Raw genomic sequence first — 72,089 nt, 5'->3', positions numbered from 1 at the left:
CAGTCGAAGAATTTCAGAAGAGCTGGACACTGAATTTGAAAATATTTTAATGACACTATAACCAATATATTTTACTTATATTTTCTTTTTAATGTAAACAAAAGCATTAACATTACTACTTCTAAATAATCTCAATAGATGAAAAATAAAGTATGCGATAAGAAAATGTTAGAACATAGTTTCACAAGCAGCATCCTTTCTTTCTCAGTGTTACATAAATAATAGCATTCCTTATCATCAAAGGCTCTCTAATTTCAACAAGATAGTGTATATTCTTTATTTATCTAATATTCTTGCCTCTGGGAAACTTGTCACCACAACACCATATTGAAAGGCCATTTATAGGATCTCATATTTACCACAATTGTGAGTGGTGATCCAAGTAAGTCAATAAGAATATTACTATCCTTTCATCATTAGGGATGTCACTTATGGTATACCCATCTTCAACACAAAGATGAATAGTGATCCAGGAAGCCACTTAGAACATTTAAATGCTTGGTCATGATTTCTTTCCAGATGGGCTGGGGAATGAACTAGGGTCAATCAGTCTTCTCTGAGATATGATATATTGGTGTTTAAAAAGTTTATTTTGCAGTAATCAGGAGCAATTTGAATAACTTTTGCTGGAACTGATTAAGATTATCTTTTTTAAACAGAGGAGGCAGCTAATGAGAACAAGAATTAAAGAAATGTATACAAAAACATATATAAAAATGGAGAAAAATAATAGTTTATATGAGGTCTATCAAGGTCATGAATCTAGCCATGACTGATGATGATTTTGATGTCCTGGCTGATTTCATATGTTTAATTTTCAAATGCGATTCAATTTAATTTTGTTGAATTAAGAAAAACATTTTAGGAAGAAATGACGTAGATGATAGAGGCTTTTTTCATCCCTCTTGCGATCAAATCAAATTTGTGACAGAAATATGGAGCAAATAGCAAACAAAGTTTCCTGGAATCTAGATGAACAGAAGCACTACAGCTTGGGAGAGAAATAATTAATCAACCTGCAATGGTAGAAGATACAAGGATGCCCAGTCCCTAGTGGCTGACTGAGACAGAGACTATGGCAGTGACAGCTGGCAACTGCAGATGCCTCTTGAAGGGGCTGTGCCCATGAGAAGATTTTTATGGTGACATACCTGCTTGTTCTGAGCACCAGCACTGAGTCAGCTGCATGGGACTTACAGGAATACACCGAGTTGCCACAGTGAGGGCCAGAGGTGAGGTTCTGTCCTGGGAAGAAGTGCCTGCTATATCCAACTGGTCTTGGTTTCTGGTGTGGCCTTTTGAGGCAACTATAAGTACAATATCTGTAGATTACATGCTGAATCTTACAGGTGGCCATGGAGATGCATAGACTGGGGCTAAAGGTGGCCTGAAGCTTAACCCATGTCAGGACTGTACCACTGGACACCTACTACACAAAGCCACACTAACAACACCAGGAGACTTAGGAAATTTGCTTAGTACATAGAAACAGACTCAGAAAGGCAGCCAAAATAGGAAAACAAAGAAGTAGAAATTATATGAGAGACTAGAACAGAGATTCAGGAATAATGGAGTCAAGCAATATAACAGGTGCAGAGTTCAAAACACTGGTTATAAAGACACTTAATGAACTTTTGGGAAGTATAGATGAATTTAATGAGAACTTTAACAATGAGATTAAAAACATAAAAACGGAAATGAAAATTATAAAAGGAAACCAGTCAGAAGTGAAGAACACATTATTTGAGATGAAGAGTATATTAGAGGGAATCAACAGAGTGAAGGAAGAAGAGGATTGACTCACTTATATAGACGATGGGGAAGCCAAGGATGCTCAGTCAGAATGGCAAGAAAAAAAGGAGCCAAGACTATAATATGATTTAAGGAGCCTCTGGGAAACGATTAAATGTAAAAATATCTGTGTCATAGGGACACCTGAAGGCAAACAAAAAGTCAAAGGACTATTTGAAGAAACAATGATGGAAAACTTCTCTAACCTGGTGAAGGAAATGGACATACAACCCCAGGAAGCTCAGAGAGTGCAAAAAAAGATGAACCCAAAGAGGCCCAAGCTAGACACTTTATAATTAAAATGCGTAAGGTTAAATACAAAGAGAGAATCTTAAAAGCAACAAGAGAAAAGCAGTTAGTTACCTACAAGGGAGCACTCATAGGAGTGACAGCTGATTTCTCAAAAGAAACTATGCAGGACAGAAGGGCTTGGCATAAAATATTCAATGTGATGAAAACCCAGGATCTACAACCAAGTATACTTTATCCAACAAAGCTATCATTTAGAGTTGAAGGACAAATAAAGAGCTTCCTAGACAAAAATAAGCTAAGGAAATGATGAAGAAACTTCTTTAAGAAGAAAAAAACATGTTTTAAAACATGAATAAAAAATGGTAATAACTGCATTCCTATCAATAAATACCTCAAATGGAAAATAACTAGTGTTTCAACCAAGATAGAGTGGCTGAATGTATAAGAAAATGAGACTCCTACATATGCTGCTTGCAAGAGACTCAGAATAAAAGACACTGATTAAAAGGAAGGAATGAAAAAAGATATTGCTTTGATGGACTAAGAGGGTATTGTGCTGAATGAAATAAGTCAAAGAAAGACATATATCACATGATTTCACAAACATGTGGAATTTAAAGAACAAAATAAACAACAAAAATGGAAATAAACTCATATAGATACAGAGAGATATTTTGAGGGCTACTAGATGGGAGGTTGGTTAGGGGAGGACAGCAAAAAAAGGGCAAAGGGATTAAGAAATACAAATGGATAGTTACAAAATAGACATGGATATACAAAGTGTAGCATAAGGAAAATAGTTAATAATTTTGTAATGAATATGTAAGGAGGAGAGGAGTACTAGCTTTAGTGGAGTGATCACATTGTGAGTTATACAGATCTCTAAGTACTATGGTGTACAACTGAAACTAACATATTATTGTATGTCAACTATAATGGTAAAAAACTCATTGAATTGTACAATGTAAATATGAGCAACTGTCTATTATATTTCAATAAAACCGTAAAAAAAAAATTAGTATTTTATTTGAGATTATATCAATATAGAGTTGACATTTCAAGTTGGTGGTATATTCCTTCATTGCTTCTATCTCTCATAGCTGTTGCTTCTAAATTTCATCACATCTCTGTGACCATGAAGTTTTCACCAGATTATTAGCAGTCCACATGCCTGGTGGGAGAGGCAGCTTCAACTGAGCTTCTGTGGTTCCTTCATTTCAGCATTTTCTTTTTTGTCTTAAGTTCCATAAAGTTTCTGTTATTGGGGTAATTATCATTTTATCTTAACGATTATTCAACTTTTTTTTTCTTTCTGTTTTTCTCCCAAGAAGCACAGAGATAAACGGTGAACAATGAAGTTATTTCTCCTTCTCTGAGGTAGTCTTGTAGAATAGAAGAGCTTCTCTTTAGCAGATTTTGTCAGCCCTTATCCAGCACCTCAGGATGCCCATTGAACTGCTTAGTCTGTTTCATTCCAGATTTGAGCTATATTGAGCACTGTTAGTGCCCTGCCTAACGTTTTTGGATCCTTTTTATAGGTTCTATGCATCTGTCTTCAGCTTCTTTGTGCTTTGCTTCTAATGGCTTTGTAAAAGTTTACAATTCTTTTTTTCCCCTGAAAAACTCACAGGATCAATAACTTTTTTTTATTTCTTTGGGAAAACCAAGAGCTTCAACCTTGAGACTAAAGGGCCTCTTTTTTTTTTTCCTTGCTAAACCTCAAAACAGGGAATGTTCTTATTTTTCCACACTTTCTCACTCTTAGCTTATCTATTTGTCAGAATGGATAGTGGAACATTTGCCTTGCCCTACACACATTCTTGTTTCCATATTTCTTTGTCCTGTGACCAACATAACTGCATGAAACAACATAAAATTTATGCTAATGCCCTTGGGCAGGAAAAATTTCATGGACTGAGATTTTCTCTTTTTCTCTTTTCTATTTTCTGGTGTTTTTATTTCAGGACCATTGATATATCAGAAGACTACCACCCTTGGAGATTCTAGAAAGATAAAAAATTGCTGAGAGTTTATTTACATCCCTTGAGGCAGCTCATAGCCAGTGATTGACTACTGCAGGGGTCTGAATGCTCAATTCCATTGCCTAAAAGGTTGGCAAACTGAGATATAATTTGCACTTCAGGGCTCCCCTGCTGGGTTAGCCTGGGGACTTGAATCGGAATTATTTGGAATCATACTGTTGCTTGGTTTCTCCTTGTATGTCTTACTTTCCCCACTCCCTTACTGGTTTCTCCTGGGAGCATTTTCTTAATATATCACTTGCACATTGTCTCCTCCCATCTCGTTGTCTGTTTTAAGGAAATTTTAGTTGAGACAGTGATATTTTAAAACATTTACTAATATCTGCCCTTAACCAACAACTGAATTACCTGTCCTTTCCATGGCTGTAATTTTTCAAAGTTTGTGTCCTAGGGTTTCATCTATTTCCTTTTTTGTTGTTATAAACAACAACACACACACACACACACACACACACACACACACACACACACACATACACACACACCAACCACTCTGAAGCCAGGACGAAAAAGTTAGACATATAAGTATGAATGATCTCTGGTTAGTTTCCTATTATTAACTCAAGTTTGAACACACTGTCCTGAAATGTTATAAGTACTCAAATGACAGAAAATAATGAATGTAATCTTTTCAAATTATTAATTGTGAGAGTGCAAATTTAGTTACTAAAGGACAACAGTCCCTACTGGGAGATTTTCTTTTCATTTTGTTCTTTCTAATTTTCTCTGTTCGTCTGTCTATCTATCTTTTATCTCTCTCTCTCTCTCTCTCTCTCTCTCTCTCTCTCTCTCTCTCTCTCATCTCTCTCTCTCTTTCTCTCTATCATCATCATCATCATCAATCTTTCTTTCTATCTATCATCTATCATCTATCTATCTATTTCATCTATTATTTATATATTATAGATGTGTAAATAGGTTGTAAGATGTACACCTCTCAAGTTATAGGTTAAAAACACTAATTGGCCTGTGGACATTTTTTTTCATTCTTTTAGTCTGCTAATTGAGGAATCAATAGTATCATCAATAGCTGACTTGGTTCACTAGTTAGCTGAAATGGGCAGATTGGTTCATTATGCTATTACTAGACTAAAAAACTTAAATGCAACTAGCTACATGCTATGTATAAAACTTCTCTTTAGGAAATTATATATATCCTATTTTTAAAAATGCCTATAATTCAGTACTTTCTAAAGTGAATGGTTGGTAAGTAACAAGTGGAAAAGAAAGGTCGTAGTAACTATGTTAAAGAAAAAGCATCTGAAGAATGCTTTATTTTGCAGTGACAGCCAATAAAACAATAGTTATTTATTTTGAATATGCACTATTCAGAAAAAAAAAATGTGCTAGGTAATGGACAATGAAAGAAAATATATCAGAAATTCTGATGATTTATTCTGAAGAGGAACTTGAACTCTAGGTAAATGGTTTCTAACCTTTTTTTCTCTTACTCTCTGGATGCCTGTCTTCTGATGCATCACATTTTGATAAGCAGACACAAGTTTGTATTGCCATTCTCTACCATTGTTTCTCAAACTACTTATTTCATGTCTACTTTTAACAAACATAAAAATATTGTTTCCCCCATTTCCAATACCTTGCCCTCCAACTTCCTCCATAACTTTAAAGACAACACTGTTCTCTTATAATTTTTCAGCACTATTTTTCAATTCATACAACACAACACTTTTTCACTAAACTCTAGAAAATTCAAAGATTTTTCTGTCATTAGACGAAAATTCAACAATTGTTTTTGGGACAATTGATGGGTCTTATCAGGTTTCTTTTCTTTTTCTTTCTTTCTTTTTTTTTTTAAATATTGAGAATTAAAATAGGATTAGCCATATATTTTTTACTTGCTTTTTTCTGAAGAACAATCTTTATTGCGATAACTTCTACGAAGTTAAAATTATAAAAGTAAATGAAAAATTCTAATCTATTACTTACTCAAAATATGAATAAAAATCTACTGAAGAATAAAAGTGTTGCTCAGAGAAGAAATGACAGTGTTCTTGCAGTATAAGAATTGTGCCAATATTTGCTCAATATCATTAGGCAGCAACAAAATGCAAAATCAATTCATAATGAAATAGCACTACACACCCAATGGAATGACTAAAATTTAAAATACAGTCAGTGCCAAGTGTTATAAAGAATGTGTAGCAATAAAACTTTCATACATTTCTGGGGGCAGTATAAAATGATACAATCACTAAGGAAAACTGGTGGAGCCTTCTAAAGTCAAAATTCATGACTTAGCAATTCTATTCTGTGATAAATATTAATCACACAAAGTCTTTCACAAGAATATACATAGAAGCTTTATTCATAGTAGCTCTCAATTAGAAACAGCATAAATGTCCATTATCAGGAGAATCAGAAGTACAAACTAAAGTCAAAACTGTAGATTCAATATTCAATGACATTGATGGATCTCAAAACACATGATGGATGAGAGAAGACTGAAAGAAAAGCATACATACTGAAGGATTCCATTTATATGAAGTTCTAGAATAGCCAAGACTAATGGATAATGATAATCAGGCCACTTATTACCTTGAGGGGAGGTATTGACTGAAAACAGCCATTAGGAAACTTTCAAGGATGATAGAAAGTCTTAGATCTTGAGTCAGATAATGGTAAACTGATGTATAAATTTTTCAAAAATCATAAAATTGTACACTTAAGACCTTAACTTTTTAATGTATATAAAATATACCTTATTTGTAAAAGTTAGAAATTATTAAAAGAAGAATTGAAACAGTTGCATCATGTACTATGCTAGGCACTTTATATATGTTATCTATTTCATTCTACAGTAGTCCAGTTAAATACATATTCTATTTTCTGATATATAAGTCAAGATATCATTATTCAGATGCATAAATTTATTTGACCAATTTATATAAAACAAATGAAAAAGTTAGTATTTAATGTGAATTTAGGATTATTAAGATGTTGCTTTTTTCCATTATAATTAAATTAGCTAGTTAAGTCTTGTATTAAAGTTGCAAATAGATTGAAAAGAATATAAAAGAGGTTCTAAAATACTTGTAAAAATACAAGCAAACACAAAATAGGGTAAGTCAAAAATAAGTATTGAGAAAACAAAAAGTATGTAATAATTAACAGAAAACCTATTATTAAAATAAGTAAATAAATCTACTGTTCTTTGTGACAATTGAAATATAAATAAGCAAAGTTTATGACACCAAAGTAAATAAATTACATAAGAAAACACCAGAAAGAAGATACCGAAAGGAAGACTCAGGAGCAACCCAATGGAGGACAGGCATCTTGGTGTAGGTTGTAACTCGCTTTTTTGTATTTTGGGTAAGTCATTTAACCTTCACCTTATTTTTTCTCGCTTGTAAAAGTAGAAATTCTAATAATGATTTTCTTTATAAGACTGTGGGGAGGATTAATTAGGTAATGTTCTCAGGAGCTTTGAAGATTAAAAGCCTTAAATAAGTGCTAAGTATAAAATACAAAACCAAAGAAGCACGATTGGAAAATACACAAGTCAGAGAAATGAAAGGAGAAAAATAGGCTTATGAAAGAGATGGACATTAAAGTTTGAAAGGCATAGAAGAGGGCAAGGGTGATGAGTTTTGAAAAAAATTAACTCAAAATAAACACATTCAAGAAAACAAATATATTTAAAATTATGCTGATATGTACTAATTTGTTAAAAATATGATATTCTGAAAACATACATCAACATATTTGTATAGCAACAGAAACTGAATATTGTCTTTGTAAAGTCACGGGATGAGCTATATTTATCATAGCTTTCACATCCAAGCTGTCTCCTTCCATTTTTGTCAAATCTGCTTTTTGGCGTCACATGTCTATTCAGTGTGAGACCTTTGTTCCCAGATTCTACTTATCCCTATCATCTATTCTAAATGTGTGAGATTCACAAAGTCAACCCCAAATGTGGTCAGTGGTTGGGCTCACTGACCACAAGAGCTTCAGTGAACTGTGAAACAAGGAAATGAGTCAAGCTCTGAGAAGAAAAGATTGAATGGACTAAGAAATTCTAAAGCTAGTTACTGTAGTGAACTTCACTGTGTAATTCCCTCAAACCAAATGAGAGTTTTAAGGAGAAAAAAAATTGTGACAATTAGACTGACAGTAGTTCTTTAAAAAGGTTTAGGATTTCTATGAAGAATTTAGTTTAAATATCAGTTTGGACTAGAACCAGAATATTTATCAGGAGGTACCGATGTTTATCACAGGTACTAGGTGAATTTGAAGTAGTACCAGAATATTTAGCAATAGATACCACATGAACACTGACAACTCAGAATAGATGCTCACAATAAACAATTGAACTGGTACATGCACAGTGGGTATTAGTTCTGAGTAGGACCAGTGGTAAGCAAAATAGTGAGATTGACTTTGTTTAATTTCAGGACCTTCTTCTTTCTCCCTTCAATGACCTTTTCTCCTAAGTTTCACATACCTGGTCCATGACTAGTGTTTTCTATTGCCTTCAAGCTGCTTCCCACTAGCCTTTTATGGTCACTCACTTTATCATTTTTCTGATCCTGACTCTTTGATTTACATGATCTCTTGACAACTTTATGCTATCAAAATTCCATTTTTTTCTTAAATTACTTTTATGGAAAAATAAAAGTCATCCAAAAAACTAATTTACACTAAGGTGTTATAAAAATAAGTAGCACATTGATGAACTATTCCTTTCATGACCCATTACAAACTGCATTCAAACAGCTCAAACACAGCTAAAGTACTCTGAAATAATTTAATGGGAATCTTCTCTAAAAGTAAAAAAAAAGAACATTTGTAGCTTTTTAGCAGGTACTATAGGGGTAGTAGATTAATGCAGACTCCTCAAATCAAACAATTTTTATCTATGTCTTCTTAAAATGACCTATAAAATTAATCTTATAATAATGTCTTTTTTTAATCCAATATTATTTCATGAGTTTTCCTTAATCCTCTCTCTTGAAATTGACTCTGTAGTTATTTATGCATTTTGTTATTGTCTTCTGAACTATGAATAATAATAGTATCACATCTGATTCATCTTTGTATACCACAATAACAAATACAATATAACTGTTAGATTAGGTAACTGATACATTACTACTCATAGAGGAATAGGCCACTAACAAATGTTTTTTTGAATGTTTAATGCAATGAATGAAGGATGGGTGAGTGATAAAAATATGGCCATTATTTAGAAAACTATCCTTTGATTTGTTAGCTGATATTTCAATTCACAATTCTGAACATATCTCTTTCCCTCTCTAAAATCTTATAAGACTCTCATTGCATTTTAAAACCCAAACCTCCCAGATAGGAATAAAAATATTTCCATGATCGGGGTTCAAATTCACTCTTCACATTAGGTGCCCAGAGAAGGCATTTTAGCCAAACCAGATTTTAGTCATTTCTTTAACATGCCATAAAATTTCTCATCCTTCACTGTATTTTGAGTGCAGTTACCACACTTTCCCTCTTACATACCTGCCCAAATTTATAATATTTAGTGGTGCTCCTGTGAAGCATTTTTCTTCCCCTCTTAATGTACCTTTCACGTCTATTTTGTGTTATTTGTTGTGTATTTCTACTGAGGGCAAGGATCATGCCATATCCATCTCTGCACAACCTATTTCTTCAGTGCAGTACCTCTGACATGGCCTCCCCTGAGGGCTCATAGTGGATTCATTGCAGGAATGTTGACCACCAGACTTCAGGAACTAAAAAAAATTGATCTGAGTCCTGCTTCGTATGAATAGCTGCATATGGAACCAACCTGAGATCAACATTTTCCTGAAAGTACTTCAATGTCAAAAAGTAATATAAAGCTGGTAAACCTATAGTAGATCTGGAGAAGTGTATCACACATTATTTTTCACGGATGATAAAATTTTAGGTGTCTTCAAAAGTTAACTGAAAAATCTGAAAGAAATATTTAAAAGAGGGTTTTGGTATAAGGCATAGCTGTGCCAAGGGATTCTGTGTATGATTACAATAAACAGAAACAAACACTCAATTAATATATTTATTGAAACAGCTAATTTCCTCCCAGAAGGAAAATGGCACTTAATTAATTTGGCTGAACAAGATTCCTAACTGTGAATTCTCAGTTATGCCGCTAATGGGGTCACCTAAAAGATGAACTAGAAATACAGAAGTTATTGAAGGGAGGAATGGGAAACAATGTATACTAAAAAACCTTCTAATTAGAGGTAATTATTTGATAAAGTTATTGTTCTGTTTTAAATGCATCATTAGAGATACCTTCCTAGAGAAAACTGGTACGAAGAAATTGGATTAAATGTAAGAAGCTAGTTCAGGTTCTATTGGTTTGAAAGGAACCTGCTAACTCTTGGCTGTCTCTGCCCCATCCCTCGTTCCCCTGCTAGCAGGTGCAAAGTGGGTCACCCTTGAATTTTATCTTTTCCTTCTTATATGTAATGAAATAGTTTGGTTGATAAAAATATATAAAAGGAAAGAAAAACTTCTAACCATGGCCAGGAGCTATTGAAATAATTTTTTTTTTTGCCCTGAATGTAACATTTTAGAAAGCTTCAGAAGGATATTTTCAATAATGATAGCAAATACCTTACTTTGATGTTAGATCAGCGGTACTCAACTTTAGTAGTCAAATTTGTAGAGTATGTGGATCAAACTCAATATTTAAAGGCACAAAATACAAATGCAGGTAAATTTCATTGACTAATTTATTTTGCACCTGTAATTTAGGGCTTTTCTGTTAAAGCAAGCTGGGTCAACTATGTTCTTAAATTAAGTGTGTGATTGGATAGGCTTTGAAAACTACATACATAATTAAAGAGTAACAAATAAACTTATCAACATCACCAGATATTTTCTTTCTGACACTATTTTATGCCTATGCCTGATAAACATATTTGTGTGGCATGCAGTAAAGAATTTACGACATTTGAGTAAAGTCTGATCTGTAGTAGGATGAAAGCCAGAGGGCTATTTTGTATAAAGAGAGGCTCTAGGGCTATGGAAATATATATCAACAAACAAACAAAAAATGCTTTGCATATCTTGCAAATATCATCTAAGGCAACAAATAATAATGCTCTTATCTATTATGTTGCTAAGTATTGCTGCTTAATATTCCCCTCTAAGGGAAGCAACTCAAAGACTTTAGGCACTTACAGAAACAACCAAAAGAAAAGAAAAGCCTTTGAGAGCATAAAAAGGTTCAAAATTGAAGGAAACATTTTAAAGAGATTTTTGTTTGTTTTAGGAGAATAAAAGAGGTTAGTCACAGCTTAGATTATAGCTATTTCAGTACTTAGAAATTGTAAGAATCTAAACAGGAGATGTGATACATTCCTCACCTAAGGCTACTTTTTTTTTCTACAGTGCCTAGCTCTAAATATTCTGCTTACTATAGTGGAGATTTTGTCTGAATTTAGAGAGTGTTCTCATTTCCCTCACACATGGTCATGTTAGAGGATAATAACTATGATTTGGCAAGTACTTCCTATGTGCAGTTATGATTTGATTTTGAAATTACATATAACCCACTTCACCATGGGATCCAATTGACTACAAAAATAAATATACGTATATTGAAATTTTGTGTATGAGATATTAACAAACAACCAATGCATGTATGTGGCAGTTAATATCCATCAAAAATGAAATAAAATCAGAAGGTAGTACTTTGGTTCAAATTTAAACAAATTCTTTATAAATGCATATTATCTCTAAAGCATTCTTAGAAGAGCAAAATATTCTTGAATAGAGAGCTGTCAGACACAGTCCTATATTTATAACCTATTGAACATTTTCTTTCATAATACTAAGTACGTTTTTAAACAAAATTATTGTTATTTGTTCCAGTTAATTTTATTGTATGGTTGCAACATGTGCCACTTAAATTATCTCTTTGAAAAGTTAGGTGGTTTATAATTTTATCATATGGTAAAATACTGAGTGTTCTCAGGAGGAAAAACATGCTATTTATCCTGGTTGTGGGAGGAGGGTTCCAGGAAGTGAATTTGCTATATTAAAGATATGTACATTTTAAGAATTGATAAATATTAGAAAATTTTCCTTAAAAACATCTCTCTTCAGCTATAATAACTGATGATATTACATCCTTCCTATGTCTGGTAACAAAGGTCTGCTTAGAAAAAGATGTGAGCATAAATTTTCCATTTTACTCTTATGGGACCTAATAGAATTGTCTACCCACAAATAATATGCTGTTAGAATGTTAAATAAATTAGGTTCTAGTTTGGCCATTTTATACTCAGTGTTCGTCCATTTCTCTGCCTCGTCTTATATATCAATCTCATTTCCCACGTATGTGCCAGTCTTCTCTACTAGAAAATAAAATCCCTTCGTTCCTGAATGTTTTATTCACTTTTTTCCCAGCTCTGAGCACAATGTTTTAAAAATTATAAATGTTCAGTAAATGTTTGCTAAATAAGAAATAGCCATGGAAAATATATTCTAATGTCTATACATACTCTGGTATATGTATTTATTTATATACATATAGACATATAAATTAACATATCTATTTATTTACACAAATATTTATATGTAATTTAATATACTAGAATATTTCCTTCCTGAGTCACATGGTGAATATTTTAAGCAGATACAGTATTTCAAATCTCAGAAGGCAAAACATAAATGACATCTTTGTTTTAAGGGATTCTCTTTGTGTTTGCAAAGACAACCAATGCTACTTTAGATGTTTCTGTCTGCAAAGGAGCCAAATTTAGATAAAAGAAAATGAAAAACCTTAGAGTGTTTCATTAAATGAAATAAGTTAGATCAAAATAAACTCACTGGAAGTGTAATGTGCACTTGTTCATGCCAAACTCCCAAAGAAGGTTTTTGCTTCCTTGTGAAGTTTTCTGGCTCTGCAATCCTGGATAGAACCTGATAGTAACTTCCTTGAATCATCTTCTAGGCTTGCTCAGAATAAAGCCATGAGTTTTCTAGCATTACTGCTGATAGTTGACAGCTAATCCTAATGGAAAAGCAATGCCGCATTTGCTAATCCTAACAGAGAAGCTAACACACTTTTACTTTCAATCTGAAAATCCAAAATCAGATGAGTTTTAAGACAATTATTTCACAACTCTATTTAAAGGTCCAACAAAATTTTCACAGGCTATTAAAGAAATGACTATTTCCTTAACATAGACTAATCATTTATTCTCTTTTTTCCTTAAATTTTTAGATTTAGATTTTTAAATTTTTAGATTTCCTTAAATTTTTAAATTTTGATGTTTAAAATTCATAGAATAAACATGAGTTCATATATTATTTTTGAAATTTTGGTTTTGGAACAAGCTAGTGTAAGGAATCAATTTATATAATTATTAATAAAAGTTATTGGTGAATAAGATTAGTACATCATACACATTAGAAAATATTTTATCATACATATTTTAGAGCAATCCACAAATGAATAACATATTATCTGAACATATTTTAGCATTACAGATGAAATCACCTACATTATGAGAGGCTTGGATCAGTCATGTAGTATTGTAGGAATGACTCATGCTGATCCCTAGGATTGATTGTTAAATTTTCGAGAATTTTACCAGTTATTTGGCAGCAGATTGGTAGTTTAAAAATGGGCTATGCCGAAAATAATTTATAGCACAGAAATTGGTAGAGTAGAGCCACACCACTCCACCCCAACCCATATCATTTACCAATCAGTATCTCATTGGGTTGATCTATATTCTATACTTGTTATTAACAAAAGTACAAAATTGTTTTATTTCTCAATTTTTCAGGTATAAAATGGAAGACATAATAATCTGTTTATAAAATAGTGACTGAGAACCAATAAATAGGAGAGTTAGGATTAAAATACAAGATTATTAAAAATAGTCATTTTAACTACACTATTTCTTATATTAACTAATGAAAAATATGTGTTAAAGGTACTTTGCTCCAGGATGGAGAATATGGTTTAACAAAATTTCCCTCTCTAATCTCTAATGAGTTTTTTAGTCTAAGTGTCTTCATAATTTTCTCCTTTACATTATGCAGAAACAATTAGATATAATTAACAATGTTTAAAATTATTTTTACTAAATGTTTCATTAAGAACATAAAATATTGGCTAAACAGTGCTACATGGCCCAGATATTATTTTTCTAGGAATTAGTTTCAAAACTTGATTGCAAAATAAGAAAATGTGAAATAGATTATATATAAGAACTTTTTGACACACACACACATATACACACACACACAAATCTGATTCTTTGGTCTAATAGATATTTATAGTACCCTGCATATATTTTCAACACTCATATATTTTGATGCTTTATTAATAAAGCTTCTGCATATATTATACCATTGTCAGGGTAGAAGGTATTTGTTTAGGTGCATTATGTAAAATTAGAAGTCTAGCAAAAACCATTTTATAATACGTACAGATGTACACTTTTCCACTAGAAATTGTTTAGGAAAAAAACATGACTTTGTAAAATTTTTTCATAGCCATATCATCCTAAACTTAAACAATTAGTTTATTTGATATGCATAATTAAATAGCCAAATAAGAAGCTTTATCAAATGGTAAAGATAAACTCTGATCTAATACTTTTTATAGTAACTAGAATCATGGTTCAAGTAGAGCTAAATGGATAAAATATTGGTGTGGCATAACAGGAAAATATTAAATTTAATTAAAATATATCTATTTTTCTTTTTTTAAAAAAATTAAGTATAGTTGGTATATTTTTTATAAGAAAAAGCTAAAATTATGCATTTCAAGTATGTGGCACTGTTTCTTCTTAACATGATCCACATATTCAAGAAATTTCAACCAAAATCCCAGCAAGTTATTTTGTGCATATTGGCAAATGGATTCTAAAGTTTTCAAGGAGAGACAAAAAATTCTAGACCAGCCAACACAATAATGAAGTAGAAGAACAAAGTTGGAAGTGTGATACTACCTACTTCAAGATTTACTACAAAGCTATGATAATAAGAGAGTATGGTATTGGCAAAAAAAAATAGGCAAATAGATCCATGGAGGAGATTAGAGAGCCTAGCCAGGGTAAACATAGCTTTGGCAAAGGAATAAAGACAATACAATAAAGATAGTCTCTTCAACAAATTTTCCAAGAACAACTGACATCCACATGCAAAAAAAATGAATTTAGACACAGACCTTATACCTATTATAAAATTGAACTCAAAATGAAACACAGACATAAATGTAAAATGCCAAACTATAAAGCTCTGTTTGTACAGGTCTCAGCATGTTAATGGTGATGCTGTAGGCTAGAAATGCCTGGCGGTACTTACCTGGGCCCCTGGGGAGCTGCCACAGAAACCAATGTTGTGGATAGACTGGCCCTTGCAGTTCTTACAAGGATTGCAAAATGCACTTAACAATAACAATTAGGGGAATTTGAAATAAAACCAAGATTTATTATTTACGGGTCTCGGAGGGTACATCATGAAAAGCCTGGGACACACACCCAGTGGTGGAGGGAAGAAGACAGACACACACACACACACACACACACACACACACACACACACACACACACAGAGAGAGAGAGAGAGAGAGAGAGAGAGAGAGAGAGAGAGAGAGAGAGAGAGAGAGAGAGATCTTGTGAATGCATGTGAGAGCACAGATTTGGAATTCCTCTTTTATTGGGGTAAAGGAAGGGGGGCCTAGGATTTTGGTGGCTCACTCTTGATTGGTGAATTTAAAACATCAGAACAGGATTTAAAGCATAGAAAGGGATAAATGAGCAGCCAAATGGTCAGTTATTTAAGTCAACCAGAGATTACTAAAATAAAGGAAATTTCAGAAGTTTAAAATGAAAGCCTGGCTCTATCTGGTCCTATGGCTGGCAATATGTTAATTCCAGATAACTGGCTGCTTTTGCAATCAAAAGCTGAATGCCAGGCACTTTCATTATAAAAACAAAGAAATAAAAAAAAAAATCTGTCAGGTGTTTACCCCACATACTGCTAGAATATAACATAAAGATACCTAGATGACTTTGGGTATGGCAAGGACTTTTTAGGTACAATGCTAAAGGTACAATCCATGAAAGAAATAATTGATAAACTGGATGTTCTTAAAATTAAAACCTTTTGCTCTGTGAAAGTCACTGTCAAAGCAATGAGAAGATAAGCCACCCATGAAGTAAGAGAAAAACACTGAGAACATCAAATGCTGGCAAAGATATTTGGAAGAGAAGGGACTCTTGCTCACTGGTGGCAGGAATGCAAAATGGCATCGTCACTTTTGAAGACATATTGATGATTTCTTACAAACCTAAATATACTCCTACTATTCAATTCAGCAATCATATTCCTTGGCATTTACCCAAAAGATTTAAAAATGTACGTCCATGCAAAAACCTGCACACAATGTTTATAGTAACCTGATTTATAATACCCAAAACTTAGAAGCAATCAAGATGGCTTTCAGAAGGTGAATGGATAAATAAACCAGGGCACATCCAAAAATGCAATATTATTCAGCACTAAAAAGAAATTAGCTATCAAGCCATGAAAAGACATGGAAGAAACTGAAATGAATATTACTACATGAAATAAGCCAATATGAAAGGCTATATATTATATTTTTGCAACTATATAACCTTTTAGAAAAGGTAAAACTATGGAGAGAGTGAAAAGATCAGTGTTTACCAGTGGTTGATAAGGGTAGGGATTAATAGGTTGAGCACAGAGAATTTTTAGGATGGCGAAAGGACTAAGTAAGATACTAAAATGATATATTTACATATTATACATTTATCCAAACCCATAGAATGTGTAATAAATATCTTAAAGTGCAAACTGCTGACTTTGGGTGACTGTGATGTGTCAAAGTAGGTTTATCAATTGTAACAAATGTCTAGTCTGGTGTGAGATGTTGATAAGGGGGATGTTATGCATGTGTGCAGGCTGGGAATATATGAGAAATATCTTCCTTCAATTTTGCTGTGAACCTAAAATTACTGTAAAAATGGTCTTCATTTTTTTTAAATGATAAAAAATGATCTCTACTCAGTAATATTCTATAATTTCAGGATTCAAATATCCCAAAGACATTTTTTTTAAAGCAGGTAAACTTTTCTGCCTTAAACTAGAGGAATGGGGTCCATGCTCTGTACCTTCATTTTAGAGGGTCCTATCCTGGTTCCCTCTAACTATGGGTTTCTCTGTGGGTAAGGAAGAGCAGGGACAAGACTTCATTTGTAATATCCGTTTTTACCCTCAGGCTTTATTTTGGGTATTAGAACCTCAGAATTCCCTGCGTTAACATCCTTGAACCTGATTTACAACCTACACAGGTCTCAGTCTTACATCTAAACCTGTAGAGGTGGACCATTTCCTGGTGTGCACTCCCCTGAATCCAAGGGTGGGCCTGTAGCTCTTTGCAGAGGCTATGGATGAAGAGTGCACCTGAGACCTGGAGTGTCCAGTGCATGATCATGAGGTGATTTGTGGTGAAAAAAAAGGGGGAGGGGCAGTTGCTAGTGAAGAGGAAGAAAATATAGAGAATGGAAGGTGGAATATAATGTGGATACAAGCCCAGAGTTGCCTTTTTCTGGAAGGGCTGATTCTGGCACAAGAATTCAAGCCTGGGTTTCCAGAGCATTAAAAAGGTATATGCGTCAAAGCAATAAGATAAGACATTTTTTTAAAAAGTTTTTCAGCTTGATTTGTAATTTGCTAACATGTACACTTACAATTTGTGATCCTCCATTTTCATTTTTGTTCTGGACTGCACAAACTTTAGGGATAGCCTCAAATATTGGTAAGGACAGTTTTCATTCTCTTCAAGCTTTTTTACATATAGACCTATGGAAAGAAATGAAAGAGATATTATTGCTTCGAATATACTTGTTCAATAAGTTGAACAATTTTTTTCTGACTCTCATCCAACAGAGCTATGCAGAGCTTACATGCACCTGTCCATATTACTGGAATCTGTTTGGTGGTGCAAATGATAGAAATATAGTACATACCAAGCGTTCCAACTGCCTTATGAACTACAATCTAGTAATATAAATGTGTTTAACTTCTACAATCTAGAATTACCATTTCTTGGATTTCTGAAAGTACACAAACTGCAAGTAAAATTTTGGATAATCTATTATATACATGCTTCAGTTTGTGATAGTCATGCCTTCAGAAAAATAAAACCAGGAAATTATCCAGGTAGATCAACTAAAATGAACCTAGTGAATTTTATATTTTATTATTTTTTGAAGGTTGCTTTCTCCAAAATGCATACAGACATTTCTGTCAAACTCTCTCTCAGATGAATTAAATTTTAACTATGCTCTGTTTGCTATTAATAAACAGGATTAAGTCACCTAGGTGACTTTCAAGAACCAATTTTCTATTGGTATGAAAAAACAGTGTTTTGTTTTGTTCTGAGTTTTAGATTTAAAACATTTCACCCATTTTTTGTTGCTGTTAATGATTGTCTTGGTTCATATACATTGCGTCTATTTCCAGGTATTTTTTCTCACACAATTGCAGGGTTTAAAAACAAATGTTTTATTTTCAACATTACCATTCTCTAACAGTTGCTATAATTCCAGAATTATAGTGTTCATTGAAAAAAAAATTGGTATAGAGGTCCAATGTTTTGGGAACATACCTTAACAAAGTGAAACAAATGTTAAAAAAAAAAAAACAACTATTTTAGGTTTGATATTGGTCCTCATATTAAGTAAATATCTCAGAACTACAAGTATATGTTATGCTAGAAATGTTTTATTCCATCTTAAATACTACATAAAGATTTTAATGTATATAGTAAAATGATAATGATTATTACTTTGCGACCTCAGATATCTCATTGGCTTACAACACTGGGAAACTAATGACTTTATACTAAGACTGTGGCTAGGTGCTGAGAATTACAGGGATTTTTGATGCTGAAAAAGTGAAACAAAACTCAGGAACCACAAATATATGTTTATAAAGAACTAGGTAATGGACTGTTCATGTGTCCGCTTTTTTGTATTCCTTATCAAGCCTGAAATGGGCCAATCTTCAGATCTATGACATGGCTGATGAATCACATTGGACTAGAACAAATGCCCCTAGATAGTCCAAGAAATAGGTCATGAAACCAGCATAGAAGCTCTTTTTCCCCTAATTCAAGTACAGCATACTGATGTGGTTAGCAATTTCATACCAAGAGCTAAGCAAATGTCATTAATAAAAAGTACGATTGTGAGTGAGCAGAGTAGTTCTTATTAAACTAAAAGTGTGGAGATGAGTCAGTGAGAGTAGTCAGATTCCCTCTGTGAGCATCTTGTTATCTTGAATGTAGCAATACCTACATTTGGAATGTAGTGACAACTCACATGAGATTGTGATTTTTAGATATTTTTAAAATTCTGTGGTGGGGACATTTTTTAAATTTTGTTTTGTTTTGAAAACATATTTAGAATACTTTTTTTTTGAAGTCTTGTGAGTGTACCATTGTTTTAAAATGTTTTAAATGATAAAAAGATTTTTTAAATTACCATTTGTATAACATTTTCTGAAGATCTCAGAGCAATCAAATTGCAAGATCTTTACAATTTTTAAATTTTTATCATAGTGTAGGAACAAAAAAATGTCTGCAAATTTGGGTAACATACTGAAAACAATTAATTAAATTTAAAGACATATGTGTTCATGTTTAATAAAACTACATATTACTTTATATGTTGAGATACACAGAGAGTAGTTTCAAAAAATTTTTTAGAATGTGTAAAGGCTCTGAAGTTAACATCACTTCAGAGGTGAACAGCTATATGCCGTAAATAGTATAGGTTGTTTCTGCATCACACCATTACATTTTTAATTTTACAACTATTTACAAATTTTAGGATGATCTCACATTTGGAAATATACTAAAAATTAGGAGAAGATGTTTTTGGACATATGGTAGGATTTACAACATTTTGTAAATATTGTTTTCCAAGTTGTGATTTTAAAAAAAAAAATCTAAAACCTGAATTTAGAGAGTGAAAAAATAAGTTGTCAGGAATCTTGTATATGTATTAAGGAAAGCATTTTATTTCAGGTTTTCAAAATTATTTTAAATTATTTTAAATTTAATTCTCACATTAAATAATAGTCTTATCAAAAATATAGGAATGGTCACAGATGTAAATAAAAATAGATCTTGGATGTAAAATCAAATTTTTCTCCCTTTACCGTTCTCAAAAAGATGACTCAAAGTAGGCAGCCCACTTAGTGTGGTGTGTAATATCATCCACAGCTGCCAGTCTCCAGAACACTTGCACTGTAGATAATGTCACTGCTCAATTTTAGGTTCTAACCAACCCAGCCTGATTCTTTTTTCTTGTCTTCAGAAAAAAAAAATCTACATTTTTTTCAAATGTTTCATCATATTCTTGTTTGTTTATCTTTTACCTATTCACTTAATTAACTTAAATTTATCTCTCTCCTTTTCCTCTGTTCCTCTCCCACCTTTTTTCTTGGTAATTAATATAACACTACTATTCTTCCTGCAGTGTTTTCCAAGAAGAAAGGGAAGTCATTAACATACAGTCATACTGTCGTTTCCATAGAAACTAACATTGTCAACTGGCTATAGTTGATCATGCATTTGCTTATAAAGTAACTTTTTCTATGTCCTTATAAGGTTTGCTTAGGATACTTGCTTCTCTTTAAGAAAAACCTTTTTGGATACTGTGGGAGTTCAGAGCTTGTAATGATATGGAGTAGCTCAAATAAGCCTTCAAAGGAATTGGATAGTGCCATTTTTCCAGATCAAATTCATTAGTAGAGTTGCTATGAGATTAATGTAAATATATATTTAAAATATGTGGTTACTTGAATATAAGTTTCAGCTAATTCTTTATAATGCTAAAATGTGTTAAATGCTTTACTTTGGTTACAATGAGAAATAACAGTGTAATAATTTGTTTTAAATGAACTGTTTAATGAGCATGGCAATTATACCAAAGCTGAGGATGCAGAACTGATCTAAGACATATGGTCATTCTCTTAGTAGGTCCATTAAGTATATAATAGAGCTATCATATGTTATTTCACCAAGGAAATGACCTGAATGACATTTGAATATTTAATTATAATATGATACAGTCTTGTTTCTTAAAAAAGTTATATTTCTATCTCAAGTAATATTGATTTAGTAAGTGAGTTAACTGTGTAGGTTAGTATACATATTGCATAAGAGTATGCTAATGCAATTAAAAATTAGCTCAGGCAAAAATTACCATGAAAGATTAATAGAGAGCTAACAGTAAAGATTATTTCAGTATTTACTACGTCTAGTATTGATTCTTCAAAGACAGATTTCATATACATGTTCTTTTGTAACTTGATTCTTCATATAAAATATTATTTGAATTTAGATATAACTTCGCTTTTAACAAAAAGATTCCTAAGTCATCATTACTGAAGTCATAGTGGCTAACTTTCACGTCATTATAGGAAAAAGAGGGTTAAAGTTTTTTAAAAGACTCATTTGTAGCTATATATAAATAATCTTTACCATTAACTTGATAATTAGATTACTTTTTCTTATAAGATAGGGCTATACAATTTCTCTCTGTCTCTCTGTCGTCCTACCAGGTATTTTTCATCATAAGTTTCAAAGTTGTTCATTGTTTTGCCAAAATATTTATATTTTAAGTAAGCAAAACAACAAAGGCAAAAGTAATTTTAGTTATCTGCTGATAAAATAGATATAGTCATACTGTTATTTGATAATCTCTGCATTAATAGAAGCCCGTGTTAATAATAAACACTTTAAAAGAACTATTATTTTTATTTTAATTCTCATCAAATATGTACAGTTAGTACCTGCTTGTCATTGACACTGTGCTTATTGTCACACACAGAAAAACAAAACAGATATATTTCTCACATTCAATATTAACTTATTTTAATAAAGTAGGATAGTTGTTTTCAAGTTTTAGTATTCATAACAATCAACTGGACATTTGTTAAAAATAAGTTTTAGCAGCCCACCAGCTGAGAAATGATTCATTAAATGTTAGGCGAGACCAAAGATGTACATTTTACCAAGCACAGCACTTCACATGGTACCGATGAAGATAATTTCTAGAGCACATGTGGCAAAATAAGTTCAATCAATAGAGCATGATTTTTAGAAACAAAAAACAAACAAACAAACAAAAAAACTATTCGTATTCTCTAATATCTCACTCTGGTTACATGCTTTTAATAAAAAATAAACTAAGAGTTTGCCATTGTCTTCACAGATCATCAGTGCTCATAAAGTATCTTTTCTCATTCCCCTCCACCTTCATATTTATTGACTTCCTTCTGTTTTCAGTGAGAGAATATTAATTACATTACATTGGGCAACCATTATCAGCACCTTTGTGTTTCCCATCTCTGGCTCTCTCAATTCAAGGGTGTTTATCAAATGAAACAATAGGTTTGATTGGGAGGATGTACCCTAAATCTTATTTTTGACTCTGGGCTGACTGTGTCTGACCAGGCAAAATTCTTAATTGACAATCTTATCTCTTGCTGTTTAGGATATAGAAATACTGACTTTTCCAACTCTCTGAGTTCCTGATTCCTAGTAATTTAGATTATAGGCCACAGGCAGAGACTTCCTCGCTTCCGCTTTTGCTTATACACTGGCAGATTCTTGTTTGGACTTATCTTTTTTCTTATAGAATTTTGCTGAAGTAGGAAAACAGTCAGAATTCTGTGTTTTCCATCCTCTTCCCCTACAGCTAGAAGCTCAAAGTCATTTGTTGTGACTTCCAATTATTAGAAGTTATAGTTCGCCAAATGTTTTTCCTCAGGACAGGTGTGACAAGTATATCAGCATATAGTATATCCTTTTACCTACTTGTTGTCCACAAACCAAGACGATGTCAGATATTTTAAATTTTTCTTGTTGCAAAGACCTACTTTTAGATAACAATTTCTGCATTAGCTTTTAGGCTGTATTGCTGAAACAAGAGACCCCCACATAGGAGTTTACCTCACATAAAACAATACAGAAATGAATTTTCCAGAGCTGGCATAAATAATCCGCTCCAAGAAAACATTTAGGGATCTAAGTTTCTTTCATCTTGTTCTATTATCTGTGCATTCCATCCTTGATCATATCATCAATGTTGGTTAACATCTCTATCCACATTCCAGACCAGAAGAAGGTGAATGAAGAAATCCAGGCTTGGAGGTTTTATATTTAAGGTGATAATCCAAAAGTTGCTCCTGTAATTTCCTTGCGTATATCACTGGCCGGAATGAGTATATAGATGCATTTACACTAAAAGAGGCTAAGAAATATATCTTGCTGGGATCTCAAGTCATAACTAAAATTTAGGAGTTCTGTTATTAAAAGGAATAAAGGGGAAATAAATGCAAGAGGGCTATTAGCACTCGATGCCATGAAATGATAGTTGTGAAGGGAAATAAGAAAACAATATAGAAACATGCTGTACACTATACAAATGCTAGAATTTTTAAAATTATAGTATTCATTATTACCAAAATACTCTTTTCAGATCCACTTTCATTGTGTAATATTCCTACTATAGAAACTACAGCTTGTCTTTAGTATTTCCTATTCTATCAAAATACATGGCCTTCTGAACAGCTTTCTAGCTTTCTAATGACTGCTTCACCACTTGTCTATACTCATCTCTGAAATAATTTTACTAAGCTCTTTAACATTCATTCGTCCCTTTGTGTTTTTAATCACGGGATTTTCCTCCTAATATTTCTACTCGTTCATCTTCATCATCTTCAAAACCGTATTTCAAATTTGCCTTTTCTACAAAGTACTTGATTAACTCTGCATAACTTAACATTTCTTATGCCATCACTTTTTAGTATGTTAATTTTTACTTATGAAGACGTTACATTTAATAATTTTAATGCATTTCACATTTATATGCCACCTTCCAGCTAGACTGTAGACTCTTCAAGAACAGGGATAAAGAGCTGCTTCTGAACACATCAACAATAGGAAGAAACTATGTGTATGTTCCTTGCTAAAAAGCATCCTTCCTATGAGAAAAATTTTTGGAAAAAAGCAGTGCTTGGAGATGGGAATGCCCTTCCTACATTTGCCATTTAATCAGCTGTGTTATCTTGGACAAGTACCTTGATATTTTGCATCATGATTGCTGTTATGTTAATGATAAATTCTAATAGCTATGCCAGTAGAGAAACTCTTTATTACTAAGTTTGGTGACCATGGTGTACTGATTATTCAGTTTTATTATTTATATGTTTAATATTATTATTTTCTATGTAAAAGCTCATATTAATTATTACTATTTTATATGCTTTTTATTTGTCATGATATCAGGCAACATGGTATGAGTATCAATGAATATGACTATTAGTAAACTAACTTCTAATGATAATGCTCAAATGCTTTCTTTATAGACCACATTAAAAAAAAAAACCACATACATATTAGGCCTGTTAATACATTTGCTATTTATTTTACTAAGTGAGAAATGATCTGATTAAATAAAGAGGTCATTCGCTGTGACCTAAGGCCCAGCAATCTCAAAATCTGTAAAACCAGAAGTGAACCAATTCCACACACAGTTCATGCAGACTCAGCACTTTTATGCACAATAATTAATGTGAAATGACATGTTAAGGTTATTTGATCTCTAGTGTCCCTTCCAGCAATAATATTCCTTGAATCATACTGCAAAAAGTAAAGGTTAATTTATATTTCTAAATATTAGTATGACATGTTTACATTATCATTTTTAAAGTACCATATAAAGAACTATACATCTTTTTAATTCAATATCTCTAATGTTACATATAAAACTTCTTGCATGCATCAGAGCTGTAAAATTTGGATCCTAGAAATACTAGAAATCCTAAAAATAACTAACCATTCTGAAAATAAAGCTGGGTACCTATATTGGCTTAACATAGCAATAAGCATTTCATTTTGTTTTAATGCTTTGAATTTACAATCACTCTGCATGTATAATAACATTTGTATAATGAGATAATAACAGGAAATGTTGTATTTGTAAGCTTTTTAACTTAGTTATAAGGAACCTTTTCTTAGTCAAATAGAAACTAAATTTATGTGTCTTTTATATATATTTTCAGAGGTTTTACATTTCCCTACTGTTGTTGACATATACCATCTAAAAGAATTGCGCTTTTAACAGAAGTGTCCTACGATAGATGATTGGATAAAGAAGCTGTGGTACATATATATAATGGAATATTACTCAGCCATAAGAAGAGATGAAATACTGCCATTTGCGACAACATGGATGGACCTTGAGATAATCATACTAAGCGAAATAAGACAGAAAAAGTTGAAAATCACATGATATCACTTATATGTGAGATATAAATCTAAAAGCAACAAACGAACAGAGCAAACAAACAGAGACATGGACTATAGACTAGTGGTTACTGGTGGGTAGGGGGTGGGGGAAGGGGGAAGGTAGACAAGGTAAAGGGGATCAAATATGTGGTGACAGAAAGAAATCTAATTATGGGAGGTGTGTGTGTGTGTATATACACATATATCTATACATATGTATATACACATATATGTATAGATATCTATACATATGTATATACACATATATCTATACATATATGTGTATATACATATGTATACCTTATCGTTAAAGCGCACAGCTGAAACCAATGTCATCATTAAAAAGTTCATTAAAAATAAATAAATAAATAAACAAATGGATGAATTTGGCTTTTTTTTTTTTCCACCAGGAATTGTTATCTTATATAAAGGTAACAAAGATGAAAAAATAAGGAACTATATTTTAGGTAACTTATATAAAGACACTTGAATAAGATGGTTTAGTAGTTGCTAATTTCATCCGTCCAGTCCCACCCTAATTCATGAGATATTGCCTATTTTTCATCGTGAGCCTGATCTTTCGTCTGTCATTTAGCCTACAAGAAATTTCATATTTTTAAGTTAGTTAGAATTGGGTTTTGTGACCTGTAATGAAAGAATGCAAAGTATCCCAAGAATATTTTTATAAATTTCAAATAGGAGGATAAAAATTAAGTGGAGAAGACATGAAGCAAAGTAGTGGGCAAATCAAGGCACATGAAAAATGTTCAGAACTCCTAGCAAGGTTTATTTTATTTTAGTTCTAGATTGAACTAAAGAAATGAGCCCCCATTATGGATTGGTATGGAAGGAACACTCTCTAGGGGAAGAACATACCTTTTTCATTTTAATACCAGTGACTTGCACTGCATAGAGACAGGAGTATATGACCATATGACATATAAAGATACTAACAAATAAAGATCCTAAATTAATCCTGATAAGAAAGTTAGCAGACAAGTTCTTTAAAATAAAACTATGATTATATATTTAAGAAGCTAGAGAAATAAATGGAGGGAGAGATAACTTGAATCTAAGAAAATCGAATGGAAATTCTAGATCTGTCCAATATAGTAACTAAAATTACTAAATGGAAACCTAATACAGCAGCGGTCCCCAATCTTTTTGGTGCCAGGGACAAGTGCTCCAATGAGAATGTAATGCCTGATGATCTGAGGTGGAGCTGAGGCAGTGATGCGAGTGCTGGGGAGCTACTGCAAATACAGATGGAGCTTCGCTCACCAACCACTCATGTTTTACTGTGTGGCCTTGTTTCTAACTGGCCATGGACTGGTATCAGTTCTTGGCCTGGTGGTTGGGAACTCAGATATATAGGACAAGACTAGATTGGTACTATGAAAGATAGCAATATTTGTGCTAAATCTGAAAATCTAAAATATACAAATACATAAATAGTTTGAATCATATGGGAAACAGTTAAAATATATAATACAGTCTTTATTTCATAGTGAAAAGAATCCTGGAAGAAAGGGTCCAAAAATGTTGAAAGACACAGACCTTAAGATTCAAGAAGACCTATAAACCATGTGTACCATGAAAAAGAAGAGAAAATCACATCTAGATACATCATCATAAAACTACCAAAAAAAGAAAGAAAGAAAAAGAAAATCTTGTAACCAGCCAGAAGAAAAAAAGAGACATTACTTTCAACAAAGCAAAAATAACACTAACAGATGATTTGTCAAATAAATGATGAAAGCTAGAAGACAATGGGATACCTTGTTAAAGTGGGAAAGATAATATCTGTTATAGTTGGATTCTATTTTCAGTGAAAATAAGCTTTAAAGGAGAAAGTAAGATTAGGATGTAGAGTGTTGCAAGAAATCATTGATCACATCCCAATACAGATGATAAGCTAGAAAAGCTACAGCATCATATTTCTCTTGAATATGTCAGAAAACTGAGGACAACAAGAAATCCATATGAAAGAATGTACAAACCATTTTTAAGAGAGAGAAATCATGACTACTTGCATTCTCTGAAGGGGAAAAATTTACCATAGAATGGAATAGGGAAAAATAGCCCAAACTTTAACATTTATTGACTGACTGTGGCCTCTCTCATGTATTAAAATTCCAAGGACTCCAGATACAGAGAAAGATGACATTAACTGTCATTTCCTACACCTAGGACTTCACCAAATGTTTGAGAATAATGTGCTGAAAGTGGGGTGGGGAAGCAAGGTAGGAAAACAGAGAAAATCTCTCAGGAATTCTGGGCACTACCAAATGCAAGACAGCTGGTAGTATGAAAGCAATGTTGAGACGTGAGACTCAAAATCTTATTTTCTCCTGTAGAATTTTCTTTATAAAAGGGTAGTGTTATTTTAATTTTATTTATTTTTATTAAATTTACTGGGGTGACATGGGTTAATAAAATTATACAGGTTTTACAAATACATTTCAATAATATGTTATATGTGTAATTATTCATTCAAAATGATTTTTAGAGCAGTCATAAACTTAGAAGGTTTTTGAAATTGTCTTTCTATGAAGATCAACTGCCTGATAAGCCATTCTACTTTCCCTTGAACTTGATATGCAAACAAAGCTATTCTTTGTTTTTTAGGTAGATTTAATTAGATCAGGTTGTTTTTTCCTAATTGAGCTTTCATTTTTACTTTGAAAAACTGCAATACTAATTTGTAGGAAACATTATACAGCTTTGTTTATGTTGAAGGCAAGTTAAAACATCTATTTTTTAAATTCTATTAATTTGTGAAATCTTAACTATTGAAATGAGAATTCTTAAATTGATGATTTTTCATAAAGAATTCTTTCCATCTAGAATGAAATAATGGATTCATAACAATCCTCAAGACCCCTTTGCAGTCTTTCATTCATTCACTCATCCATCTTTCTGAATCAACAGAGATTTGTTTGAATATATGCTATTGTATGTTCCTTTGTTCTAGAATGAGGAGCCCTGCTTAACACATTTCCCTCTTAGGTCAGTGGAAAACAATAGTATTGAATTCACAAAGATCCAAATTATTTTAGAATGGTAAGCCAACATATTCTATAGAGACAATAAAAAGCTCTATATTATTATTTGCTTATTGGATAATCATCAATTTTGCAATCTCCAAGTCTTTTAAAGGTGAAAGTATAGTGTGGATATGCTAAAAAGCAACGTTGAGTGTACACAGCTGTCATGTATGAATGTCATCTAATCATTACAATATCTACTCATAAGATAAATAATATTACCTCCATTTTCTAGTTGAGTAAACTTAAGCCATGGTTAAATAACTAGCACAATACCCAGAGAAATTCTAGTTTCCCGAATAGCAAAACTCATACCTTTCTGTTACATTGTACCTTTGCCTTTCTTATTCTTGATTTATTTCACCCAAGACCATTAGGATTATCTTTAGTCAGATTAAGTGAGATTGATCACCAATGAGTATGTAAAGCATGAATCAGAAATCAAAAAGTGTTTCTAGTAAATATGGACTTTATTTGCCAGCCTAAAGGAAGCTTACTAGATGTATCTGCATTTGAACATTTCCCAAAGAGAGAATATACCTTATTCTGACATCGATGTACATAATAATGATAGAACTAAAAGTGTGAGTTGTCAGAGGTCTCTTGGATAGAAATTAATTCATTTTACATTCTGAAATAACAGACACTCGTTTCTCTTAATAACGACACTTGAGAATTCATTAAAGTAACAAGTCCATATTGATTGACAGTGTTGGTTACTGAACACAGCACTCTCTGTGGCACCCTTTCATTTGTTCTCCTGCTTTGTTCTCATATCTTTGCCTCAGTGGAAGATCTATTTCAATGTCTTCCTTTGAAGATAAAAAAGAAAAACAGTTTGACAACACATTTTTTTTTCCTTAAGGAAAAAATTTAGTGTGGCGATACAGCAATACTGTCAATATTTTATTTTTATTTTTGTATTTCCCTTTGATTATAAGTTTGGCACTTAGACCAAATCAGAATCAAGTAAATGAATTGGCTGTGGCACAGCTGGTCCACAAATGTCAGTAGGGATGTGTCAGGGGACACGTTTCCATGTTATTAACTGTACCACTGATTTAACCGTGGTAACTGATATTATTTCAACAATTGAGAAAGTATAGATCAACTTGGTACAGCTCTAACAGACACAAACCCAGTTCTTTCAACATTGGCATAAGACTTATTAATTTTAATAAAAACTTTTTTGTATACCTCAAGAGATGTTTCCAATTTCTGTCATAATTTGAATCCAGTCAGATTTGTGATCTTAGGTTTCTTACCTCTGATAATTCATACAAGAACAAGTTTCCTAACAGTATCTTTGTTTCATCATTAATGAATAAGATCAAATCTGAGAAACATGCATTTACTATGTGTTCGAACATCTATTTGAAAATCTTATCTTTTAAAGCCAAAGGTGGAATGTTTTTGTACATCCCAGTCCTCTGGAGGTTCTATGTCTACAATATGCTGACAAGGTAACATTCTCTCAAGCAAACCTAATTTCCTTTCTTCCAAAGTAATTCTAAATGTTTGCATTATTCTGTTCACATTTTTGTCAGTCCAGAGAAAAGGGATAAGGGGCTCAGGACATTGCTCAATTTTCTGCCTTATTGGAAAAACTTTTTGTTATAATTTTTATGCTAGTGAAATCACTATTGTAATTGAACTACATTTAGAACGGAATAATAGTTATAATTCGTACTTCCTTAGTTCTAATCTTAGCTTTGCCACTAATAGCTGTGTGACCCTTAGCAAATGAATGAATCCTTTTTTTCTCAGTTTCCCCACACATAATGCAGTAAATGTATGAATCTCCATTGCGAGGATGAAATATATTAATACATATATAGAGATACAGGACTTGGAAGACTCATTGGCACATATTTAGAGTTCAATAAATGCTAGCCATTTTTATTTTCGTTGTTGCTGTTGCTCTTGTTATTACTTGGGCATTCAGTACCCATGTGCCATAGGTTAATAATAGAAATTCCTTAACACTGTAGAAAATCATTTCAGTGATCTCAAAAAAGATCCACCTGTAAAGCTGGGTCATATCTTTCCAGCTAGATTCCTTTTCCACTCTACTTATGAATTTTTCAATTGGCAATGCAATTCCTATCTTTTCGCTGTTTTTCTGTATGCCACTTCAATGTGCATAAGGAAGTACTACAGCCATGTATGTGTATGAGTTTCATATGTGCATTTCGGCAATTCTAAGTATACTTGAGAAAAATCTCAAAATTATATTTTGGCAAATTGCACAATCCTCAGCTCAATTAGGAATTGTAGTCCTTTCTGAAGGAAGATTTTCATTAGTGATAAAGAATATATTATTATCTTCTTGATATGCTGAAATAAAAAAAAAATACATGTTTGATACTAATGTCTATAATTCTCATTATTAGTTTCATAAACTTCCTCCAAAACCTTAGGTGGTTCAGGGTTGGATAGCTTATAATGCCAGAAAAAAAAAAAAAAAAAAAAAAAGATACACAGTTAATATGGTTCATTGGGGGAAGGAGTGGAACAGATTGTAGACATTTTAGTATTGTCTATCTGGCAATAAAATAGACTGAAACACTATAATCAAAGTCACTAAGGTTTTCAAACATTGGTTGAGGGTGTGTAGAGTAAGTAAAGGAGTATAAGACTTCTAAGTTTCCTTTCCTTTTTCCTTGTTCAAACATCTTTATTGCAACCGAATATTAGAAAGGTACTTGAAAATATGTTGTTTTCTCTCCTACCAAATGCTTTTGTAATATTCTTTGAGATAATCAGAGATAATCTTGGTATTACTTAACCATCACTGAAAATCACTGGGAGATGGCGATTTAGCTAAAAGGAAGGAAATTAAAGTCCTTATTTTAAAAATCTTCAAATCAAAAAACCTCTTCTTTTTTTCTAAGGGGGAATTTTCACAATTAGGTCAAAATTCTAGCTAGTTTTTAAATTATTCCTAAAAATGAACCAATTTGGCCCAAATACTTTTTTTTGTCTGTTTCTACTTCCGAAAGGGATAACACCTTCTTGACTCAGAGTTTTATTGTCCCACAGTAGTAAAAGGAACTATCAATAAACTCATAAAACAAAACAAAGAGAGAGTTGGTTAACTTTACATCATGTAAATATCTAGTATGGTTTTATATCTGTAAATGCTCATTAAAAATAGGGATTTTTCTGCTTTTAAAGTTGTAAGGTTAGAAGGTGCTTTAATTTATGTTCCCCAGGAGCAGACCTTAATATGATCATTTAATGGAAAGTGGCTTATGTGGGGTGTGCAAGAAGCACCGAAGGAAAGTGATAAGTGAGACAAGGGAAGGCAACGTGTAAAGAGGATATTACCGAGTGAGCAGCCGTTGTCAGTGACTAGAGCTTAAATATGCAGAAGACATTGGGAAATTATATAAAACACTCATCTCAGAGTTATTCCATAGGAAAGGCAAATGAGTTGGGGTCTTTAACTCCTGTTTGTTATTGATTGAGAGTTGCTTCTTGGGGAATGGAGGAGAATCTTGTTAATTCCTTGATATTCCTAGCCTGTCAGGGTATTGCCACAGGGATTTTCTTCCTCTCATGAAAAAATCCTGACAAAGGGATTCAGATACTATTTACATGTTGGACAGCAGACATTTAAGTGGAGATGTTAACGTGCAGAGTATAAATTGTATTTGTTACAAATGGCTTCACCTGTGTCTTTTAAATAGAAACTATTTTGATTCTAGCTGTTCTTCCTATATGCTTGCATTTCACACTTTATATTTCATTATCTCATTACATTTAATTTCTTACTTATTTGTAAACCTCATATTATTCATCAATGAAACATCAGTGCATTGCCCAGTAGCTGCTTAATAAATATTACTGGACTAAATAGAGAATGTCCTCAGAATCAGGACATTTTACATTACTAATTTTTCTACTTACCTCATGCTAATCTAGGTCCTTTGCATACTTCTGATTTATAGGTAAGATTATTCTAGTATTTTAAACACACTTTATAGGCATCTGTATTTAGAAATTTTTTTTCAGTCACTCTAGCTGTCTCGCCCATTACCCTTTAATTAGCAATTTGAGTGAAGAAAATATGCCATGCACATGTTTTGACATAACCACATTTGGAGGATGAGTGAACTGAACACCAAAAGTGAGATTGTATGAGCAAATACACATTGCCAGGTAAGTGCACTTTACAGGAGTACATTGAAATTTAAAAGGTTGGCTCCACAGAGAAAAGAAAACAATTGGTTGTCAATGAGATTTTAAATGAACAGGAGGAGTTCTTGCAAGTTTGAGAGTGAGCTAAGAACATACATTCAGTAGAAGCGTTGGCCAGTGGAGCTGTGGACAAGTTTATAAGGAAGAGTAGGAGAGACTCTTCCATCGACTTTATGCTTCTTGCTATCGGTACTTACTAAAGTATTTATATATGCATATAAATACTTTAAATTTAATTGAGGTTTGAATAATATCTTCGGGAGTCTTATTTCTTTGGTTGCTCTTATGCTTTATCCTCTCTATTGACACAATGGCTTATATTCTAAAACATATAATCTATGGTTGTATCAAACTCATAGCTGCCATTCACATATGTAGTGCTAAAAACTTTAACTTTCTTTTAAATAAGGGCACATTCTAAAATATACAAGTATTCATTTACACTTATGCCAAATGGATTTAAATCCCTTGAGAAGTTGTGTGTGTTTGTGTATGTGCATATACATGCCTATCTATCATCTATCTGTCATCTATCACCTCTCTCTTATCTATCATCTACCTATCTATCATCTATCATCTAATCTATTCTATCAACTACCTGTCCATCTCTATCTATCTATCTATCATCTATTGATGGGAAATATGAAGAAAATCCATATGAGTAGGATTTCTTTACTCCTAGAGAAGCAGTAATGATCTCTTTATAGCTTTCTCTTCTCCCATGTCCTATAAGGATAAGTAAGGCATGTTAACCTTTAATACTTAAAAATTGCCAAGTTTGCAACTGATAGCAGAGGCACAAACTCTGTTAAATGCAAAATAAAAGATTTTATAACTTTGGAATGATAAAGCTTCTAAGTTAAGGTGATGTATAAAGAAGAAAACTATTAGAAAATGGACCTTTCGAATGATTTTTAGACCCTGTTTGCTGGTCATTTCAAACTAGATTTAGTAAGAAAGGAATTAGTAAACAAAAAATAATGGTCAACGTTTACTGTCCTCGCTATTTTATAGGAACTTCATTTGCACACAGTTGAGTTTATGAGGGAAAATCTCTAAGGCTTTAAAAGATTGAGGTGCCATTGTTTATAGCAGTCACCTTGGTAACTTCTTACTAATTGGCTAAACAGAAGGGAATGAAGAAGACTGGGATAGAATATGCTCAACTGACAAAGAAATAGTATTATTAACATGTACATGTAGTACCATGTTTTCTGCATTTCAGTTCATCCAATCACAGTTTGCTCTATAATTATTGGTAAAAAAAAAAAATAGAGAGAGATGGCATATAAAAATGGAAGAAACCATACAAACATCACCACTTGAAGATCTCTCTAAGAATTTGTCTTTAGGCATTTTTCTTCAGAGGTCAATATTGCTGAGAGAAAGAATTTTATTTGACTTCCAAAAAATATATTTTATAAATGACATAATTCATAACTTCTGACTGAATATTGGGAGGGCCTGAGTGATATCTACAGAGTCATAACTGAGGACTTCGAGAAGAAGTGATGATGAGTCTCAGGTATATTTCAGGTAAGTGGTTAACCTTCAAAGCATCACAACAAATTTTATCTCAAGATACACTTATCAGGCAAGACTAATTCTGAGTTTCAGATTTTGTAAATCAGAAGATAAACCAGATGTATCAGAGAAAGCCAAAATCTCTAGATGAGAAGTTACCTGGAGAAGTGGTTCTCAGTGTGTAGGGGGTGTTTTTTGTTTGTTTGTTTGTTTTTGTTGTTGTTTTGTTTTGTTTTGCCTCCAAGAAACGTTTGACATTATCTGGGGTCATTTTTGGATGTCACAACGGAAGGGAATGCTACTGGCATCTAGTGGAGAGAGGCCAGAGGTGCTTCAAACATTCTACAATTCACAGGACAGCTCCTGACAATAAAGAATTATCTGGCCCAAAATGCCAATAGTGTCAAAGTTTATAAACTCTGACCTATGAATAGAGACTTATTTGGGACAATTTCATTCATGAAGGGTTGAAGACTGAAGTAACAATCTATTGAAAAGCGACAGCAGCTATTGAGATGATGAGCATGCTTGCACAAGGCTTTTTACCTCCAAGAGGATTGAGCAGGAAGTTTGGGATTATTGGCAATCCCACATAGTTTATTTGAACACTGGCTTTTCTATGAGAGTTTGAGTACCAAGACCAATAAAAATTCTGAATCTTCTATCAATCAATTTAAGCAAATAAAAGAAAAACAAAATGTATAGATGTATCATATAAGTATTTCAAATTTTGATTATAGAACAATATATAGTTCTCTCAAAAAATCCATTTTCAATACTAATAAAGTATAAGGTAAATGGTAGAGGGTGAGACACACATAGAGAACTTTTTTAAAAATATAATTTCTCCACATGTAATCCAATGAGCATTTAAATATCAAAAATCCAAATGAATTGCATTCTTGCAAGGCATTCTTGCTTCCAGCTCACAAAACTACAATAGAATGTAACAATAATAATGAGGTTTCCCCATAGTTCTGGAAAAAAAAGTTATCACATGCTTACTCAAAAATTAAAGAATATTAGTAAAAATAGTTCTAGCTTTTTTAAATAAGAAAATAATTTTCACTGTTGTTTTGTAGACTGTACTTTCCTCTAGTTTTTAAACTAAGTAATAATCAGTGATTTATACAGTTGATTTCTTAGTTAAATGTCTTTTTTTCTCAGATTTAAACGTCGAGAAGCATTATTAAACATATTTTAGTAAATGAGCAGCTAGCACTGTCTATAGTAAAAGCTACTTGAAGCTGGAAGTGTCTAGATTAGGTGTTCTCAATCTAGAGTCTGAGAATGGGCTTTTGGGGTCTTTGAATCCTCTGAAATTGAATGCAAAATCTGTGTTTGAGTGAACTTTTTTCTCCATGTGGACACAGTCCATAGTTTTCACAGGATTGTGATAGGGTTCATGATGGAGATATTGAAAACTATTACCTTGGAGGAAGGTTAGAAAGGGTTATCAATCATAAGTCTGGTTCTCTCCCTTTTCTACCTGGATATGTAAAATTAAAATTGACACATTCCCTATTTAAGTAGAGAACAATAAAGGTACAAATTTCTTGTCACCATAAACTCATAAAGAATATCCATCTTTCAAAAAACTCACATTTTTGCAGTACTCTGGATTCTTTATTAAACCTAAATCAATGAAAACTATAATTTAAAAATATTTCTACCTCTGTTCCCAAAGTTTTGAGACTACACACACTAAAATAAGTCCTATTTTCAACAATATATTTAAAAATATTTTTAAATACAAACCATGACATCTAAACACTGCAGTTGTCATCACTTGTGGTTAACATTTTGTATTTCATAGTCTTAATCTTTGCAGCAAATTTGTTAAAAATTGATAAAAATTATTGATGTTATGATTCTTTTTAAAGAATGTTCAGTTTATTTCCTTCAAGGCATTCTCATAGCAATCATTGAATTTCTATGATGTTAATTATGTCATTCTTTTTTTTTATTATAATTAATTGCAAACATGTCTCTTTATTTTATACCAGATTACTCTTGGGAAATCAGTTATGTTTACTTATTCATATTTTTTTCTCCTCAGAGTAACTTTCAAATTAAGAGTGCCCCAAAACTATTTCATTTGTGTACTCTAATAATACATTAAATATATACTATATAATGCATTATATAATGATATATATGTTATTATACATAATTATATGAATACCATATGAATAATTAATATATATATACGATAATAATATATTTTTAAAATTTGGTCAAAATAGTTCTTTGAAAAAACAACATAGAACAAAAATTCATTTTGTCAGATATTAAAAAGGGTCTATGTTGTTAAAGAAGCAAATTTATAATCCAATATGGAGAAATAAGTCAGATCCTTAAAGATCTGCTATACAAATACATAGAAAGGTAAGGTAGGATTTCAAACTAAGGTGTCCTTTCACTAGGTGAGTTAGAGTGCATCTCAAACATGAAGACATATGTGGGAAGGTAATATGGTGACAAGTATCTGATTTATAATCACATCGATGACTTTGTTACTTTAAAAAATTTTACCTCATCTGGCCTACACTAGTTATAATTGGAACACTTAAAAATTCTATTCCTTTTTTCCTTGCCTCATTTCTTTTCACAGTGATAACTATGGGCTGCAAAAACAAGTGTAAAAATATTAAGATATTGTGGACTAATGAGTTAAATAACAACATGCTCATTTAGTCAATTTTGCTTTCACGAAACATGCATTTTAACTGTCATTTGTAATATTGAGATTTTGCAAACCTAAAAGCTAAATCTTAATGTAAATTTCCTTTCCCGTGTGCAAATCTTTACTGGGATAAAACAAATATTCACCATTCAAATGTCAGTGTGCCAATTGCAGATTTACAGAACATTCTGAACTTGACTAAAAAGAATGAAATCAAAAACCAGTTTATATAATTCTTTGATAACTGTTCCAGAGCCTTTCCAGGCACTGCAGCTTATTAGCAGGTGTTACATTACCTCAGCCAGCTGTTAATACCTGCTGTCACCACTGTAGATGCAAAATTTATACAGAAATACAGCAAATATATCTCCCTGATATCTTCCACCATTATGTTTTCAAGCTAAAAAATGTAGACGTTGCTTGCCTATCATCTTCATTCTGATTCATTATTCAAAATGAAGATATACAAGATGTACATTTTTAAAAGTTGATTTTTTCCCAATTGATCATTGTTAATAAAACTAGAAAAATTCATTTTAAGATAGAAATATGATCATTGATATGTAAGCAAAAAATTTAATGAGTTTTTCCACAAGTTAAATTATGGGGAAAATTTCCATGAAATTGCATTTATTTCCAGAATGTGGCTTCCTATTTTTAGTTATATACTTTCCTTTGATTTCTATGTCATTTACAAGATGAGAAATCAACATTTCATCTCATCTTTCTCTTTTGTGAATTCTCTAAACAGAATATCTATGATATAAATATACTAAGAAAATAATTAAATCTAAAACTCTGATGAATTCTTTATCTGTCTATCAAATTAAGGTGCAAATAATTCAAGGTCTTAAACTTTCTAGATTTTATATCTTTAAAACTGACTCACATATTGTTAAACCTGCTTATGTTCCCCCAAGCTATTTTCAACTTAGATTTCCCACGAGGTGCTTCTTCTTTGAGTTTTCTTTTCAATTGGCACATATACAACCTTCCAAATTTCTTAGTTGACAGTTCAAAAAAATTATATTTATTCCTAATCGATTGATCGAAATTTCCCCAATCATATCTTTAAATTCATGTCTACAAGAATAGATTTGAAAATGGTATTCCCAGAAGTGGTGGCTTCATATCAAAGTGAATTTCTTCACACAAATTCTAGCATATGAGAGTCAAGAATTATGTGACTGGTCATACACAGCACAGAGGTTCAACTATGATACTTGAAAGAAATGAATTTGAGGGAACCACCTTCTTAACAAATCATCCATTCTACTTCCAAGGGCAGTCTTTTAAGTGCCAGATGTTTTCTCTCAGGGGCTTTATTATATCAGACGGTTTCCAATAGGAACAGCAACAGTCTTTTAGGTATTTTGAGCTCTATCTCATTCTCCCTCTTGTCTGATAATTAAATATTAGAGATTTATGTAATAATACCTCTGAAAGATATTTGAAACTATTTTTTCCTTTTATCTTAGACAGTAAAAAATAATCAATAAACAAAATTTATTCACATTGCTCCCTTTACATTGGGGTCTCAAATTCTGAGATACAGTATTTAAAACGAAAGTTTTAAAAATCTTTCTCTTTCATTTTAGTCAGGCAAATGATTGATTTAATTTATTCTCAAATTAAGTGCATGGGTATAGCTTCATTTTTATCAATCAAGGAACAAAAAAGAAATTCAATAATCTATAAATAGGCCAAGTTAAAAACATTTGTTTTATTTCTATTTTTAAAAAGGTAACATTATTTACCCCATATTTCTTGACATTGAGGCCAAGATACTAAAATAACTTGGAAAGCTCTCATGCCAAAAGAAAAAAGAAAAAAAAATGTTGCAATAAAACTTTAAGTATAGGTAAATTGTAATTTTTTTTTTAATTGCAAAGCCCATACTTATGTCACAGATAAAACTCTGGATTGAGCTACATAGATAAAACTAAAATTATATTGCACTTTCCAAAACTGGAGTAGAGAAGTTAGTGGGTTATTGTGCTCTAAGTCACAGAAAAGATGAGATATAAATAATATTAAATGATTAGTTCTATTAGAAGCACTAAATCTGAGAATTATATTAGTACTACAGAGATGTTAAGTGACAATATTATATGCATTTAAAACATTGTATACCTTGTTCAAATAAAACTGCTCATGTCACAATATAGCATTACGTACAACATCATTAGCTTAAGTACAAGGAATTTTTTGACATTGTTCAACTTTAAAAATTAGTTTGTATGAGATGTGGGTTTATAAATTTTGTAGTATATGTCAATTTATCCAGCACTTGTCTTTAAATTTGATGAAGCTTATGGGTTTTTTTTTTTCCAGCTTTAGCAGAATAATTTTTTTTTCACAAGGTAACAAGTGGTGTGCTTTCAACACATAAATTTCACTTTCAGCTTTTCTCCGTCAGATTAACATAAGTCACTTGTCCTGCAGTTGTCTCTATATCGTTTTATCATGAGATTTTCTTTAAATTATCATACATGTAAATTATTTTACCTCAAATAATGTACTTTTATATTATTGTCTGCCATAAACTAGATTCGCTCACATATGCTTACACAACCCAGGTACGTAGGTATTCAATGATGCCTATAAATTTATTGGGTTTTATTTCAGTTTAAGTCTCTACTTTGATTCAGTGGTACTGTGCTAAGGAATGATAGCTTCCATATTTTTATTGTTATATTTTTAAATGATTGTATTGATTTTTAATAGGAACCCTTTAAAAATAAAACTCCGTTAGAACTTTTGATAATTGTAGTATGAGGTTAGGTGATCCTCTTCTGCAGAAAATAAGTATAAAACTGAAAAAATTGTTAAAATGAAAACATAATCATTTCAGAGTACTAAAAATCAACTAAACACATACCACAAATTGAGAAATAATTGTTCTACAAAACTAACATTATCAGGTAAGAAGGGTGGCAAATCTGTAGCTTTCTTTTGGGGGCTTTCCACCAGCTTGATCAGAAAAAAAACAACTGTACTTCTAACTTTTTGTGGCTTACAGCAAAACTCAGTACCTTTGAAATAAGAGATGCAAATATCATTTGGGGTTTAGGGTCAGTAGAAAGTGGCAAAAACCTGTGGCTTTATTGGCTAACTGTGGCTGACTTGGTTTCATAAATAGTGGGAAACCTTAGTTTTCCAGTCTTCAGGTTACAGGTCAAGTGTACAAAAGAGCACCCAAAACTTAACAGGAATACAGAAATAGAAATGCTGATATGAGCTCTCCAAATATTTCTCAATTTCTAAACTAAGTACATGTGAAGAAACCCGGGAAGACCCTGAACAATAGAAGCCTAGGGAGATTTGAGAACTGCCTTTGACTTTATAGGTGTCTCTCAAATCACACATAGATTACTGCTAAGGCAGAAGCATTATAGACTTGAAGTTTATGAGCGTAACATTCATTGTGATTTAGTGATCATTGGCTGATCACTAAACTATGAAGATATAGGTATTAGTCCTACTGTTTCTTCCCCACATTAAAAAATAAAAAATAAAAAAGACAAAAGCTGAGCAGAGATAACTAGAGATGCACACAATGAGGGAGTCTGGTTACATCATTTAAGTTCTTACGAGATATTAAAAGAAAGAGTAAAACACTCACAAAAATAAAACAGAAACCAGAGTTCTTATATCATCCAAAATGTCCAGGTTTAAGCAAAATTCCTCTATACCCGAAGAAAGGGGAAAGTGTGATTGACACTCGATCAGGGGGAAAAATAACAAACAAACAAAACAACTCTTAAAACATAATTCAAAATGGTCTCATCAGTTCATATGTTGGATTTAGTAATAGACTTCAAAGCATCTATTATAAATAAATAAAATAATTAAAGAAAATATGTTCAACTATTTAAAGGAAAATATAACAATGAAACTACAAATAGGAACTCTTAAGAATGAAATGGAAAGTACACATACAAACATGTAGAAATTTCATAGATGAGAATTACAATAGCTAAAATAAATATTTTAACAGATGATCTCACTCATGGATTTGAAGATAAATATAACCTTGAAGATAAATTAATGGAAATTATTAAAAAAAAGAAAGAAAAACGAAGATTGAAAGGAAATGAATAGCACTTCAGAGATCTTGGGAACAATTTCATGCATCTTAACATATATGTAATGAGTGTCTCAGAAAAAGAGAAAAGAGAGAAAGCATAAGAAAAAAATAAAATGATGGCCAAAAATTATTTCTCATAGTTAATAAACACCTCTAACTTACATACTTAAACTCGGACATCTAATAATCAAACTGCTGAGATTCAAAGACAATGAAAAATTCTTCAAATAGTAAGAAAAAATTACTAATATGCAAAGAAAAAAATGGAAACATTAATATCTGATTTCTTATCAAAAATAGTAGAAATAGGCATAGGAATTAAATATTCAGTGTGATGACAGTTAAGGAAGAATAAAACTATATCCCTTGGCAGACAAAATAATCTTGTATGTCAAAAATTATAACAAATCTATAAAAACATTGTTAGGACAAATAAACGAGTTTAGCAAGGTTGCAGGATAGATACGAACCCATAAACCAATTGTATTTCTTTATATTAACATCATAAATATGATCTTGAACTTAGAAATAATTCCATTTTAAAATAGTATCAAAAGAGAATAATATATTTAGGAGTATATTTAATAAAAGAGCAAGACCTATATACTGGAAAGTAAAAAAATCAACAAAATTTAAGGAAGACACATAATTGTGTCCATATTCATAAATTTGAAGATACAATATGTTAAAAAGTAAATTCTTCACAAATTAATCTACAGATTTAATTCAAACCCTAATGAAATTCAGTAGCGTTTTTTTTTTAGTAGAAATTTACAAGCTCAGTTTAAAACTTATACAGAAATGTAAAGAGCTTAAAGTAATCAAACGACTTGGAAAAAAGAAATGTCCTTCTTCACTCCATGATTTCCCAGTTTTTTATAAAAGCTAAAGTAAGCAAAAAATTTAATACTGACATAAGGATAGACGTATAGTTCAATGGAATAGAAGAGTCCAAAAATGTCCCTCACACATACAGTCGATTGATTTTGGATAAAAGTACTATGCTAATTAAATGAAGAAAAAAATAATCTTTTCAACATGGTACAGTTATATTGGTTTACTCATATGCAACAAAAAGACAACATCAATCTCTCCCTTACCCTACACAAAAAGATCAAGTCAAAATAAATTATAGATTTAAATGGAAGAACTGGAAGCATAAATTTTTTAGAGGCAAACATAAAAGAAAAAGATCTTTGTAACCTCGCCATGGGCAAAGATTATTTAAGCATGACACAAAGAGCACATTTTTTTTTAGTGACTAAAAATATTTATCAAAATTAAAACATACTGAACAGATAGGCAACAGACTGGAAGAAAAAAATTCAAAACCTATATCTTAAGTATCCAAAGTATATAAAGAAAAATTGAAATCTCCTCACAATTAAAAATTCCCATTAAAATGAGCAAAATATTTTCATTGATAATTTTCCCCAAAATATAATTGAATAGCAAGAAGCATATGAAAAGATGTTCAACATAATTAATCACATATTAAAATCACAATGACATACAATGATACACACTTCACACGAATTCATTTTAAGAAAGAAAAAAGAAACGAAAAAGATTGGCATACTAAATGTTGGGAGAAACTGGAACACTAAAGCTTTGCAGGTGGGAATGTAAAATGGTGTAGCCATTTAAAAGAACAATTTGCCAATTTTTTAAAGTTAAATACACTTAATTATATAACAGCCATTCTACTCTTCAGTTTACTGTAGAAAATTGAAGCTATATATTCATTAAATTCTTCTACACAAATTACTAGAAGCATTATTTATAGCAATAATAATTTGGAAGCAATTCAAACATCCATCAGGCATTAGATTGATAAGCAATATGTAGTACATTAACGTGAGTTCATAACTCAGCAAAAAAGAAGGAACTATTAATACACACAATAGTATAGATCAATCTTAAAATATCATGCTGTGTGAAAGAAGCCAGATACAAAAGACTACATACTCTATGATTTTATTTTATGGGTTTTCTGGGAAAGGCAAAAGTAGACAGACAGAATCCAATACATGATTGTCTACAAGGAACTAGGTGTGGGTGTGGGGTTTTATTGCAAAGAGCACAAGGGGATATTGGGAGTATGATAGTTTATTTAAACTGCATTGCAGCCATGGCTACACAGTATATAAGTTTACTAAAATTATTAAACTACACTTAAAATGGTTGGATTTTATGGTATGTAAGTTATACTTTAACAAAGCCATTAAAAATTCTTTATTAAAAAAAAGTGAGAAAAAAATTAAGGTTTTGGGTTCTGATTATTGAATCATTTTAAAATTATTTATGTGCATAAAATTTCATTTATTGATTGTCTACAATGTTCTAAGTTCCTTAGGGACATAAATACAAACAAATAAACCTTCTGTCCTCAAATCAATAATGATTGAGATAGAATTGAGTAACTATGAGGAAAAAAATGAGATAAGTTAAAATTGAGATACAAATTACTATGAAAATTAAAAATCAATTAATTTTGATTAAGGGTTTTAAAGAACACATCAGAAAGGAGAGTGTGGTAGGATGGTTGTTTAAAAAATTATAAAATTTAAAAATGCAGAGTTTATATGAAAAGACATTTCTGGAAGAGGAAGCAAAATGAGTAAAGGGCATGTAGGCTCTAAACATATATCGTGTTGCGATCAAGAAATAATAGAACTGCCTCTCCTATAAAAGAAGAGCCTGCAATTTTCATTTAAAAAACAATTTTATTAAAAAGTATACATTAGCAGCCTATTTTATTAAAATAAGTGGGTAATATAAATTTATATTAATGTTACAATATTAAATTTAAAAATTAAATTACCATGATCTTGTTTATAACTTTCCTTGGGTTTAAATATCTTTTTAAATCTCCCAACCAAGCATCTATATCTAACATTTTTAGACCATGCATAATTTTCTCTAAAAACTTATAATATATGTGATAAGAAATTATGATCAGGTAAATAAAAAAATTAATAATTAAATTAGGCAAAATTATAAATAGGTGTATTTTTTAGGAAGTCGAGGACATAGTAATGCAGACTAAGAAAATAAACTAGAAGGCATCTATTTACTTAGTGATATTATTTTTTAACAGAAAATAAATTTACAATAGGCTTTTTCTAAGGTATTACATCCCACATTGAACAATTAAATTAACTTAATAAACAATTATAAAAAATGTATAGGATTTATAGAGCAATGTTTATCTGTACTTACATAATCTCAGGAACAAATAAATATGATTAGAGTAATGGAGATCATTAAGTGTCTGAGAGATTACTTAACCAGAGTTCCTACTCCAGCCAACTTTCCACATTTCTAGCATTTATGATCTACCCCATCATGCAGCTTCTGAGTGTTTGACTTTGAAAGTCGCTCAGTTTAAGTTCTGAACACATGTTTTTCAGATGACGTGCTAATGCCAATTCAAGTCCAATATATTGCGAGCGTTGGTTATAAAAGATGATTCATCTCTTTATAAACATAATCACTTTGTTGATCAGTATCAACATTGTCATCATACAAGATAAATGGGCAAGGTATATAAAAAAGATATAAGTCCAAGAATTTACTATGTTGATTGCATAGGTCACAATTTAAAAGTAAGTTTGAATATTTCCTTTACTTTTGTCTCCTGAACACAATGTAAACTTATACATACACGGAAGACCTCGAAGCTTGCAAAAAGCTAAAAGAAAATGTAAAGCACTATTTTGTTATAACAAATCTTTAAAATATGGAATATTGCTGTGAATAGAATGGCTTGAATTGGATGAAATAAACTGAATAAACAAAATAACAGAGTCTCAAGAAATTTCTGGGTCTTTTGCTGCACAACTCTTAGCATCTATCTAGAAATAAAGAAGCAGGTGAAAATAAAAAGATAATTTAAAAATATTGTCATGATGAAATATAATAAGAATATGATGGTAATTAATGTTAGTTTTTTACGAATCAGATAAAAACTAACTTAAGCTGCAGTTATTCCCAAGCTTTAATTTTTACCCTTTTGCTAATAACCAACATCTACTTACACTACATAAACCCCATCATTTGCATACTACTGGCATTATATATTCCAACTAATTATTATTAAACAATTAGGAAAAATAACTCAGTTCTAAATGGTAACATAAAATAGTTAGCAATTTTTCTAAGTGAAAAAACAATGGCAGGTTTTAAAGTGGGATTATCATTTTGGAGTTAAAATCAGGAAGGTATTGAGAGAGAGCATGTAAATTTTTTCAAATTAATTTATATGAAAACTGAAGAAAAGAACGCATGAGCAAATTATTTCAAATATGCTATGTACACATTAAATGATACTGCAGGATACGTGGGTTTTAAAAATTTTTTTAATTATGCTATGATTCCTTTTAGTATCCCCCAGTTTATAACAGTTTTTTTTTCTATATGTATTAAGCTCGAACTATAATAATCAGTCAGAAACATTTAAGGTATTCCTAAAGGACAAATATTTAATAAACATACTTTTAAAATAATTGGTATTTATTGATTCTATGGGCAGAATATAACTTCCTATATGTATTCTGCACATAGAACCTTAATTTAAAAGCAAAATAATGGAAAATTGTTTGTACATTTATCTCATAGGTCTTTATGTGCCAACTTATATATACTAATGATATAGGCTGTCAATGACATATTTAAATAGAAAATCTCTCTTCACACTGGGATACAAAAAGTATACTTTTAAAAATGCAATTGACTTATTACATGAAATTCTTTGCTCTAGATCAAATCATACTCTCAACTCTCCTAAAATAAAAATCAAACTTCAGAGACCAAACTCCTGGTGACATCTTATAAACCTGTCAGATATCAGACATCAATTTCTACCCCATGAAGTACAGAAAGCTTCCAGTATATGGGAAAAGAATTGCAAATTGACAAATGTACACTTGCCTTTGCCCAGGAAAAAACAGGATGACATAATTTGCCTCCATTTATGTACCCTTATCAATAGAAGGAACAGAAGAAGGGATAATATAGAGCCATAATTAATCCCAAACTCATCGTATTTTGTTTGCAATGTACTAGGTTACTTTTTCCTACATTACCTTACTAATCATGGTTTACTAAGGTGAAGTTTAAAGTTAATTAACATTAACTTCCCTTTAAATGGTATATACTTTCTGAGGTGGCTCAGAATGGCCTAGGTGACAAGGTTGGAAACATTCTTGGATCAAAAATTATTATCATCAATTTTCAAAACAGAAAGATTTTTTTCTTATATAATAATAATGGTGGGTCCAGGTTTTGTGGTACTTAAAATTTGTAAAATCTTGGATATCCTCTTTAAGTCAAAGAATGCAAATTTACAAACATAAAATTAGATACAAAAAAAAAATCTTAACTGCAAGTGCTCTTAACTGATTGTACTCAAATATCTAACTACTGCAAATTTACAAAAAGGTATGAACATATTTCTAGGGCCCTTGAAAGATACCAGTACAAAATAGCCCCCAATATTAACCTTTGTTAGCTTCAGTGTACATCTTCTATGAATCTACAGGCAGTTTGAGAAATGTACTTCTAAGTAAAAGATACATGGAGATGATGTCTAGCTGGGGGTCAGAGAGGACGTCAGGAGTTTACAGATGACAAGAAGTTGTTCATAACTGAACAGGGCCTCTAATGGCATGGCAGACATAATAGTAGTGAGTTATTAACAGCAGTGTAGGCATTAAGTGCAGTTGAGGAGTGTAGGATGGAAGTGTGGGAAATGTGCAGCAAGAAGGAATTTGTACTTGCTATGGTAATTTTTAAATAACTGAATGAAAGGGGATGGAGATCAGACTAACCATACCCAAAGTTCTAAGCAAACTATCTTCTATTTCTGGATCTGCTGCTGAGAATGTTTTATAATGGTGGAGACTAACGGTCTGAAAGACAAGCTTGTGAAGCAGATCAGAAGAGAGGCCTGGTGGACGTCTCTCCGCATCTTTAATATGCACTATCTTCAAATCCTGGCAACAGGTGTTAATGTGTAATGACTCAGTGGCCACAGGTATTGTTTACCCTGATAGAGTTGAGTTACAGAGACCAAGAGTTTTGAGAATGTAGCAGTCAATACTCCTAATCTTTTGCTCACAAAGTTATTAGCCAATTTCTGGAATATAACTGTGGTTCTTCTCTCTATCTCCCTATTTCTCTGTCTCTCTGAATTTTTTATATTATCTATTAGGAAGTAAACACATTGTCCCTTAGGAGGAAACCTGCTGTGGTTTTATGTGGCACAGAAAATATCGCACAGGAACATTGTTCATGTAGCTACTTTACCATAAATGTATGCATTGGAATTATTCAGATAAGGAAATGATTGTGTACAGCTTGTTCCAGAGATTATTATTATTGGACTCTCTTATTATAGTTTTAGCGTAGGGAAATTCTATTTCTTAAATATTCATGCAATCTTTTATTTAAAAATTATTTCTTGAATTATTTTTTAACATACACCCCAGTATTGGTTCATATATGTTGTGAAAAATTAGATATATGAGCCCTACTGTAAATAGCATGATAATAAAAATATGACAATAATAAATTATTATGCTCAACATTTTTCATTATTAAAGAGATGAAAGATATAAGTTCCAATGAGATAGCTCTCAATGCTGAGTAAAATGGTAAAATTAAAATGGCTGATCATGCCAAGTGTTGGCAAGAATATGGAGCAATTTGAATTCTGATACAGTCAGTGAGAATGTAAAATGTCATAATTACTTTGTAAAAAAGTTTTATGGTTTTTTAAACCAGTTTTTTATATTTATCTTAGAACATAGTTATTCCATTCCTAAGTATTTATCCAAGACAATTAAATACACATTTTCACACAAAGATTTGAACACAAATATGTATAGAATCTTTAATTATAATAGCTAAAAACTAGAAAACAACCCTTCTAGCCATCAATAGGTGAATAGATAAATAAATTGTGGTATGTTGATATATTGGAATTATAATCAACAATAAAAATGAATTAACTAAGGATACCTGTAACAATATAAAAAATGTTCAAAATTTTATTAAATAAAAAATACCAGACGAAAAGAATATGTTTGGAATGGATTCAATTTTTATGAACTTCTGGAATGTGCAAACAAATCTACAGTAACAGAAATTAGATTAATGTTTGCCTAGAAACAGAAGACCTGGGTAGGGAGAAATAAATAGCAAAGAGGCATCAAGAAACTTATGGGTGATCTTTATTTTTATTATCTTGACTGTGTTGATGATTCGTTGGATGTATGTGTATATATATATATATATATATATATATACACATTAAATTGCACAAATTATATGTTAAATTTGTGAAATTTAATGCACAACAATTATAACTTGATAAACTGTGAAGAAAATGGATAATGAGAACTAAGAGAGGAGGATGAGGAGAAAGTTTATAAGGAACTGTTGTAGCAGCAGCAATCATTGAATAACTGGATTTAGTCACTTAAAAAAAACAAACAAACAAAACAATTTCTTCCATAAGATCTGACTGACATAGATAACCTGATATTTATTCACAGACCACATTAGTTAAAGTTAACAATATGGTCCTAAAATGTCTAGCAGGCTAAAATATCAATTTATGGACAGATTGTCTGGTTAAGTATTATGGGTGATGTGGGTGTGGTTTGGGCCCACGGTAAGACTAGAAACTGAAATACTGACGCTATTTGGTTTTGTAAAGCATCTCTATCTGTATCAACATATTTCATTCTACTAAAAATCCTACAAATTAATATTATAATTGCTATTATTAACATTTTTGTAGCAAGAAAGACTGTCTCAGTTAAAGTAAATGACTTGGTCAGTTTACCTAACTTTAGCTTTTATCTTTTTATTCTAAATCCAATGCTTATTTCACCATAAGATTCTGTGTATATGCATTAGGAACAGTAGACATTCATAATATTCAATGCAAATTGCAGTAAAAAGACATTGAGTAAGGAATGGTCAATGTAAGGAAAGGATAAAGAATTTTACATGTTGTTTCCCAGAGAAAGTGAGTGTTGAACCAAATTTCAAAAAAATAAACTAGAATAGATTTGCTATTAGAAATTGCAGGGTGTCTGGATCATTAAATAGTATCTCATTAAATATGTGTTGAATTAAAGATATTTCAGTAGTCTGAGAATCCTATGAGCCAAGTCACAGCATGTGGAAGGAGAGTATTTAAAATTTCTGTGGAGGTGTTAGTAAGAAGACTGGTCACATTCAAGAGAATTGCTAATTGGAGACGTTAGAGCATTTCCTCAGAGATCTAAGGAAAGAAAACTTAGAAGGAGGTTTATAAAACAAGATTCAGAAATACACATATTACCCTATAAATGGAGTTATGGTAACCTAGGGATTGAAAACCTGGATACCAAAGCTACACTATGAACAGGACATTTTGTAATAACCATTGTTGCAATAGTGGATGATATTGTTACTTCGTGTCTCAGTTTCTTCATAGTAAAATGGGAGCAGTAACAATACTTTCTTTTCATTTTTAGAAGTAAAGGTGTCATTAGATACAATGCTTATAAACCAATGACTAAAGCATGGTTATCATCATATAATGGCTTACATTTATAAATAATAATAAAAATAGTGTTGCGTAATGCTTGGTGAACTGATTGCACACAATAAATTGTCATTAAATTATTTGACATCAACATTCGATCTTTCTTTTGGTTAAGATACTTTCAGTAAATACTGGCTTCTCTAAAATTATTTTATTTATGGGTTCATTTTTAGCTCTAAAGTGGTTATTGGCATTGCTTACACTTCTGGCACCTATCATTGTATGGAAGCTCATATTACTGCAGCCAGACTTGTTTCAAAGCAAAAAACAATTTTTCACTAACGGCTCTATAATATAATATTGTCTAAGGTGTAAAACTAGTAGCTTACAGCAGTGACTTTAAAGGTCTTTTATAATTTAATTGGCCTTTTCTTCTCTTTTTTTCTGAATTCATTGCAGTTTAAAGTAGGCATTATGGTTTTATGGAACAAAAGAATTATCTTCAAAACATGTCATAGCTGCCTGGGAAAGCTGGAATAAGAAGCTGCTAATAAGGACCAGTTAATAAGCGGCTCAAAGGTATCTCGAAATAACCCTACCATGAGCTTTTCCATCCCCCTATCCAACCTGCACACATCAAAGAGACAGAATGCAGAACAGAATTGTATATTATTACCCGCATTTATTGTTGTGGGAATCTTTTGTTGTGCACAGTGTGAGAAGCTTAATATGTACAAAAGAAGGAAAATAGCTTAAGAGTAATGAAATCTGAGTCCTATTATTAACAGAATGTCTCTATCTTACTTCATAGGCTGTAAGAGCTGAGGTAATGCCTTATTGTCTTTTTTTTTTTTTTTTTTTTAAACAGAAACCTGTATTTTGGTAGACTTTTACTTATGGAATTTATTGTGGAGAATTGCATTCCAACTAAAATCATATCTGCAACAGGTTGGAGATAAATCTTCCTAGATGACAAGAATTGACTGTTTAGTGGACATTAGTTAGATTGTGGTCCAGTAACTATTTTCCTTATATTTCTGTTAAAAAGTATCATGTCTATGCTCATTTTTAGTCATGTTTTGGGTGAAGTTTCACATGCCTTTTGACAAGAAAGGCTTTACATGAAAGGAACCGTGACCCTTAGAATCAGATCATCATATACTTCTGACTTCTACAACTAGAAAGATGCTCACATAACCAATAAAAGTTAATTAGAAATAATGACTTTGCTTGAAATGTAGGGAAAGGATTTTTTTCTCTTATTATGGCAAAGATATATGAGAGTTTCAGGTTCGAAGCTCCTGTAGCCATTTTGCAACGAGAAGAAAGCCTGTATGAGTAATCAGCCAACTTGGAAGAATACTAAGAAGAAATTTTCCTTAACTAAGTTTACTACCTTTCATATTTCTTTTGAAAGAGGAAGAATGTTGATATTTGATGAGATACTCACTGCATGAAAAAATATCTATCCTCAACCATTTGCTTTCTTAATTAGAAGGAAGAAAATGTTTCTTATCTATATTTTTAAGGTGCTAAATTGTGATTCATATTTTTCTTTGTTATTTTAAGGGTAACATATTCTAAGTCTAATTACAGATGTTACTGAAGTTTAACAACCAAACTATAGTTAGCAGACCTATCTATGGTGAGGTATTTTTGTTTTTATATATTTTTTATTTTGTTTCCTGTTAACACATTCTCCTAAGATCATTTCTGGATGTGGTGTGAACATAGGAACAAAGTACATAGTATGTAATAAATATCCTATAAGTTAAAAATCAACTGTCATCCTTTTTCAGTTTTTAAAAACTTAGATATCAAGACATTACATTTGAAAGAGTAAGAAACATTAAAATATATATTAGTTATGTTTTAGGGGTCTTTTTTTTTAAAGGAATTCACAGTAAATTCAACTATATATATGTCACATAGTAATTGAATGTATTACTACTAAACTATTTTTGAATATTTTCTTGAAACTTAACCCTTAGTATATGTTTTCTGTGGTTTATCAAAGTCTAAATGTCTGGCAAAAATCTGAATTGGAAATGTGGTAAGTGAATGATATAGCAATGTCTACACACTGTCCTTTTAAATTAATTGGTGAATTCTAGCTCCAAAAATGTCAGAATATCTATTGGAACAACCAGCTCAAAGATAATTATAAACTCTGGTAGTAGGGGAAACAATTTAAAAACTCATTAGTCTATGGCCATGCCATCCTGAACAAGCCTGATCCCATCTGATCTTGGGAGCTAAGCAGAGTTGGGCCTGGTTAGTACTTGGAGGGAAGACCACCTAGAAAGACCAGTTGTTGTAGGCATAAAAAATAAAAAAATGAGGGATTGTAAGCTGACAAAGTTCTTGCAATATGTGAGGTCAACCAAGGGTAGCCTTGCTTAAAAAAAAAAAAAAAATCACTAGAGAGCTATTCAAATCAGGAAGAGATTTCAGGGAGCCCAGTCCAATGTGAGTATGGAGGCTACAACTCCAGCAAAAAGTTGCAGTCTTATCACCTTAGGGATTCATACACCAGAATTTCAGGCAACCAGAGTGGCTGTAAATTGAGATTAAATTTCCAAAAGAATGAAGTCAAGACAGGGCCTGCACCCAAATGTATCTATAAACTCCTTTAGTGACAGCTTACCTCTGAAATGCACAGGCATGTGGGACATTCTAAAGATCCAAGTGGAAAATAACAATATAAAATAAAAATTGGAGGATAAAAAGACTAAGAAAAGATTTCAGCTCCTGCTCAAAGGAGACAGGCAGAGTCGGGAGTTTAAGTCCTATCAAGTTAGAGGTCCTTATTAAAAAACTTGAGTTTTAGAAGAGTCTGCCCTAATAAAGTATAAAACTAAACATCCACCTTAAGATGAATTGCCAGTAACTTAACTATCTGCTTAAGCAAAAAATGAATCTTCATCAGAAGATAATAGAATCTAGGAACAAGTGTTATTTACAATGTCCAGTATAAAAACATATTTTTAAATTGTGTTGATAAGCAAGGTATTGTGACCAACTATTCAGGGGGAAAAAAAAAGACACTAGAAACAGCTAAGGGATAACCAAGATATGGAAATAGCAGATAATGTCTTAAAATAAAAAATGTAAAAAATATGTTCAAGGACTTAAATTAAAACTTGATTAAATTAACTGAATATAATTTAAAAATTCAACAGCAGTAAACCCAGTAGAAATTCTAGAATTGAAAAGTGCATAGACAATTATCTGACATGATAAATAAAATTACTGAATAGGCTTAATAGCAGAAATAAGAGAAGGCAGAAAAATGGGTTGATTTTGAAGATAAATTAATAGGAACTATATAATGGTAAGAACTAGAAAAAAATGACTTAAAAAATGAAAGGAATTTCAGTGACAGGGAGCAATATTAAATGTTTAATGTAGAATTGAGAAAAGAAGAGTAGAAGAATTTGGACAGCTTTCACCAAATGTGATAAAAAATATTAAATTACAATTATAAAAATCTCTGCAAGACCCAAGATAAATTTTTTAAAGAGCCAAACTGATTAAAATACCTGAAACACAAAATTAACAAGAAATCTTGACAGAAATGAGAAAAAAATAACACATTGCAAACAGAACAATGTTATGAATAAAGGCTGAATTTTCTTTGTTTCTGCTTAAGAAAGCTTTAAAACACATAAAGCAAAATCTGAAGAAAGTTAGATGTACAGATATTCAACTAAATAATACATTGATAATTATATCCTTTCTAGTAATTGATAGAATATTGAGACAAAAATTTAGTGACAACAGTATCAACCAACTTTATCTAATAGTCAGCATTTATAGAATATTACCCACAACAATGCTTATTCATTAAAAATAATCTCAATGAACTTAAAGGATTAAAGTATTACAAAACATTTTCTGATTATAATTAATTATAAATTCATGTCAACGTGTATCTTGAAATTCCATAAATATTTGTAAATAAAACAAAATACTTCTAAATAATGAATGAATGAAAAAAAGATCTAAATAGCAAGATAAATTAGAAAATATTTCTAATTAATAAAACAGCATATAAAATAGCATATAAAAATGCGTGGCATGTAGCTAAAACAGTGTTTAGGGAGAAATGTATAGGTTTACATATATACATACCTCTATTAAAACACATCTAACTATAAGATCCAATTTTCTACCTTAAAAGCTAAAGATAAGCATATTAATGTTAAAAACATGTAAATGGATGTAATTACAAAAATGAAAGCAAAAATCAGTAAGATGGAAAACAAAAAATAGAATTCAAAATTTAGCTTTGATGAATATAATAAAATAAACCAGTAGTGTCACTGATGAAGAAAAAAAGAAGTAAACTCCAAAATATATTGTAATCAAGAATGAAATATGAGATATATTATATGCCCTGAAGAATTTAAAAGGATATTAAGGTACTATCGTAAATAACTTTATATGAATGGATTTGATGACATATTTATATTCTATAAAATATACAACTCATCAAAATTTACACAAGAAGAAATAAAAAGTCTAAATGTCTCTGTATCTATTAAACACATCATCAAAACGTCTCAAAAATAAAAATCTAGAGCATAATTTCACTAGTGAATTCTGTTAAACATTTAAATAAGAAATTACATCAATCATATACAAACATCTTCCAAATAAGAAGATAAAAATAAAACTTCGCAATTCATTTTAAGAGGGAAGAATAACAGCAATATCAAAACCTGACAAAGATGTTACAAGAATATTAATTTATAGACCAGTACCCACATGAACAAAGACAGAAAAATTCTTAACAAAATCTTTGCAAATTGATTGTAACATTATAAACAAAGCATAATACATCCTAGCCAAATGGGGATTAACTCAAAAATGCAGGTTTCAACATTCAGAACCCATTCAAGGCAAATCAGCTTCTAACAAAGGAAATTTAGTAAAGAAAAAGGTATGTTCATCTTAATTGATTCATAACAAAAACTCTCAGTAAACTGAAGAGAAGGCAAGTTCTTCATTAAAATGAAGAATATCATAAGGTTAAATATTGAACAATCTTTTGTTAAATCTTCTAAATAAGGAAAAGAAATCTACTTTCACCATTTCTTTTCAGTATTGTATTAAATGTCCTAATCAATGCAAAAAGGGGTAAAAAGAATAGTACACATAAAGATTGAAAAGGAAGTAAATGTCCTTTATTCTCAGATGACGTAATTGTTTATACAGGCAATCAAAAGGAATTTAAAGAAGTACTGCTAGAACTAATCAGTGAATTTAGCAAGACCACAATTCAATATATTAAAAATAAGTATATTTTTATGTATTGCTAGTAATTAGAAAAACAAATTAAATACATTAACAGATATATCCAAATTTATAATAAACAAATTAAGCAAAAGTTATATAAAACTTCTACATAGTAAAGTATAAAGGATTACTACAAAAAATTAAAGATGACCTAAAGAAATGAAAGATGCATTATATTTATCAATTTAGCAACTTAATATTGCTTAGAGTTCAATTGATCTAAAAAAGATTAAAATTCATTTCAAGTTAAAATTCATACGTGATTTTTTTGTAATAACTGATGAACTGAGACTAAAATGTATGTGGATATTTAAAATGAATAGACAAAAATAATTTTAAGTGAAAATGTTTAAAGAATCAGAACACATGATTTCTAATCTTAATATTCTTTACTAAAAAGTAACAGTGATCAAGATAGTATAGATAAAAAATAATTAATGGAACAAGTGGAAGGTACAGGCACACATATAAGTTTAATTAATCTTTGACAAAGACATCAAGCCCATTTAATAAAGAAAGAATATTTTTAAAAGTGTTTTTAGATTGGTGGATAGCCACATTAAAAACAAATAACCTCAACGATTATGTCAAGTTTTATGCAAAAATGTATATAAGATGGGATATAGACGTGTGTAAATTTTAAAACAAGAAAGCTTTTAGAGGAAAACATAGAAGTATTATCTTAACAACCTTGGGTTATGAGAAGATTTCACAGAGAGAACCAAAACATACTATGAAATAAAACACAGGCACATTATACAAAAAATGGAATTCCTCATAATTAGAACTTCTACTCATCAAAACACACCTTTAAAAAAAGCTACAGAATAGGTATTTACAATACATACATTTGATAAAGGACTCGAATAAACAATATAAAGAACTTACACAAAGAAATTTTAAAAATACAATTTAATTTAAAAATAATTAGGCAACACACCTGAACAGATACTTCACAAATGAAGATAAACGGATGGCTAATAAGCACATGAAAAGATGTTTGACATTATTATCAAATGAAAAGCACAATGAGATTATTTCAAACCCTCCAGAATTATTAAAACTTGAAAGACTGACAACATTAAATGTTAGTGAAGAAATAGAGCTATTGGAACTCTCATACATTGCTGGTGGGTATGTGAAATAGTACACACCTTTGCAAAACTGACAGTTTCTTAAAAAGTTAAATATACACCTATCTATAATTAATCAATTCTACTTTTAGATTTTTATTTAAGAGAATTAAGAAAAAATGTATCTACCAAAGACCATACAAGAATCTTTGTAGCATCTTAATTAAAAATAACCCAAAATTAAAAATAACAAATATTGTCATAAAAAGCCTAGATAAACAAAGTGTAGTATATTCCTATTATGGAACACTACCCAACAATTAGAAAGAATAGGCTAATAATATATGCAGAAATGTGGACAAAATCTCAAAAAATACGTTGAATGTAAGAAGCCAGGTGCAAAACAGAATATGATAACCAATGTGAAATTCAAGAATGAATAAAGTTAAGCTAAATGGTTTAGAAATGAAAAATAGTGGGGCAGCAGGTAGCTAGATCAGTGAGCAGTAATGTGCAGGAATATGTGGGGGAAAAGTTCTAATTTTTAAAATTGGATTTCTATTTTGTGAATACTGAACTTGCCTATTTCAAGCTACCATCATAAAGTCATTGGGCACAATCAAAAATGTACAGCAACACACAATATAGTATTTCTACCATACAGAAGCAGTAGTCAGAAAAGTAATCTTGAGCACAAAATCATTATGAAATGTAAAATATTTAAGATCTTTTTAAATGATATGTTAACTGCTTTTTAATATAATTTATTAGTTGCAAATTCATATAATTTATTTTTTAATAATGCCCATGTTTAATAACTAGCTCACCAAAATATCTGAAAATTTATCAATCTCTACTTGAAAGTTTTTAGAAGCTGTCTTTAGCACACTGTTGGAAGAGGAAACTTTTCTGAGGCCGTGATAATGTTTTATATCTTGGCAGGGATGATGGTTTAATGAATGCACATATTTATCAAAAATCAATTTTCAATTTAAGACGTTTATTTTACATTGCATAAATTTTACTTGAAAAACAGATATTACTAATAGTGTATTTTAAGATATAGATATTATGGGATCATAAATGCTTACTTTTTCTTGGGTCTGCTGAATAATTTTATCTGCTTATTTTAAAATTGGTGAATTTTTCCAAATTGCATAATTTTGAAAAATAGTTTTATTATAATAAAATATATAATAAAACTTGCCATTTTAGTCATTTTTACGTTTATAATTCCATGACTCTAATCATACTTACAATGTTATACAACCACTACTACTTTTTTTATGACACCAAGTGGAAACAGTACCAATTAAGCAATAACTCCCATTCCCTCCTCCTCTTAACTCCTTATAATTCTAATATATATTTTCTGTCTCTATCATTCCTATTCTAGATACTCCCTAAATATAATTCAAATACAAAAAGTGATTCATTTATGCAACAAATAATATTTTTCCATTTTACTGTATGCCAACCTTTTTTACATTCTGGTGATTGCAGACATAAGTGAAGTATTTAAACATCTCTGACCTTATGAAGTTTACGTTCTTATGGTAGCTTAGGTGATAGATTTTTTTCTTTCAATGTTTTGTTGTCTTTCTTTTCTTTTTTCTTTTTTTGCTAGGACTTTAGTGCCACATGATTTCTAATGAGAATGTACCAGAATTTTGAGATGACTAGAAATAAAGCATTCTGTTTCATGTCTCAAATAGCAACTATCCTCCAGGAGATAAAGATTAAAGTAAAATGAAGAGAAAAATAAAGGCAAAGCTTGTCCATCACCTTGGTCATTTGTTTTTCAACTTGAGTTTTGTAAGAGACATAGAGAAATTGATTTTACTGCTTCAAGTTCTTTCTCCAATGGCTATAATATGATTATCACTGAAATCATTATATGTTTAGCTGAGACTGCTTCCTAAAATTTGTAAGTTTTTAGCAAAACTAATAAAATTTTTCATATTTATAGTTCTTTAGGCATTTATATTTATCACACAGCCTTATGAGAGAGATTACAGCAGGAAAAAATTTCATGTCTTATCATTGAGGAAAAAAAGATTGTCTAATTTACCCGAAGTTAGATGTAAGATGTGGTACTCAAATCAAAATCAATTTAAATACTGTTAGAATGGATTCTATTGTTTGATATTTGTAATGCAACTATCCTTGGCACTAGTAGATTTTGAGAGAGTTTGGAACTAACATAATATCTCTATAAAAACTTGTATGTAACAAAAGAAATCACAAATGAATTGCATAGTATTTTTTACTTAAAGTTCATATTGTATTTTATGTACCTTTAATTTGTTATTTCACTGGTTTACAAGCTCAGATTTATAAGCATTCGAGTTTTAATGATAGTATTTATAGTCTCAAAATGTATGGTAAGCACAGTGAATCATTGTCACATGAGTTAATAAATATTGTCTAAAATTCTATGGTATATAGGTCTGAATTGTGATGACAATGGGTTTTAATATCACTATGTGCTTAATTTAAAATTAAAAAATTATTAATGATAAATCAGTAAAAAGTAAACATAGATCTTAGCTTGATAAACAAAGTAATTCCACATATGTGATATAAACATCAATATATAACATACACAATGCTCCTTATTATTTATGTGCAGATAAACCAGTCTATTCACAGATATGTATATAAAGATCAGATGTGATTACTTAAGAAGAAAAATGCAGACTTTTCAAAACCATATAGCTGCTAGTTTTTACACAAGGTAAGCAAAATGAATAAATCCCTTTTCTAGACATCTTGTTGAAGAAATCACAGCCAAATTCATCATAGATATTTTCGAGGTTTCATTATTTGATTTGTTCTACTTTGTTTAAGACTTTCAACATTTGTCCATATCTTTTTTAAAGTACAATAATTATTTCAGTTAATTTTGAATACTTTTTATGTAATCTTCAATAATTTATCAGTAATCAACTTGTCACTGGTAGATCCTTTAACCTAATGAATACACATGCAATTAATTAATTTAGAGAACTTAAAGTTAGAAAACATTTCTTCCCAATGAGTACTCTTTGAGTAAATTATCTAAATTTTCTATATAAATTAACATTAAATTAAGAAATGAGAAAAATTTTTATATACCTAAATAGTATATTTTGTTAAAAATCATACATCTAAATTTTTATACTTGTCGATATATAAATATTGGCTATATTATGTTATATTCTCACCTTTTTTTATGCTGATGGTTCCAGATCATGAAATAACAATTTAAATTCTCTAATAGTAGTAATAAATGATTTTTTTATCCATGTGTCAACTCTTTCCAAGTCTGACAGCTGCTGTTCTTCTCATTAGTATCTCTTTCATATTTTCATGCAATATGAGCTGACGTACCAGTAAAGAAGATACTTTTTCATTAATTTTTTTTTGTTGGATGCTTGCCAAGTTTCTGTAGCCCATGCTCTTCATTTGCACCATTTCATGAGCTCAAATGGTCATGATGTATTCTGTTTAATACTTTCTGGCAAAGGTTATTGGAAATAACTATGCAATCATCTTTCAGCCATACACCATTTGCCATTTTGAGATGCCCTGATGCTCCCATATGTCCATAAGGCTTTTTTAGTTTCTTTTACATTTTCAGCCAACCTACTCAGAATAAAATTAATACCTTGTTAACATCGGGTCCATGGTTATCTTCTATGCCATCCATCTGGACATGTCTTCTGTAATATCAAAGATTTCATCAATGGTTTCAATCTGTTTTTCCAGATCTGCAATATTTTAGACAATATTCCCAAAGTTTAAAATTTTATACTTGAACATGCAACAGGTATTTCTAAAGCATTGGACATATTGTCAAATTTTAAATTTAAGATCATCTTTACGCTGAAAATGAGAGCTGTTAAATTATAGAGGTTTTGTATGTTCTTTCACTTGATGATACTGAAATTTTAGAGTTTTATTATTATTATTATTGATAACTTACACATACTACTCTTGCTACTGTCTAGGTTAGGTTCCCAGGAACCAGAGGTGATACTTGGGCAATTATTTATTTAAGAGAACTTTCAGGAGAGAGGGAGTAAAGGGAGAAGCGTAAACCATAGGGAAAAGCCAAGCAGGAGTATTATTTTTAGCTAAAGACTTTTTCAGCAAAATCCAATGAGAACATCAGGAGCACTAACTGAATCAGAGTCGTTTCCACTTGAGGCAAGGAAGTCAGCCTTCAGTATTACCATGTAAGAAAGTTCTCCCGAGGGTGGATAGACAGATAACTTCCAAGTTGAGCATTTCATAACTTCCTTTGTGGCTAGGAAAAGATGCTCCAGGAAAGATGTGAGTAGTTGGAAGGCAACGTGTATAACAACTGGGAACAAATCTGTAAGCCTGGTAACTGTATGCATTATACATAATTGTAGATGACCATATATTGGTAATAACATATTGTATATCTAAAAAAGAACCACATCATGGCTTTTTTCCCCAGTTTTTTTAGTGGTAAAATATATAACATAAAATTTATCATCTTAACCATTTTTAAGTATATAGTTCAATGGTACTAATTCATATTGTTGAATGAATATTAGGAAGGAGAAAGTAGAGGACTGAATCTCACTTGGCCAACTACAGAAAGCCATTAAAATCTATATAAGAGCATCAAAGGTGTCAAAAATAATGTTATTTGAAATAAAAATCAAATAGTAATTATATATATTTTATATTTATATTCTTAAATTTTTTAAGTATGGATATTGGTATTGTAGAATTATAATTAAATTTTAACTATTATTTAAACATACATATTCTTTTAAAAATTGTTATAATAGTATATGTGAGAAATCATGCAGATCTAGTATTGTAATGGAAAGGAGTAAATACAAGCACCTTTGAGAAGAAAATATGTAAATATGAGCAGAATAGAAATAACTTATGGTGCTAGATTTTTGTCACTCTAACATCATTATAATCTCATTTGCTATATGCCTTTTAGGAGCAAGTCAACAAATACTTCAGGAATAGATGTATTGAATTAACCATGAGTTTTGGGTGTCTTGGGTTCTGTTTGCTTTCTGTCATACTTTTTCGACTTGTCTTAAAATTATTACTTTTATTCTCTAGCAGTTTTAGATTTCATTTATAATTTTCCTACTTACAATTGAGGAAGTTTATTTTAAATGTATTATTTTTGAAAATGGCTCCAATTTTGATTCTATAATTTCTTTTTTTAAGTAATAAAAGAAGTCACACAAACAAAAATTTTCACGGATTTAAAAATATCATATTTAATTTTGGAAAGATATTTTGAGTAACTTGAAAATTAAGTATCAGCAAAAAAAGTACTTTGGCTACTTCCACCCATGTTATAATGTAAAGCATGGTGACTATAGTTAATAATACTGTATTGTGTACTTAAAAGTCGCTAAGAATTAGATCTTAAAAGTTCTCATCATGATAAGAAATTGTCACTATGTGTAGTGATAGATGTTAACTAGACTTGTGGCAATCATTCCACAATATATACATATATCTAATCATTGTGTTGTACATCTGAAACAAATATGTTATATTTATAACATGCTATATGTCCATTATATTTCAATTTCAAAAATAAGAAATTATGTATTTATGTATTTATTTATTTATTTATAGAATATTTCATATGCTTCAGGCTCAGAAGCATATCTGACATTTTAGCCAATATCTATTAGGAAACGAATTTTGTTTTTTTTTTTATCACTTGAAGTGACTTCTGTGGATCCTTAAGGTTCGCATCCTTTTTGATATAAAGTTATGATCTAACAATAGAATACAAGAAAAAATGCATTTTTTCTCTTTATTCTATGATGAATAAAATAATGGTAGTCAATTAGTATTACCAAAATGCTTTAATTATATTTCATTTGCATGTGATTAAGGTAATAGTCAAACATTTTCTGATATACATTTTGACTATAATTAGACCCATTTTCTGGCTTCTTATTTATTCACATTTTTCTTTTTGTAAAAGGTTTAGAAAAACATAGTAACCATACTCATAGAAAAAAGAAAATGTATCGAACTTGATAAAGTTTCATAAACTGAGTTCCATTTAATAATCAAATTTAAATTACTAATCAAAATATAATTTGATAATTTGTGTGATTTCTTATTAAACTGTTTATATACAGTTTTTCATGGATAATTTCTAATCAGCACATTTTCAACTCACTGCAATTAATAATCCATCATTCTAATTAACAGGAGAGGATAATACATTGTGAATTATACCCACGTTAATAGGTGCACATGTTAACTTGAGTGTCACATATAAAAATGAATGATGAACAGCTCAGCCTTCTCAGTACTGTCAAAATTACTCAGTAATTTAGCACTTTGAAAGCCTCATTTAACCACCATCTCTGTAGTTTATATACTCTTTACTTCTTACTAAAAAGTTTGTGATTTCTTCCTTGTTATCTGTCATAACCAATCATTGGCCAGTGAGATACAATGATTCTAGTGAAAAGGTTTCTCTTAGATTAGCTCCAATACAGACATTGTTTTTCTTACTGAACGCTGAACTTATTTGATTTGGCCAAGGAAAGCCTGGATCCAACAGGGTTCAAAGAAGGGTGGTATATGATGGCAAATAAGAATAAGACTAATTTGAAATATCTTAATTTTCTCAGGTGACTTGTGTGAGTAACCAACCACATAATCCAACAGGCAATATTCTGTAGGTGAGTGTTTTAGAAAGGCAGCACAGGAATTTTAAATTCTGAATAGCAAAGAACATTTCCCTTCTCTCTCCCTCCTCATTCTATTAATATTAATTTAATCACATAAATTGGGGCTCTTTTTTAAAAAAAAAAACACTTTTATTCAATTCTTACAACATCCTTTGGATTATACAGACCTGATACCATTCCTCTGGTGGTTCATGTAATAAAATCGAGGCACAGAGAGGATATCGTATAACTTCTTTTGAAGATCAGAGTTCTAAAATAACCTGTATACGTCTGTATGTATGTTATATGCCATACCCTCCTACTCATATGCTCATAGTAGATATCACTATCTATCATGATATGATTTGTGAATTATAATATCCAAGATAAAATGAAAAAATATGGAAGTTCATGAGTAAGTCATGAGTACTCTCAACACTCATTTTCTGTCTCTCGCTTTCTCTGGTGTTTTCTCTTTCTCTGGCACGTGCTTGCTCTCTCCCCTCTCCCCTCTCCCCTCTCCCCTCTCCCCTCTCCCCTCTCCCCTCTCCCCTCTCCCCTCTCCCTTACCTCCACTTCCCTGCTCTTCTTATTTTATCTTACATTATGGAGACTTGGCTTATATTGTTTTTATCTCATAGTCTTCAATTGCTTCACTATTATTCTGTTATAAATGGAACAAATTTAAGCATTGAATGCTCTACGAGTGGTTGAGATCAATTTGAAATAAAGTAACAAATATTTCCAGACCATTTAAAGCACCTATTATCTTCCCAGAATTATAAAGCTTGTAATATGGTCCTGATTCTCCTTCACACATTTACACACACACACACACACACACACGCACGCACAATTTTATCTAGTATAATTATATTTACTTATCTTACAGAAGCTGCATAATATAAGCATATCCTATCACTAGACAGAATGACAGAATGACTCGAAATATTATTTGCACTTTAAGAAAAAGCAGTGTAATCATCAACTTGATTTAGTCATCTCTAGCCTGCTTTATTACTTGCTGTTCAGTGCTTTTATCAATAGAATGTTACTAGATTTTTTATTATTAGTAACAATTCCTTTGAAGTCTGGACATTTAGTAACAATTCCTTTGAAGTCTGGAAATAACATTTTTAAAATAACTATTATTTGTTATTTATATCGGATTTTTTGATTAGACATAAAGCAGGTCTTAAATTTATTACAAATTGCTTTAAGCAAATATAATGTTTTCCAAGCAGTGAGAATGGCATTATAAATTTTACTAAGGAGCCAAAAGTTTGCCCCTGTTATGCTCACACTTGTCCCCATGGTTTTTTGTGTTTTCAATATTGAGAGATGCCACCATGCTTTCAATTTTCTAATTTGGTTTAGGAGTAGTTAGAGGTTGAGTTTCTTCTTTTGCGAACTCATGTTCTATACCAACTGGTGGGATCATAATTATCCTTTGGAACTCTCATTCTTTTGTATTTTTTTTCTACTTTACTTAATTTTCTTAAAAAAGTAGTTTATACTTAGTGTCTCTAAATTTTAATTTTTTATTTATTCTTCAACCTACTACCATTAGGTTAGTTTTGCCTTGTTTTATTGAATCCATTTTAATTTAGTTTCCAAATGGCCCCCTATATATCAAATCAAATAGTCTATATTCAGTTTCAGCTTTTTACTTTTCCCTTTGTAACTTAAAACTAGTACCTATTCTTCTTTTATTGAATTTGTACTCATTTTGTATCAAGGATACAACTGGATATTTAAGCTTTCATATCAAACTCACTACTTACCATTTCTTCCTGGATGTCCTTCCTGATAGCTGTACTACAATGTATACCAAACATATTACTTTAAAATTTCTAACCAATTTTCTCCTAATTTCTCTATTCCTTTCTTTCCTCTCTCTCTTTCCTTCTTTTCCTTTTATTCCTTCTTTCCTTTGTTTTTGTTTTGTTTTGTTTTTGTTTTGTTTAGTTCAATAGCTTGATAAACTCTCTCCACACCTCTAGAAATAATTTTTTTCACTCTTATGGTACACATCATTTATTGTTTGAAACTGATCAATGCTTCTCCAAAACTCTGAGATAAAGTTTAAAGTTCTGAGATCACATTGCTTATTACACAAAGTATTTAATATTTTGGTACTGACATCCTTCTGTATTCTTGACTTCTAATCACACACAGCCCGTGTTTTCAACATGTTTCCTGAGAGTGCTGTTGATTTAGTACCCCTTTAATTTTTTTTTCTGACCGTAATGTCAGAAAATAGCCTCCTCACTTCTTGTAGGGCTATCAGGCATCTATAAAGCATTTTCTATTGCAAATTATTTAATGATATAGTTTTCTCTTTGGTGGAAAGACCCAGCTAGAGGACACAAGACTTGCGAGAGCATGTGCTTATTTCAACCCACATGGTAACATGTCATCATAGCCAGACACTCTGGTGTAGTGATAAACTTGAATCAACATACATCTATTCTCCTGATGTTGGTTGTAAATATGTACTCACTTCTTATAACCTTTTTGAGTTACCCTCTTTAAAAGTTTTCCCACCTCCCATCTTAGATAGAAATTATCACTCTTCCTTTATAGGTATTACTGTACTTGCACATACCTACTTACCCTTATTCAAATCCTCAGTCATACTCTGCTGTTAATAATTTACATGTCTCCTATTTTAGAAAGACAAGTTTTTTTTTTTCCTTTTAAAAAGAGAGGCTTTTTTCTACTTCTATATCCATGTGGACTAGTGAACCTATGCTATCATGGTAACAACAAACATTTATATCACTTATGGTATTCTAAATGCCCTGTTATACGCTTTGCATACTTTACCTCATTTAACAGTCACTACAAATGTTCCAAAGAACATGATTAACCTCATTTTATAAATGCCTAAAGATAGGTCACTTGCTAAGGATATCGTAGTAAATTTTATGTTTTAAACTCTGACCCTTAGATATACACACATGAACACGTTATATGTGTATATAAAACACATATATAAATATATAACATATAAATTTACATATTATACATAAATAAATATATAATTTATATGTGTAAAATTAAAACTAAAGAGTAATTGCCATGATTGTTTAAAATGTCAAAAACAGACTTTTTTTAGGGAATAGTATTTTCTCAGTGTTAATATTTAGAATTGCTAATGAATGGTGATAATAAATAGACTAATTTTCTTACTCTTATAGATGCTTTGGAGTTCTCTACAGAAAGTGGGCTCCACCGACCTCATGTACCCAGAGCAGTCTCTGTAGCACCCATGGGTCTCTCCTTTTCCTTAATTCTCAAAATGTTTCTTAACCAAGTCATGTTTCGAAAGGGCTATATCAGTGTAAAGGTGCCACTGTTTTTTTTTGTTTTTTAATTACACGAAATTATCTTGTGAGTTAGAGGTGACTCAAATTCTCGGGAGGAAGAATAGAAGTAAAAAGGCACTTTGGTATAGAAGACTATGACATTCAGATAATGATGTTAGAGCAAAGTGGTGAGTGAGTAATGAGTGAAGACAGAGAAGGAGGTCATGTCCGAATATCAAAAGCCTGGAGTACTAATCAATGTTAATGTAAGAAATTGGAAATTAATTTCATTTCCTTTGAAGGAATGATTGAATTTTTTTTTTTTTTTTTTTTTTTTTTTTTTTTTTACATAGGAATGATTAACCAAGATTTTCAATGTGGAAATTTTTCAGGTCAGTATGGGAGAAGGAATGGTAGAGATTAGGAGTGAGGAAGGGGGTCATTAGGAACCTTTTAAAATATTAAAGAAAAGGTGATGGCCCTGAAGTAGGGTGGTGTTACTGGTAAGAGTCTACCTTCCTTGGCAGGAAGACTAATGCAGCAGTAGCTATGAGAAGTGGTTGAACTCTGAATACCTCTGCTTAGATCTCTGAACTCCAGGATTCTCCTCCAACTGTCTCACATAGTGGCTTTTATTTCTACCATACCTCACATGAAACTGAACCACCAGATAGTTGACTATATTATAACTCCATTGCCATTTTCGGGCCAGGCAAAGTAAAAACTTAAGTTTTTTTTTTTTTTTTTTTTTAATTAAAAAAAGCTCTAAAATCTGCAAAGTCATTGGATTGTTATATACCATGTTGCAATTTTTTCTCACCCTAGTAGTCACTGCCCCACATCTCCTTAAGGTTTTAGCACTTGTATCACCCTCTTTCAGCCACTACTCCTGTCATCATCCATGATGATTCCTTGTATCTGAAAGATGTATCCTGATCCTGTTGACTTGTTTGCTTGAAAGAACTTTGTCTTTTACTCAGTTCCCTCAGCTACCATAGCTATATTTTCAAATTTGTCATTATCAACAACTATACCACTTCTAAAAATCTTGGTTTCAAGTATCCTACTCTCTGAGAACTGCTTATTATAATTTCAGCTTAATATTTCTTATTTCTGTAGTCCGGCAGTCTCTCAACCCTACCACTTCCTATCCATTGATCCCCCACATTTTCACATCTGTCACCTTCTTTATTTTCTTGATTTTCTTTTTTACTCAATAATTTCAGGTTGCCTCATTAAAATCATTCCATTACACGCATCTCATGTCCTTTGTCTTCTCCTATCATTCTTTCCAGTAATAACCTCAAGTATGGTTAGTCATATGATTTGCTTACGCTATGAATTTCTCTCAAGTAGCTGAACTTGGTTAGCAAAAAATAACAAACAAACAAACAAAAACATGTAGACTGACCTTACTTTACTGTATCATCACAAAGCTCTAGTGAGTCTTCCTAACTTCTTGTCAGTCCTACAGCGCTTACCAAGGCATTCACTGCTTACTCTCTTTACTCGCTATTAATTTCTCTGAGAAATGTAAGTGATCTGAAAAGAACTTATTCTCAACAACCAGAACTACCATCCTACTTATTTCTATATCCATATAGTTACCCTTTCATCTTATGGTAATGAATAAATGGAATCTATTCATATCTAGGGTCAAAATCACCATATGTGTACCAGAATCTGTAGCCTTCTGAATTTGAGCAAGAAATAAAGTTGTGATTTTTTAGCTCTTGAAATTGAGGGTTGTTTATTCTGCAACAAAGCCTGAACTACTCAGCCTAATTCATGGATATGAAAATAATCACTATAATATTTTTCTATCGCTGCACAAAATTACCACAAATTTAGCAACTTAAGTCAACACACATTTATTATCTCACCATTTCTGTGGCTCAGGAGTCCAGGCACAGCTTAGAAGGGTCCTCTGCTGCTCAGAGTCTCATAAAAGCTGTAATTGATGGTTTTCTTTTTCAGGCTACAGCTTCATTTAGAGGCTTGACTATGATAGAATCTATCTGAAAACTTCTTCAGGTTGTTAGCAAAATCTGTTTCCTTGTAGCCGCATCACTAAAGACCCTGGCTTTTTGCTGGCTGTAGCCTGAAAGCCTACCTTGGCTTCTAGAGGCTGCATACAGCTCCTTTTCAGATCGACTTCTCATCAAACCTGCAAGTCATCAAACCTGAAAGAAGAGTCTCTAACTTCTTCTAAGGGCTTTCACCTGATCAAGTGTCTCTTTTAAGGGGATGCACGTGATTACCTCAGGCCATGTATGTCTTTCTCTTGATTAACTCCAAATGTGATTACTTCTGGAAAATTCCTTCAGTTTGTTATATTCTATCGGCTAGTAATAAGTCCCCACACTCAAATGGTGGCATTATATAGAAAACCTAAACACTAGGTTACAGGAATTGAGGAGATCATCTTAGAACTCTGCTTACCATGATCACTTAGATTTAAAATTACAATAAAAAATATAATTAGGTAGGAATATGCAATATTATTAGTGTTTATGAGTATAACTTGCATATTCTGGTAACTGGGATTGAATTATAGTTGTGGGAGTCAAGTCTAGAGAAAAGGTAACAAAGTTAAATGGTTTCTTTTGTTGTTGTTAGTAAACTTAATAGATATTCATTTTAAAATATAGAACAAGATAAACATCAAGGATAACTTTTGGGCTTCTGATTTAAAACTAGGTGGATAATGGTTCTGTTTACTAAGTTAGAAATAATGGAGAAAGGCAGGATTTGGGTGTTACTTTAAAGTCGATTTTGAATACACTGAGTCTGATTTGCTTTTGAGAACTTTCAAGTAAATAGTCTAGGAAGTATTCATTTAATAGGTACTTGAAGCTTAAAAAGAGAGGTCTAAAGTAGAAATATAAATTTGGTGGTTCTCAGTACAATGTTATTATCATGAAGAAGATTATATAAGCAAAGTGAGAAGAGGAATGGCCTGTAACAGAACCTCGAGAAATTTTAATATTTAAAGATGTAGCAAAAAAGGATAAATCTGCAAATGAGATATTACAGATATACAAAGGAACTAAGGCAGGCATTGAGTTATAACACAGAGATGGCTTCAAGATGGAAGAAGGTATCGACAATATCGAGTGCCACTTAAAGATAGAAAAAAAAAATGAAGAATGACAAGAATTCATTAGTTTTACTGATCCAGAAGTCTCTGATAATTTGGCAGATCAATTTTGGTCAAATGAAGAGGCTAGAAGATAGACTGACATATGTGATAAGGAAATTAGAAACAAGCTGATTATGACACTAAGTAGAGAGAGCGCAGAAGCTTGAGGGATATGATATTCAAGTGAAAGTTTCTTTCGTTCTTTCTTTCTTTCTTTCTTTCTTTCTTTCTTTCTTTCTCTCTCTTTTTCTTTATTATTATTATTATTATTATTATTATTTTTAATAAGAAAGACTTGGAAATTGATAGCCTGGGGTCCTAGTGACTTGATGTTCATAGTGTTTTGCAATTTTTTTGGATTATGGCAAGAATAAAATTTAGGATCATCAGAGTTCAAGAAAGGAGCATGGACTAGGCAGAGAGCCAAGCTAGTCAATCTTGTGTAAGCAAGAATAAAGGTTGTCAGAGTAAAGTAAGTAGAGCAGCAATTGCAGCATGAAGGATGCTTCTATATGACCTGCCATTACAAGGTTGTCTGCGTGGGTTTTCCATTAATAACTTTAGAGAATTTTCCAGTGCTTCTGTTCTTATAAGGAGATATTCTTTTCAGTAGATAAAACTAACATGCAATTTAATAAAATGTTCACCATGTACTAGAAAGCATATATGGAGAACTTTTTCTTATAATTTTTATTTTCTTTAATTGAACCACACCGCTCAGAATTAGTTACTGGATAATGGCAAACAATAAACATGGGCCACATATGCCCTCTTTATTATTTTATTATTAATTTAATTTAATTTAATTTAATTTAATTTAATTTAATTTTATAGCCCTGTGATTCTGTAGTTTTTCCAACTCATCTCTGACAGAGTGGGCAAATTTAATATTGAGGTGAAGGATGAGCCAGCCCATGTTTTTCAAGTTCATAAACTACATTTTCTAAAGTAGCATTTGCCAGTGACAAAGCTGACTTTCATCTGTTTAATTTCTGTACTCATCTCTTAATTACTTCTTAACTCATGAAGAAAAGAAGAATTTTATACAGGGAACTCTCAAACTCCACATACAGCAAATTTCTGACTCCACCTTGGGATACTGGTTCTTGTTTTTTCAATTATGGTGGCCACATAATTTGCTATCCAAAGCTAGATGCTTGAAGAATGAAGAGGACCACTATCGATAATTAATCGTCCTTTCCAGTAACTATAGGACATTTCATCAGTTAGCTTTGTTGCATAAAAACTGCTCCACAATGTAGTAGCTTGAAACAGCTATAATGTATTATCTCATCTCCTGTGGGTTGGTTGGATGGTTCTTCTAGTTTCAGCAGTTTTTCTTGTCTGGAAAAACTAGGCTGGATGATGTAAGGTGGCCACATTTATATTTGTAGCAGATGTGGGTAGGCCGTTTATGGGTTGGCACTCCTCTGCTCAATATGGTCTCATGTTCTCCAGTAGGGCAACCCAGCCGTTTTTCACATGGCAGTCCTGGGTTTTAAAGAAGGTGCGAGAGAGGACAAACCTCAAAACATATGCACTTTTCAAGGATGCTTGTTTTCTAGGTTTACCAGGTCTCATTAGCCAAAACAAGTCACATAGCCAATCCCAGAGTTTGTATGGGAATGGCTACTCCAGGGAAGGGATATAGGGAGATGTTAATAAATCAAGGGCAGTACTGCAACCATGTACCATACCTGTCCTTAATTGCTATTCTGGAAGTATATCTGACCTTTGAAAGGTACAGCCCCCACTCTAAATATTAGCTTATTCAATTAAATAGAAACATGAATCATTTTTTTGATTAGAAATAAAACTAAATGTTTTAGGTTTGTGGTAGTCATAAGTCATAGTTCATAAACTTACGCTCAAGAAATTTTATATTTTTGTTTCCAATATTAATTTTGTCATATTAATTTTGTTTCAGAACCTATGTCCTAATAGACTGACAGAAATTTGAAAATTCATGATACATAAACTTTCTCTTCCTGTAATGATGTGCCACGTTTTGAGATTTCACCAAGTGCAAAGTTACGTGGGGGGAGCCTTCTTCTTATTTGGTGTGGTTACCACTGAGATAAATGAACAGTTTCCTGGCATCATTCTCTCAGGTCTACACATTCTGCTGTTTTCATTCAAGTCTGGGCACAGCAAATTGTATGACTTTGGTATCTTCTCTCTTAGTGCACCATTGGGGCATTTTCTCTCTCCGAGGTGTTACTCCTTATCTTGGAATCAAAGAACCAAATGCTGTTTCTTCCGAAATCATTAAACCTCTTACATTTTCAGCTCAGAGGAATTTAAGATCCATTTTTGGTCTCTATTCAAACTCTGTTCTCTTCAATCGATTTGGTGGTGAAGATGAAAATAAAGTTTTTTTCCTTTATTTATTAGCTGAGTAATTTATTTTTAGTTTATTATGAAAAAATTTAACATGATGCCTACCTCTTAACAAACTTTTAAACATATTATTGCTGATCACAGGTATATTTCAGCAGCTCTGTAGGACCTATTCATCTTGTTTAAAACTTTATGCCTATTGACTAGAATTTCCCCATTTTCCTCTTCCCATTACTTGTTGGCAACCAAATTCTATGAATTTGACTATTTTATCTTACCTCATGTAAGATAAGTGGAATTCTTCAACGTTTCTCTTTTACTGATGTGCTTATTTCATTCAGCATAAGGACCTCAAGTTTCATCCATGCCGTCTCATATTGCAGAATTTCTTCCCTTTTAAGGGCTGAATCATATATACATACTGTTGTGTATAAGTATCGCATTTTCTTTATTTGTTCATCTGTAAATGGACATTTAAGTAGTGTCCACAACTTGGTTGTTGTGAATAGTTCTATTTTTAATTTTGTGAGGAACTTCCATATTGCTTTCCAGAGCATTTGGGCAATGAAGTCTTGAAGACTCCTTCTAATTAGATTCTGCTATCTGCTTACTCTAAGAAACGAAGCATTCTATTTGCTTGAGAAAAAAGAGATGGAGGGGAAGGAGGAAGACAGAAATGAGTAACTTGAAAAATGATCCAGTTACATGCTCAA

At 31.5% G+C, this 72,089-nt stretch overlaps 1 pseudogene; it reads left to right on the top strand.

The window, feature by feature from the left end:
- Positions 1–51,724: 51,724 nt before the first annotated feature.
- On the top strand, positions 51,725–51,843 carry LOC118614263 (annotated as a pseudogene).
- The last annotated feature ends 20,246 nt before the right edge of the window (positions 51,844–72,089 follow it).

The sequence above is a fragment of the Rousettus aegyptiacus genome, unplaced genomic scaffold, assembly GCF_014176215.1.
Source record: "Rousettus aegyptiacus isolate mRouAeg1 unplaced genomic scaffold, mRouAeg1.p scaffold_m13_p_2, whole genome shotgun sequence".
In the NCBI taxonomy this organism is placed as follows: Eukaryota; Metazoa; Chordata; class Mammalia; order Chiroptera; family Pteropodidae; genus Rousettus; species Rousettus aegyptiacus.
This window is presented reverse-complemented; position numbering and strand designations above follow the sequence as displayed.